At 47.8% G+C, this 69,131-nt stretch overlaps 16 protein-coding genes across 16 annotated transcripts; 7 read left to right on the top strand and 9 right to left on the bottom strand.

The window, feature by feature from the left end:
• Nucleotides 1-567: 567 nt before the first annotated feature.
• On the top strand, nt 568-1,669 carry EPUS_08469 (uncharacterized protein; the record flags this gene model as incomplete). Its single annotated transcript, XM_007787328.1, has 3 exons — nt 568-594; nt 647-1,080; nt 1,132-1,669. 3 exons carry the CDS (start codon nt 568-570, stop codon nt 1,667-1,669), a joined length of 999 nt encoding a protein of 332 aa, XP_007785518.1.
• A 2,000-nt stretch (nt 1,670-3,669) lies between these two features.
• Nucleotides 3,670-4,221, top strand: EPUS_08468 (uncharacterized protein; the record flags this gene model as incomplete). The annotated part of the gene is made up of 1 exon (XM_007787327.1): nt 3,670-4,221. One exon carries the CDS (start codon nt 3,670-3,672, stop codon nt 4,219-4,221), a length of 552 nt encoding a protein of 183 aa, XP_007785517.1.
• Nucleotides 4,222-8,864: 4,643 nt separating this feature from the next.
• On the top strand, nt 8,865-9,130 carry EPUS_08467 (uncharacterized protein; the record flags this gene model as incomplete). The annotated part of the gene is made up of 2 exons (XM_007787326.1): nt 8,865-8,889; nt 8,964-9,130. The coding sequence occupies 2 exons, from the start codon at nt 8,865-8,867 to the stop codon at nt 9,128-9,130; spliced, it is 192 nt and encodes a 63-aa protein (XP_007785516.1).
• Nucleotides 9,131-9,445: 315 nt separating this feature from the next.
• On the bottom strand, nt 9,446-10,771 carry EPUS_08466 (uncharacterized protein; the record flags this gene model as incomplete). Its single annotated transcript, XM_007787325.1, has 3 exons — nt 9,446-10,118; nt 10,183-10,484; nt 10,547-10,771. The coding sequence occupies 3 exons, from the start codon at nt 10,769-10,771 to the stop codon at nt 9,446-9,448; spliced, it is 1,200 nt and encodes a 399-aa protein (XP_007785515.1).
• Nucleotides 10,772-13,002: 2,231 nt separating this feature from the next.
• Nucleotides 13,003-18,985, bottom strand: EPUS_08465 (uncharacterized protein; the record flags this gene model as incomplete). The annotated part of the gene is made up of 7 exons (XM_007787324.1): nt 13,003-13,302; nt 13,852-14,222; nt 14,272-14,683; nt 14,744-14,982; nt 15,097-16,884; nt 18,270-18,770; nt 18,916-18,985. 7 exons carry the CDS (start codon nt 18,983-18,985, stop codon nt 13,003-13,005), a joined length of 3,681 nt encoding a protein of 1,226 aa, XP_007785514.1.
• Nucleotides 18,986-25,382: 6,397 nt separating this feature from the next.
• EPUS_08464 (uncharacterized protein) lies at nt 25,383-26,972 on the top strand (the record flags this gene model as incomplete). Its single annotated transcript, XM_007787323.1, has 1 exon — nt 25,383-26,972. The coding sequence occupies one exon, from the start codon at nt 25,383-25,385 to the stop codon at nt 26,970-26,972; it is 1,590 nt and encodes a 529-aa protein (XP_007785513.1).
• A 303-nt stretch (nt 26,973-27,275) lies between these two features.
• On the bottom strand, nt 27,276-29,907 carry EPUS_08463 (uncharacterized protein; the record flags this gene model as incomplete). Its single annotated transcript, XM_007787322.1, has 3 exons — nt 27,276-27,509; nt 27,569-27,980; nt 28,010-29,907. 3 exons carry the CDS (start codon nt 29,905-29,907, stop codon nt 27,276-27,278), a joined length of 2,544 nt encoding a protein of 847 aa, XP_007785512.1.
• A 361-nt stretch (nt 29,908-30,268) lies between these two features.
• On the top strand, nt 30,269-31,926 carry EPUS_08462 (uncharacterized protein; the record flags this gene model as incomplete). Its single annotated transcript, XM_007787321.1, has 2 exons — nt 30,269-30,423; nt 30,468-31,926. The coding sequence occupies 2 exons, from the start codon at nt 30,269-30,271 to the stop codon at nt 31,924-31,926; spliced, it is 1,614 nt and encodes a 537-aa protein (XP_007785511.1).
• Nucleotides 31,927-32,723: 797 nt separating this feature from the next.
• EPUS_08461 (uncharacterized protein) lies at nt 32,724-33,925 on the top strand (the record flags this gene model as incomplete). The annotated part of the gene is made up of 6 exons (XM_007787320.1): nt 32,724-32,769; nt 33,099-33,118; nt 33,166-33,200; nt 33,254-33,296; nt 33,323-33,712; nt 33,764-33,925. 6 exons carry the CDS (start codon nt 32,724-32,726, stop codon nt 33,923-33,925), a joined length of 696 nt encoding a protein of 231 aa, XP_007785510.1.
• A 2,388-nt stretch (nt 33,926-36,313) lies between these two features.
• On the bottom strand, nt 36,314-37,300 carry EPUS_08460 (uncharacterized protein; the record flags this gene model as incomplete). Its single annotated transcript, XM_007787319.1, has 4 exons — nt 36,314-36,444; nt 36,518-36,917; nt 36,983-37,071; nt 37,123-37,300. The coding sequence occupies 4 exons, from the start codon at nt 37,298-37,300 to the stop codon at nt 36,314-36,316; spliced, it is 798 nt and encodes a 265-aa protein (XP_007785509.1).
• A 1,237-nt stretch (nt 37,301-38,537) lies between these two features.
• Nucleotides 38,538-40,888, bottom strand: EPUS_08459 (uncharacterized protein; the record flags this gene model as incomplete). The annotated part of the gene is made up of 6 exons (XM_007787318.1): nt 38,538-39,257; nt 39,309-39,556; nt 39,608-39,863; nt 40,177-40,274; nt 40,344-40,451; nt 40,570-40,888. The coding sequence occupies 6 exons, from the start codon at nt 40,886-40,888 to the stop codon at nt 38,538-38,540; spliced, it is 1,749 nt and encodes a 582-aa protein (XP_007785508.1).
• Nucleotides 40,889-41,799: 911 nt separating this feature from the next.
• EPUS_08458 (uncharacterized protein) lies at nt 41,800-43,947 on the bottom strand (the record flags this gene model as incomplete). Its single annotated transcript, XM_007787317.1, has 1 exon — nt 41,800-43,947. One exon carries the CDS (start codon nt 43,945-43,947, stop codon nt 41,800-41,802), a length of 2,148 nt encoding a protein of 715 aa, XP_007785507.1.
• Nucleotides 43,948-46,126: 2,179 nt separating this feature from the next.
• Nucleotides 46,127-47,104, top strand: EPUS_08457 (uncharacterized protein; the record flags this gene model as incomplete). The annotated part of the gene is made up of 2 exons (XM_007787316.1): nt 46,127-46,189; nt 46,277-47,104. 2 exons carry the CDS (start codon nt 46,127-46,129, stop codon nt 47,102-47,104), a joined length of 891 nt encoding a protein of 296 aa, XP_007785506.1.
• Nucleotides 47,105-48,714: 1,610 nt separating this feature from the next.
• On the bottom strand, nt 48,715-57,618 carry EPUS_08456 (uncharacterized protein; the record flags this gene model as incomplete). Its single annotated transcript, XM_007787315.1, has 12 exons — nt 48,715-49,031; nt 49,120-51,311; nt 51,380-51,653; nt 52,154-52,474; nt 52,533-53,728; nt 53,779-53,856; nt 53,908-54,559; nt 55,118-55,139; nt 55,352-55,851; nt 55,900-57,215; nt 57,287-57,420; nt 57,481-57,618. 12 exons carry the CDS (start codon nt 57,616-57,618, stop codon nt 48,715-48,717), a joined length of 7,140 nt encoding a protein of 2,379 aa, XP_007785505.1.
• Nucleotides 57,619-58,199: 581 nt separating this feature from the next.
• Nucleotides 58,200-59,964, bottom strand: EPUS_08455 (uncharacterized protein; the record flags this gene model as incomplete). The annotated part of the gene is made up of 2 exons (XM_007787314.1): nt 58,200-59,302; nt 59,358-59,964. 2 exons carry the CDS (start codon nt 59,962-59,964, stop codon nt 58,200-58,202), a joined length of 1,710 nt encoding a protein of 569 aa, XP_007785504.1.
• Nucleotides 59,965-61,302: 1,338 nt separating this feature from the next.
• EPUS_08454 (uncharacterized protein) lies at nt 61,303-62,318 on the bottom strand (the record flags this gene model as incomplete). The annotated part of the gene is made up of 2 exons (XM_007787313.1): nt 61,303-62,224; nt 62,284-62,318. 2 exons carry the CDS (start codon nt 62,316-62,318, stop codon nt 61,303-61,305), a joined length of 957 nt encoding a protein of 318 aa, XP_007785503.1.
• Between the last annotated feature and the right edge of the window lie 6,813 nt (nt 62,319-69,131).

Genomic DNA, 69,131 nt, shown 5'->3' with positions numbered 1-69,131 from the left:
CCCTGCCCTCGAATACTCTTGCGAAGAGGGGGATAAATCGGCGAACGCCTCTACCAGATAGACATATCTCTCAGTTACATTCCTCAGTTTCAAGCTCCAGCGTTCTTTTCTGAGGCTAGAACCCTGACAACATGACTACATAATGTAATGAGTCCTACTGCGGGCTTCGCTGGCGCAATATGTAGGTCGGGTCGATAGCCGAACGGCTGGTCACTCCAAGTTGCTGAATCGGAACTGTTCACTTAAGGATGTAGCCGTCTTGTATCCAGCCAGTACGACAAAAACTTCCTTCAACCACACTGTAGATATGCATCCATCATCTTGGTCAAAATGGACTTTTCTTCTCGGGCTCCTTGGTGCGAAGGCGCAGCCTTCAGCCCTATTGACTGTACGTTGCTATTCCGAAAGTTGAATTGGGATTTGATAGGCAGTGCTGAAGCGCAAGATGTGGAACCTAGAGACCTGATTTGAAGGTCCCCCGAATCACTGTACATGTGAATGAGCTAGAGCCTGCCGACAACGATTTATTATTTCTCACGTCGTGGGGGGCTGGGCCTACTGGCCACGATGTCCCTCTCATCTATGAATTGCGAGGTGTGAGTAACGGCAACCCAAAAGTCGACTGCCAAGGTTAATCCATTTTCAGAATCTGGTTTGGGCTGGCGATATGCCTGGTGAGGTAGCATGGACCAATCATGTCCACAACCTCCATACTTTCGAGTATAAAGGCTTCCGTCATCTTGCTTATAGCCATTCAAAACTGGATGCAGATGGTCTGAATACTGGAGAGAATACCATCTTGAACAGCCAGTACGAGGTTGTGGCTCATTTTAAGAAACCGGACAGCGTTGAGGAATTGGACCCCCATGAGTTCACTGTAATCGACAATGGCACCAAGATCATTCAGCTAGGCTACATACGACATCCCTCGGATTGGCCACTTGTGCCAAATGGCATCGTCAGAGAAGGCGTAGTCCAAGTGGTGGATTTTGCGACAAGGAAAGTGGAATTCGAGTGGCGTGCACTGGATCATGTACCATTGTGCGAGACTTGTCTGGTCATTCCAAATCTTGACTATTTGTGAGTTCAGTGCATACCACCCGTTCGGATCAGAACTGACTCTGCTAACAGTCATATAAATTCTGCTGTAAGAGACTCTCGCGGCGACTTATTTATCATCGCATTTCATACTTGCACTATTTATAAAATCAGCGGCGCTACCGGAGCTATCGTCTGGCGTCTCGGAGGCTGGAAAAGTGATTTCAAGATGCTTGATGGATACGAGTTAAGGCACATGCATCACCTACAAATTCAAGATCTCAATGAAGTCAAGCTGCCAACAGCGCTCCGCGGACGGGTCACGAATAAGACTCATTTAGCATTGTCAATCTTAGACAATGCCTTTAATCCCATATTTAGGAGACCACTGTCCGCAAACTCGTCCTCTGCAATGGTCATTCTGCTGGACCTTGTTGCAATGACAGGACAAGTTATCGAGCGATACACGCAACCAGACGGAATGTTTGGCACCATATTCGGAAGTTTCCAATTTCTACCCAAGGGCGAGCGCTTTATCAGCTGGGGAGGGCAGCGCAGCTTCTCGCAATTCACACAGAATAATGAGCTTATATGTCGAACGTTGCTGACTAATCAGGAGAATAGAATCTGAATAGCAAGTTGTTCTATCTAATTGACCGCGCAAGGAGAGCCTATTTATACATACCAAATTGCTATATCAAACTGCCAATCCATGCGAAATAGCGCGAAACGTCAATACTAAAAATACATGTTAATTCGAGGCGAAACGCGTAACAAATCTGTGATAAAACGCATTTAAAACGTCGCACAATACGCCACCGTTTGATAACCAGCAAATTCATCGAAGACGCGCAGAATCCAATAGCGTTTGTTGCAGCGCTATATATCACGTGACATCCGGTCCACATTATATATCACGCCGAGATCGCAGACAGTGCCAAACCGGTGTACAGCTATCGTGTGTTCAAGGGGCAGTGGCATGGCCAGCCAACAACCAAACCAGATTTGTTCAGTTATTCGTGGACTTGCTCATGGAACACAGTTATGTACGGCAGCTGGAACGGCGCAACTGACGTCGAATCATGGAGATTCTATGGTGGTGCATCCTCATCCGGTCCGTTCAAGGTGGCAGCTGTCGTTACCAAGGATGGTTTCGAGACTCAGGCTAAGATCCCATTCTTTACCAGCCATGCTTATGTTGAAGCATTGGGTGCAGATGGATCTGTACTCGGAAGCTCAAAGATAGTGAAGACACATGTCCCAGGCGCCAATTACGTCAATCATTGTAATGAATATCGCTGCTTCCAGGAACAGAACTGGACCAAAGCAGACTATTCGGAAACATACGTTGATGGCTCTTCAGGCAGACCCACTGAAAGATCTGGTCAATTCGTGTTGAATTACATGAGTGACTGATAATATTCCACGCAGGGTATCCATCAAATCAAATGAACCAAATTTCGCGCCGATTTGGTTCATTTGATTCATTTGTCAAACGAGTCAAATCTTAGTAAGCAATGATTTTGTTAGGATAACTGTCAAGAATTTCCATCTCACAAAAGGAGTCCGCCAAGACTTTTTATTTTTTCAACAAAAATATGCCAAAATATGCTGCTAAGACCCAATTTGATTAATTTGACAAACGTGATTTGATTTGATTGCCAAGCATTTGATTTGACTGGATACACTGTACCCTATCTCGCTTTCTGTACGAAAGCAAAGAAGCCCCACCTCAATCCTTACGACCAAATGACTTTCATCCGTGAGCGATCAGTCACTTACTCCTGGAAGAAGATGTTCTTTCCTCCTGCGAGGCTACCTGTGAAGAAGCACAACGGCATTTGAAGGAGTGTTACAACAGACAGTGGGACTAAGAAGAGCTATATAGTAGAGTCCCTACTATATCTATTGGTGATGATGAGCACAAAAGAAGTGCGCAAAGGAGTAGGAAGCTTTGGGGGTACCAATCCATGCAACCCATCAGCAGAATGCCCTATCCATTACGAAGGTTCAGCCAATACCTGTTTAATCTTGCAAACATTGTCAACGGTTGGTGATTCTGCTGGACTACTGTGGGTACATAGCGTAATTTCACACGTTTTAAAGGCTTAAAACTCGCAGGAATATGCTTTGACGAGTCAGCAATTACAACTTTATCCAAGGTCCCCAAATCCTCTATGGGTGGCTTGCTACTGCATAGACATGAGAAACAGCGCCGAAAACACTTAACCCGATGTTGACATTTTAGCCAGCGTGAGTACCTTCTCTTTCGCGTTCTCATCTATGCACAGGTAAGGCTTAGTATCCTCCGCGGACTTGAAAAGCGCATCTCCTAATATGACTTCGAAAAGTCTTGCCTATCAGTGTCGTTTAGAGCCTGGCTAATCAATTTAGCTAGGACCAAGATTGAATCTACTAATATCTCTTATTTCTGACGAGGTACTCTTTATGAGCTATATCTATGTTCTTCTTGTCTCGTTATGCTTCTGAATTCTTACTATCACAATTCTTGCTTTCTTATTATTACACGCAGTCTTCCAGAAAAAGATTCCTCGCTCTTCACAAAAATAATCATTATCCCTTATAGCATCATAGTTCGAGCTGGCCCTTCGTACCAACCTTGCACCCCCGATGGTAGGAAAAAGATATCACGTCGATAATCCACCAAAGACCTCTATCCAAAACAAAGCGAGCACGTCCAAAAACAACTGCACCAATCCCAATAAGGGCCCAAAGTCCCTGAACGCCAACGCCAACGAATTCACGCCTCATACTGACCTGAATCCAACCAGCGGGTCCAAAACAGAAGTGGTAGACTCGCTGTCACCACTTCAAAGAAGCGACACCAACCCCTACGACGAATCCAGCTCCTCCTACCGACCTAGATCCAGACCCAGCGGATGCCATGATCTCGAGGAGGCGTTCCAAACCGCCACAACAGCCTACCAACAAGATATCAGGAGAACGAGCTCCTATTTTCCGTCTGACGGGTACCAAGAAGAGGTAAGAAGACCACCAGAAGAGCCTGTCAAAGAGGATTACTACTATCCCGCTTGCCTCCCACTTCCCGCCCCTTGTCCGCGCATGGAGAAGGCTTGGCAGACTGGGAAGATAGCAGAGGCGATCCGGGCCAGCTATAGAGCCTCCTGTGAGGCGAAGGGAAAGAGTGCCGTTCGACAGTGATAGGGGCTGGGTGAATAGAAAGGTGGCTAAGTCTTTCTGGTAAGATAATTCATGACTGTGTCGGGGTGAATGCATGCATGCATGATGCTATTGAAGACGAGATGACTGCGAGCGCGTTGAATTTTGTTCTTGCTCTACTGGAGAGAAAGATCATCTGTCCGGATAGACTTTTGTTTGGGCTTTTTATGTCAGAGACTTCATGACGATAGAAACGATAGTTGGGGTTCTAGAACTCTATAATATTTCGATTCGATAAGATATCCATGTATAATTGGATCAATCGACTTTGTGGGGTGTTTGTTATGCCATAAGTAAGTAGTATGTAATTTCCATTCTCAGCGCCCATTACTTGCTAAGGGCCTGTCATATTATGGTATCGGAAAATGGGCGCGTTACCCTCAGGATACAGATATTGACTTGACCAAAAGCCATGATGAAGATCCAGGAATCGATCTTTACGCACATTGCCGTATTGTTCTCACTCAATACTAAGCCGCTCTCCTCATAAAGACCATCACCCCCATCTCAACCTCCACCCGCTACTGTATTGAGCTGGTTCCATACTGACTTCTTTCCCCTTCAACCAAATCCGGCTTCTCAAAATCCATCACCTCCTAGTCACAACCTCCATCCTAATCACTATATCGATGACTACAAACCCAAATCTCGTCATGAAACCGGACTCTTCCTTAGTCCACGTCCGTCTCTTCCACCCCCTTTTCTGGGAGCCCTCAGGTGATGACATGCCACTTCCCTAGCCGCCACCTCGAAGAATGGCCTCTCATCCGTCGTCTCGCCTCTATTATCATATTCCAAGTGGCCATGCTAACCATCGCAAGAGGAGAGTGGGGGTATGGCTTGAAGGCCGCGTCTCCGTCAGCTCCGCAACGCACGGTAGATGCCGAAGAGTGACTGACATGGCTGGCTTGGGGCTAGTTGCGTCGAGGTGGAGCTCCTGGCGCATTTTTAGCTGGCTCCTGCAATTTCGTAGAACAAGACGAGGATACTGTGCTCTACATTACGCCGATGTTCTTGGTTAAACGTGTGTGGGGTTTTGGAAGCCAGGTGGGTTTCGTTGTGCTATCTTCAACAGGAAGTGCTGGTCGTGAATAGATTATTTGCTTGAGATAGCTTGCTTGCTATTCAGTCTATACCAGCTTTGGGCATTGCTGCTTCTTCGTCCAGTGTCATTCACATCCAATGATGCCTCGCTTTGGTCCGAACTCTGGCCGGTCTTTTTCAGACCCTTGACTATGCTCCAACACGTCTCGGTTGCGACCGGGCCAGGTGGATCTTCTTCATCAATCCATTCCATACTCGTACACCCAGGACAGAACTCACGTAGTCTTTGCATCTCCGCATCGTCTCCTTCATCGATCGGCGTTTCCATTTCGGCCGCTTTAATTTCCAATGCTCAACATCCACCCTCACATTTCGCATAACATGAAATAAATTTGGTGACCTGCTAATACCACAGACCATGACGGTGACAAGGCTCGGAAGCTGTTGGACCAAAAGACCGATCAATGAAATATTTAGCTTATGTCTGACAGAAGCATAAGCGCCCCAAAATCAGAATCGTACTTCTTCATGATCATTTCATTGAAAGTCTTGACTAGAATTTAGCGAATGTCCTTTTCATGATTTTTAGAATCGCCGAAGTCCGCCAAGAAAGTGCAAAATATCGAGTTGGTACTACTTGTCGGACAAAAGCTATCATGCAGACCCTCCGAGGGCCGCGGTGCATTGCCTCGAGTTGCAGCGATTCGATCAGGTAGTCCACATACTACTCCAGTCTAACTCTCAACCCACAAGACTTCCAATGTTTCAAGAATTCCCTGCAGACACCGATCTTAAACTTCTGCTCCTTGGAAGCTAGCTGATAGACCAGGTCCCTGACAATTTGGACGGACAGATCCACGAAGCCTCCGGAGCAATATTGACTGCGGAAAGCACCAGCTACTTGAAAAAAGTTGTGTTAAGCTCACGGTAGCTCTTCTTGGGGACATTAGGGCCCATACTGTGTCGATTCTTCACAAATGTCTCGGGCGATGCCTTGGGCTATCAACATGCGCTTGGCATGTAGTATTCTTCTGGATTTGTTGGCCTGTTCCCAATTAAGATGTCCTACGACGAGTGGATCTTCAGCACAGAATCCAAATCCTCCTAGAATTTTTCACTGGGAAGGTAGCCTTGCACCCGAACAGCGTTGTACAGGTGCGCTGTCGAGAGGATAGTTGTGACGCTGTTAGCAAGCAAGATCCTTCATATTGCATCATGAGATGGATACTGAGCTTCAGCAGCCCTGCTAGAAGAAGATGTTTCTTGATAGCGCAGTTCTCGTCCTAACGAATTCTAGACTTACGCGTTGAGTATTTATTGAGATCCTCACTCTCTTCATTATTGCAAGCCAACTTCTCAATGAAATGCATCATTTGTCGACATTCGTTCCCATCTTTGCGATCTCAAAGCTCACATCTATTTGCCTTCGTGACTCGGAAATGTCCTTCCAGAGTAGCCTTGGCTGCGTTGCCTGCCACCTGAAGGTATTTGAGTCCGCGGCTCACCTCAATCCTCGAAATGTGATGCACATCAAGATAGCTTTGAGCAGCAGAAACGAGCCACAATGGAAACTTTCATTTCTTGACGAGCTCGCAGACACCGGCACCAAGTTCATCTTCAGAGGGAGCATTCGAAAAAGAGACAAGACAGAGCTCATGAGGATGGTGGTATCCGCGCTGCTCCCGTGAGATTAACTCAAACCGAGTACCAGTCACCAGCCGCCTCTCTTCCTCTAACGTAACCGGACCACATGTGCAACGGATCCCCATTCGCAACAGAGATTGCTTGGCGTTCTGGCATATTTCGGTTATACAAACATTGCTGGCGTTAATCTGGAAATAGAAACGATTGAAGTAACTTACTAGGTAGTACTTTGCAAACAAACCTTGCTTGATTCTGGCCATTTGATTATTCTCTGTGCTGGTTTCGATAAATATTTGTGAATGGCAGTGAGCTAAAATTAGGGGCTTGATAATCTTGATAGGGGTAAAGATAGTTAAAAGGTTGCGAATGGGGATCCGTTGCAAACCTGGTTCGGTCACGTTACACCCATCATCGGTACCCTTCTGTTATGCTCTTTGACTTCACGAATGAACTTCTTAAGGCAAAAATTCGGAATAAGAAGGCATTGCTCAGCATCGTCCCATTGCCTGAAATCGAACGATTTCCCAGGACCCTCCGTATCCTTGTTTCCAAATCCTTCTTTTAATGGATATATCGATATAACTCAGATAGCATGGGTCGGCTCCATTGGACCAGTCAGCATACGTTTTCGGCACCGGCATCTCATGGAGGAAGTCTGATTCAGCCCCAGCAACAACATAATAAGCAGTGTTATTGTCACTGCTACCACAGTAAGATCGATCTCGCCATCTCTGTACCTTTTCCACAATCCTTCAAGCGCACCTCAGAGATCGTGGAGGTCGTGGAAGAAGAGCTGGAGAGCAGATGTCAAACAGGTAGAAGGAATGGCTCTTTTCTCTCTCTCCAAAAAGGCGCAGGGCGCGCAGAAATAAGTACAAATTGCAGGGAAATTAGCTGCGAGATTGCGGCAGAAATTGGCCAATCGAAAGCAGACAGAGGTTGCATCAGAATGCTCAATGTTGTTATCTACATCTTTGACAGAAGGTAATTCAGATAGATTGGCAAGAGAGGCTGTCTTCATTGTGCCCATGTACTTAGCAGGAGAAGGCCCTCTAAGAACTATGCCTAAATTACCATCAATGTGTGCTTAGTTTCAGCCTAACCGTGATATGATCTAGTTTACATAATATTATACGGCTAAATATCTGGAATCCAATAGAATTATGTTATTTCAGACGTCATTTTAAGAAAATGACGCTCAAATTATGGCTAAACTATGGTCATTTGAGCCTTCTGACGATCCTTAAAATAATAAAATGTCTGCAAAATTACTAAGGACCAATACCGCGTCATTTTCAGAGCCCTTCTCCCGGTAAGTAATCGATGTGACTCAAATAAAGCAAATCAAATGCTTGGCAAACAACCCAAATCCGTGGTTTCGTCAAATCAAATCAAGACTTTGTTGACTAATAAAAGTCTTTGCAGAAAAATCTTTTATTTCAAAAAATTTCGAGTTATTTTTGAGGGAAAGATAAAGGTCTTGGCGGACTCGCTTTGTGAGATGAAAAACCTTAGTAGTCCTCCGAACAAAACATTACTTACTAAAATTTGACTCTTTTGGACAAACGAACAAATCGACCTCTGGGTCTAGATAAGCAAATCAAATGGGGCTCATTATTTGGTTTATCTGATTTGATGGATTTACTGGCTGGCTTTGCATCGTCAGCAGCCTATAGAGGGGAAGACTGAGGCTTTGACACTTCGAAGCTCTCTTCATCAGCCGGCGTGGTAACGAATCGTGCCATTAGCGTCCTGAAGGGTTTTTCGAGTATGGAAGTGAAAGGTGGGTGTTTCTCAAGACTTTCCTTTGGATCCTGGCATCGCCATTCGCGTCAGTTCTTATATATTAAATCGGCAAATTATAATACTCTTTACACAATTTTTACCGCCACATCTTACAGAACGGTCTACATCTATAGGGCGTCCTTTAGATGAGTATGACGCAGGATATCACATTCGAGGGTCGGTTTTCTCACGTGGTAATCTCCAGAATTTAAAACCCCTACTGCATCACACCCTAACCACTCTATCCCTAGACATCGCAAGCCTCAACGCCACCCTCTTCGAATGGGCCGAGAGCTATGACACCAAGGACTGGGCCCGATTACGCCGCTGCCTCGCACCCACGCTCCGCCCCGTCGACTACCGCTACACCTATGGCCAACTCTGGGAGTCCATGCCCGCCGACGCCTTCTTGGCTTAGGAGGACGCAGAGGTCGAAATTTAGTGGGCGAATTTTAAAGGGGCTTAGACTCCACTTGTTATTGTTGTTATTATTACAACATGGATGGTGTAGTCTGAAAGCTAGCAGGCCTTTGGGATTCCTCAACATGGTTTTGAGTGTTCTGTTGCTCAGTTTCAAACCATTTTGTTCTCATATAGGACACGGAAAGAGAAGAAGAATAAAATATATCTATTTCTTTTACATAAGGCGCGGGGAAATTTGTACCCAATTAATATAAAAACCATCTAAATACACACAGTCGAAACAGAGAGGGCTGGGCTGACCCTGGCCTCTTTACCCCTTCCACGAGACCTCCACTAAACTCAACTTGCTCCCTTCCGGCTTCCGGATGCCTTCCAACACGTAGCGCTCATCGCTGAGCTCCAGCAGGCGCTTAAAGTCCCACGCGTACCGCTCCTGGGCGTTCAGGATCGTCGCCATGACAAGGTCGGTCTGCAGGCCCAACTTGTCCCCAAGGCTCTTCACCGGTTTGTCGTCGAGCACGTACTCGATGATCAGGACCTTGGAACCCTTTCGCAGCGCGGGCGTCAGGTTCGCGAGGAGCCGCGCGCTGTACTTATCGCTCCAGTTGTGCGTGCACCGGCACACTAAGAAGGCCGTGGGTGGATTTGCCGCCGGCTGCGGCGTCATGAAATCTTGCACCTCGAACAGGATACGGCTCTTGAACTCGTCAGGGAGCTGCCCGGGCGCCTCCGCTACCACGTGGGGAAGATCCTGTACGGTGAAGGTGAGATGCTTCGTGTGTTGCGCGAGGAGCTGTGATACCTGCCCGTTACCACCGCCGATATCGACGATGCGGGCCCCCGGTGTATCCAGCGTCGACCAGTCGAAAGCATTCAGCATGTGGCGAAAGTTCCAGCTCTCGTCCGCGGTCAAGAAGTGCATGGCCGAGTCGAAGCGGCGGGCCCGCTCGGGTGCCGGCCGCCGCCAGTATGGCGAACATAGGCTGATCGCTGTGGTTATACATGCTGTAGGCGCTCTGGGCAGGTTCGCCCGTGTCCTGTCCATACGTCTCCCACGCCTCGATCACTTTCGTGCTTGCAGGCCCGAGGTCTTCAATCTGGAGGCCGACACCGTCGTAGAAACCCTGATGAGTGGCCAGCAGCCGCGATATGGCCGTATGGCGCACTCGGCCGGAGTCATCTTCATCGAAGATGTTGTTGGCGATGGCGGCTCGAATCGCACGAAATACGAGCGGCTTGTACAGGCCTGAGGTGGCCGCGATCTCCTCATAGCTCGCGCTGCCATCAAGGGGCACGGCGGAGGCGAGCTTGTAGCGCCAAATTATGCGCAGAGTGAGTGCGTCGGTCCACTGTGGGATCGAGGTAGATGTATGAGCGGGACATGGATCGTCGAAGAGGAAGAATCACTCACATTAAAGGCAATGTCCCATGCCGACAGCATAGCTCCCCGAGTCAGCTGTCGGAACTCGTGGCTTGCATCTACAAGCTCCCACCGCTTCTTCTGGGCCTCGAAAGGCAGCTTTTCGAGCGTGTCCACATCAAATGAGGGGTACGGAATGCCACGGGCTTCGAGTTCCGCGTCGATCTCTTGGGCACGGGCGAGGAGGGACTTCGCCATAGACGTAAGTGAAGGCATTGTGACAATAAAAGCCCAGTGCTGTAGTTATAAAGCAGGCCCGTAATGTGCGTTCTTCGATAAAGAAGACCTAGGTAATTCGGTTGCGTCAAGAGGCGTCTTCAGCTTGAGGACGGGATGGCGATTACCCTGGCCGTCTGCGCCGCTTCTACGGCACAGGGGCATCTTATCACTGCCGGCCGCATGATACGGTAGTGCTGTGAACTATCATTTGGCTGTCCTACCCCACTTGGAGTAACATGATGTGCTCAACAATCTCTCCTGTGTTTTCTGTAAGAAGTTCCCCACGTCAAAGCTTTAACACAGCACGGCACGGGTGAGGCCGGAGCTGGAAGTGGGTGGGTGGCGCACATCTTCCACGGGCTGCCCAGCTATCATAGCCCGTTGCAAGAATCCCCTGTTGGAATTGGTCGGGTAATATCTGCAATCAGAAGAGCCATAAAGGACGTGAAAATATGTACGTAGTATATTATGCAAGACAAGCTGCATATGTGTTGGATGTGATGTGCGTTTACGGATATTCTAAGAATGCTGCTAACTACTAGCAGTTAGACTGACAGGTGTAAAATATACCATAGTGTATTGTAACTAGATGTAACTTTTTTTAGATAAAAAAAAGGATAGCATAATAGAAGGATAGGAGGATAGGAGGATAGAAAAGCGTTCTTTCTGCGCATTCTGCGTGCGAATTCTGTGGCCTCTTTCTGCGTATTTTTGTGCCCTTTTTCTGCGCATTCTGCGTGCTAATTCTGCGTTTTAGGGCCTTGGCGCCTAGAGAGCTATTCATCCGAACCTTTGCATCTTAGATTCTAGATAGCTACACACCCACCAATCGAAATTTTGAGTCATAGCGCTCCACAGCGTGTGCATTCTGTGTATTCCAATTTTTGATGGGGTACGGCTTGGCAGGATTCTGCAGCCTTGGCAAGCTAAAGCACTGCTAATTTGCCCACTAATCTCAAGAAGGCAGGAGACTTCAACTTTATCCAATTAGAAAGATGTGATGAAGTGGATGAGTGGAATTCTATCCTACTACGGGGGGGGCCATAAGTATTGTTAGCTCAACGCTTGTTACACTATGTAATTGCCAAGATAGAACGCCACCAAATCGCTCAATTAGGACTAGTCTGGCTTCTTTCTAATGTCGAGTATGCCGTCCTTCTGCATCTATTACTACCTAGCACCTCTCTGGCATCGACTCAAGAAGCTCAATAAGATAGCTCTCAGGGACTGCATTCCAAGCTAGAAATGCGGAGAGCAGTGAGGTCATAGCACCGTACAAGAGGTTCTGTCAAGAGGGCGTTTCGTGAGAATTTTACTAGCGTGGAGCTAACAATATTTATGGGCCCCCCGTAGTACCTGCAGAATCTATCTAGAAGGAGGAGAGGCTGATACTACTGCGCAGAGTGCGGTCACGTGATGCCAAGGATTTGGCTGTACGTTTACGGCCAATTCCAACAAGATGATTCCTGCGGCCTGCATTTTTAGGTCTTACTGTACTTTGCAGCCAATTGATTGAGCTTGGCGGTAAGTTCACATTAGATAGATGATACCCTACTACGGTAGGAGGCATATTAAATGTTACCTCCGCTCTAGTAACAGCTTGTAACGCCAAGATAGAACGCCACAAAATCGCTCGATTAGGACTAATCTACCATCTATCTTACATCGAGCGTGCATCCCATTGGCATCTATAACCACCTGGCATCTTGCTGGCATTGATTGATTGCTGTAGTTGTAGAATAAGAAAGAATCAATTGAGAAAGCTTAACGCGTCAAACGCGGTAAATGATCCCCTAGGGTGGTACGTCGTTTGTACAAGCGCGGTAAGGGTACCTGTATGAAGGTTGTTAATAACAATTTTACTAGTGGAGAGGGTTACATTTAATATGCCTCCTACCGTAGTACAGTGGAGCCTCTGCTAAGAGGCTAAAATATAGCCCAACATGAGCTTAGGTCAATCGGGGAATTGGGGCCTTTACAGGAGTCGATAGCCAAGAAAACACACTTGACTCCATATGACTAGGGGAAGTTGTTATGCTCGAAAGCTATATCACGTCAGATGCTAATATACTGACTCACAACGCTATGTGCTGGAATAGGAATGCGAAACCCTCCCGCACAACCTCCCATTCTCGTTCGCCCACCGAAACTACAGCGAAAAGGTGCCCAGCACCCTCAACCACACCAATTCCTGCCTCCACTCCCTTCGCCTTTAGCGCCTCATACGCTCATTTGCTCTGTGCAATTGGAACCGATCCGTCCGCTGCTCCATGCAGCATGAATGTCGGCATGCGATACTCTCCTCGTTGGGTCTGTGCTAGCGGGCTGATCCCCGCGACCTCCTCAGCCGACGGCATGGGCAGTTCATGAGAGAGCGCCGCCTCGGATGTCGATGCGCAGAATATAGATGGTAGGCCGTATCGAAGGATAGGGACCACCTGGACTTCTCGGTTCATGTGCATGACGATCCGAGAGCGGGGGTCGGGGAGTAAGAGTCGCGATTCGGTGTTTAGTTTGTATGTGGTGATCTAGAGGCTTACGTTAGCATCGCCTGGCAAAACATCTTCAAGAGAAAAGGAACTGCCCACCGGAGCGGCTTCCACACCCTCGAGGAGATTATACTCAGGGTGTCCATTTGAATCAAATTGAGTCAAATAAACCAAATCTGTACTTTCATCAAATCAAATCAGGACTTTTAGATTTGACAAATTAGTCAAATAGAAGTCTTGGCGGAAAAGTAAATTATTTGGAAAGATTCAGGATTATTTTCAATAAGAAAAAAATGACTTGGCAGACTCTTTCTGTAAGGTGAATTTACAAAAGGTAATCCTTTTAACAAAATATTACTTGCTAATATTTGACTCTATTTGACAAATAAGTCAAATCAAATCAAATCAACCTTTGAGATTAGGTAAGCAAATCAAATAGGGGTCAAGATTTGGTTTATTTGATTTGATGGATACCCTGATTATACTCTTCGCTCGTTGCGGATAAACTGTCCTCAGAGGCATTTAGCGTAATCCAAACTGCTCCTGTCAGCATTGCCTTAGCTCATGACCGGCCACGGAGTTGCTTACATTCATCTTCGAAGTTTGATGGAGCGTAAAAAAGGTCAATACCGCATCAGGGGACTTAAGTGCAAGCGCCGGTGCTGTCCACGCAAGTGTCATCGCAAGATGTCCCCCAGTGGACCATCCGACGGCGACGGCCTGGCTACCGTCCAAACAAAGATTGGACTGTGGGAGCTGCAGGTTGGAGAGTTCAAGACGTGCCCATCTAAGGGCATCGCACACATCTGTCATTGCACCGTCCAGGATGTTGAGTTCGGGGCCGCGCCGATAGTCGACGCTCACTGGAATAACTCCTTTCTCAATAAGGAGCTTAATCTGAGCAGGAGGAACATCTTTGCGACTGGACAACATAAAGCCACCACCGTGGATCAGTAACGCTGGTTATTGTTAGAAGCAAATGAGCATTCGCGGCCCAAGACGGCTTACCTATAGGTCTCTTTTTTCCAGTTTTCTCGAGCTGATCGGGAATATTAACGTCGGCGTAGAGCAAGTTCTGCCCTGTTTCCTTGAAGCTGACCGTCTCCACCACCCACGGCCATAACTTTGGTTCATTTGGTAGGTTTTCTGGTACGGATTGATATGCTAGGAAGATACGGAACGTACTCGACTCCCTGCTTTTTCCGCCTGTCTTTACTCGGACCACAAGACCGGCATCTCTCAGCACGTTCATTAGCTGGTTTACCAATCTATTATGTCTGGCTAGGTGTTGGATCTCTGGCACCACCTGGTCCGTCGTGATTGACCTAAGGTCGCATCCGAGTTTAGCAAGCGCCTCGATAACATACGCAGTCACTAACTCTGCCTGAGGAGGATATGCTGTTGTCCAGAACCTCTCGCACTTTACCTCTTTAGTGTACTTGTCCAAGTCTTCTCAAATTTTCTCGAAGGCATCTCGTACACTACTCGGCCAAATTTGAGCGGCTCTTGAACCCTGAGATTCCTCGATGACATTTTCGGCCGACTTGAGTGAGGGAATTGTGATTGAATCTAATTTTTCACCAGAGCCGGGCCCAGTCTCGGGTGGGTTCGTTGGTCCAGTGCTCTGCGCGGCCGACTCTGATCTCGTGATGTCCGAATTGCTAGATAAGGCGGCTGTAGACCCTGTGTTTGCTCGGGAGAATTTGCTTGTCTTGGAAGCTATGAGGTTACACAGAGATTCAATATCCGGCAAATCTATAAAATCCCTTATATCTAAGTTAACCGAAAATTGCTTATGGAGTTCTTCTAGAACCTATATTCCCATCAGGGAACCCATGCCCATGTCTAAAATCAGGGTGTTGTTGCTGATCTCGTCAGTGTCGACATCAGCCACTCTAGAAAGCAACTCGTATAGGGCTTTGTCTAGGTTTGGTAGATCGTCTAATTCTGTATCCGCCTCAGATCCAGCACTTGGCGTCCTCTTGGGCACGGTTTGGATCCTCACTGGCTCAGGTTTGAAAATCTCAATGGGTTCTGCGCTGACTTTGTTCTCCTGCGCTACAGCAACCTGTTTCTGCTCTCCAAGACCCTGTAAAAGCATTTGGCGAAGAGAGCTAATCGCTACCTTCGTGAACTTGGCGCCCAGGAGGATCATGGACAGCTGGCTGCTATGGGGATTGAAGACATAAATGTCGCTGGTGAATTCCGTGTCTCCAGTGTCTGCTGAGTTTGAGTAGACAATCCACGAGGTGCTCTCCGTCGTTGAAATGTTGGTGACAGGGGCTGCTTGAACGCGCCCCAGAGCCGTGTTCACAAACAGCTCGTTATCTGTGCGGTCTCCTAAGCTGTTGAAGTGCAGCGATGCGACCTGGACAAAATTATCAGTCGCCACAGGATTCGTTACGAAATCTCTCATGATATCGTTCGGGGGTAGTACAATTTGACCAGTAGCTTCGGCGTCTTTGGCAGAAACCGCTTTTAATCCCTGGTACAATTCTCCTATTTGAATTAATCCGGAAAGACTCCTATGGACCGACTTTCCTCGGAGGGACTCTGCGCTCAAGTCGCCAATGAGCTCTTTGGTGTGAGCGATGCTCATCAACCGCTGGTAACGGGAGAATTTGGCCTTCACTTTTCGATCGTCGGCCTCGACAAATGAAACTAGCCCTGAGGAATAGTGGGTCGCTTTTGAATCGTGGGTGGCTTGACTGTCGACCGAGAACTTCCATGAGCAAGGAACTCTCATACTCTCGAGTGTAATTGAAATATTCTGGTCTAGGTCCCCTCTAAGCGGAATATGAAAAACCATGTCTTCTAGAGCAGGAGAGCCTTCCAGAGCAGGACTCTCCTGTAGCATCGCAGCAGCCCGAGTCACAAACTCGATATACAATGACGGCGGGCACATCGGCATGCCTAAAACCACATAACTCGTAACGAGTAACTGCCACTCCCGAGACCGTGAATCAATTATGAACTCGGCACCATTAGCATTCTTCTTAGTCAGAGAAACCAGAACCCGCTCGGTAGGTGCCGTGGGACCTATAGACAACGACTCGACAGGTTGTTGTCCGAGTTGTTTCCACTCTAACCAATGGCGTGGCTTGTCGAATTGGTAAGGCGGAAGGTTTAGACTTCTGTACTCATGCCGTTGGCTGCTGTGGAAGGACCAATATTGCAACCGGTGGCCTAACTTCCATAGGTCTACAGTCGCCCGAGCTAGGGAATCGAGAGGATCTGAAGATCCCAGGTTCAGAGACTGAATATGATGAGAAGAAGCGGCCGGTCCTAGGGCACGGCGCACCATGGCCGGCATTCCGGATCCTGTTCCTGCTTCTAGCCATGTGCAAGGCCCAAATTGTGTGGTAATCCTCCTCACGGCCTGAGTGAAGAACACCGGCTCTCTCGTGTGCGCAACCACAAGTTTTGGTGTCGCTGTCTGCCAGCTATGACCTTTAGAGCACGTTTCGAGGGGAATTAAAGGGTCGCGAAAATTGAGCTGCTCTGCCAATTCTCCCACACTAGACAGCAGAGGCTCAGTCAAAGCTGAATGAAAGGCATTAGTGACGTCTAGTCTCTTTCGTTTTAGGGATGACAGCTCGACTGTGGATGCGAGAAGGCACTCTAGTGTGTCAATGGATTGTTAGAAGATGTAGCAAACAGCGTACGGAGGTGCCAATTCACTTGATTGAGTTACTCCTATCAAGAGGAGCATTTGCTCATACTAATAGCTATAGAAGCGCATTACTGTAACAGCTCAGAAACAGCATTTGGCGTTCAATTCGTATAGCAATGCTCACTGCCATAAATGACAGGGCGTAACAGTTACAAGAGCGTTTCGTGCGTTTTGCATGCGGGGACCCTTGTACCATCATGCTAATACGCAACAGATACGTATCATATACGCAGGGATTCTGACATGGATGCGGTTCTTCCAGCAACAACGTGGCTCTGAGGAGCATTATAGCAAGCGATCCCGACATCGGGTTTTTCTAGTCGGGAGATTATATCAGACAACTGTCGTTCATCTGTCTCAATGGCTAGCATGGAGCCCGGATCTATACCCCAATGTCTCTGTATTAGTCTTGCGCGGCCGGCGACGAGTTTGAGGCTATCGTGAAGAGATAGAACACCGGCAATGCACAGAGCCGTGAGCTGCCCGAGGCTATGTCCGATGAGTGAATTAACTTGGAGACCGGAATCCAACCACGCCTTTGCGCATGCGTATTGCTCACTGAATAGCATTGAGTGTAGCAGAACTAAGTTCTGGACTGGACTCGAACCGAAAATCGTGATAGATGCTCTGGAGTTCCATAGCTTGCAAGGTTGTATCGCAACCGTCGAGGTGCTTTCGAAACAGAGCTGAAGATTGGTATAGTGTTTTGGCAGAACTAACCGTGTTGCTTGCCTGGCCACTGAAAGTTAGAATCACTGGTTGGGGCCTGGGTGGGAAGCTTTAACTGGGTTGATAATCGAGCAGTCCCCGACTTCAGAACATCCTTAAGCTCACGAATAGACGATACCGTTGTGAGCAGCGAATAGGAAAAATTGGGATTTATTCGTCTGGATAAACAGAATGCTACGTTTGCTAATGCTTCATCGTTCCATCCTGTTGATTTCTCGATGTACTGGTAAAGGGACAAACAGTACGAAGCTAGACTTTGGGGACTAAAAGCGGAGACCGTGATGGGATACTTCGTCGATGACAATGATCGCTCGTCTGCTGTTATAGAAGGCAAGCCCACATGAGGCGGTTGCATCACAATAATTACTGCATTACTCCCAGACGCCCCATAATTATTGACGCAAGCTGCCTTGGACATGAATTCTACGGTATGTTTTTCGTTCGAATTGCCACACGGTACGGATCCAAGGGGCTAATCTTAGGATTAGCCTTTCGAACAAGGCCAGTTGTGGAATCATTTCATGTTGCATCATTAGCACCGTTTTGATGAGCCCCGCCACACCAGAGACCGCCTCTGTGTGCCCGATAGTGCTCTTGCCCGTACCCATGTAGAGTATTTCCGCACGGTTAGCACCGCCAAACACGGTACTGATGCTATTAGCCTCGATCGGGTCCCCAACCGGTGTGCCGCTGCCATGCGCTTCGACAAAGTCGATGTCGTGAGCATTCAGACCTGACAGCCGCAGGGCTTTGCGGTACAGCGCCATTTGTGACGGTCCATGCGGAACTGTGATATGAGTCTCGTTGGCGTTCTGGCTCACGCCCGTAGCAGCAATGACAGCCATGATGTTGTCGCGGTCCCGAACTGCGGTCGTAAGTTTCTTAAGGACCACCATGGCTGCTCCCTCGCCACGGCAATAGCCATCGGCCGCAGCGTCAAAAGATTTACATGCGCCGGTTTGGCTGGTGAAATGGCCGGCGGCGAGGTCCTGGAAGGTTTCGGGTCTGTTGAAGATATTCACTCCCCCAACGACGGCGCTTGTGCATTCGCCAGTCGCGATTGCTCGACATGCTGCATTGATAGCGGTGCCGGCCGATGCACAAGCTGTATCGTATGTAATAGATGGCCCGGTCCAACCAAAGTGATGGCTTATCTTGCCAGTGAGGAATGGCCGAAGGGTGCCGATGGCGGAGAAGGCGTTGGGAGGGTGACAAGCAACGTGGTCGACATGCTCATGTCATCTACACACCCAGTTCGATCATCAATCTTTCGTAGGTGTAACGTTCTCGACTGTTATAGTTGAGTAAGAAAATCCGCATGATAGAATTGCGCCACGTGTATCAACGTCTTGCTTGATGTCTATTGACGAGCTCTCTGGTGCGGGACGGATGAACTGAACAATTGCTGACCTTGTACACTGTGCCTATGCTCGCCTGCATTAAGATTGTGACCAAATATCAGTAGCTGCGTATAGGATGTGTTGCCACATTAAGCTGACGTGCTGCGGATTTTGGATAAGGGGTTCATACGCCTGTTGGGGAGCAGTTGGTTTCCAAGAACTTCGCGAATTGCGCCTTGGCGCAGCTCCCCTCAACTTGGGCATTTTGAACTCGATTGCTACTAGTATCATCCGAGTCCTCCGTTTATTTCCAAATAATTATCCTGTCTTGGCGGACAGGCCGATTGAATGATTCCTTCAAGCTGGCCATAGTAGAACACAATTTTCTTTGGGCCTCCGAACACCAGTCATTGATATGAAGCAATTAAAATTGTGTTCACCTTTTTCGTTTGCCATGTTCTTTGTCCACCCGAGGCCAGGATTCTAACATCAATACTCCATATTAGCGAAATCATTCAACAAAGTAGCGCCATCGCACAGGGTTTGTCTACAGACATAAGAGGCAATGCTGGCTCTGAGCTCTAGAAGAACTTTCCTTGTGAAATGATTGACCCCCCTTTATAGGACAAGACGTAAATACTTTCACCTTTCCGCCATTCTATTTCACAGCAAGCGTGGTACTCACGACCGGAAACCGAACCACCATAGTCTATAGCTGGGGCAACGCAGAACAGGTATCTAGCAATTGTGGCGATAAGATAGCCAAGGCCAAACCCCAAGTCACACTTCGCGAAAGCAAATGGTCTGCCACGGCTCAGATTCTCACCTCATCATGTGCGGCCGGGGGGGGCAACATCCTCTTAATCTTCCTGCTACTGGGATTGGTTGACTACTGTTTGCAACCTTAAGCCTGCTGCTTTTATCTCAGAGGTAGGACGGCACCTTGCGGGGTCAGGCGGATCTGAGGCCGCGGTTAGAAGATATCATGGCGTCCAACCTAATCACCAACCTGATTGCTTGTTTCAGGAGTAAGCAGTTGGAATTCTCGAGACGAACAAGAGGAATGGCTGGACAGCAGCGTGTTGGCTATTGCCGGAAGATTTGAGCAGCGCCATTTTCATGAAGGCGCAAATGTCGCGTACCTCGGGCCCGGTGCTTAGTAATGATGGAAACCATTCGCCTTGAAGTAACTTCATGGCAAGCGCCTAAAGATAAGTATTATACTAACCGTGTGATTGTGTAAGTGGCTTGGTACGAGGTGATTGTGATTTGCTTGATTCAGATGTCCTTCTGTCAGAATGCTGCCTATCTTACGGTATGATATGAATCTTGTACTGTAGATAGCATGGCGCAATGGAAGCAAAGCTCCTTCAGGATTGGTATCTTATCATAACTATACAGATACGGGAACTGTGTCATCATGCATGGGGTTGAAAACTGGGCCTTCGGGCCGCAACGTGGATCCTGTAACAGTACCATGGTACTCCCCCAACTCTTGGCAGTCGGCGTTCGGCACGTAAGTATCTCCGACCCACCAAATTTCGGTGCGCGCAAAATACTCGCACGCCGTATGATGATTTGGATACTAAAATGCTCAAGCTGGGTACGCTCTCTGAGGGCATTACCTAATTGGGGTTCTTGATACTAGCTACAGGATGCCTCCTGCCCTCCCACGCTTGATCCCTGCGGTGGGGTCCTCCTGCGAGTCTCCGAATGCCTCCCGGTAAACGGTTGTATGCTTCCGGGGCCTCTTTCGGCTACCCTCAACCATAGCAGGGGCCGTTGAGGGGAGGGGGAGCTCATCTTCCAGGGATACCCTAGGGCCTGCAGTATCCTTCTCCGCCCACTGCCTCTGTTCGTCTCTCTCCATTGCCTCTACCGCGGTCATTGCTCTGCGCGTGGTTTTGTCATGGTCCTTGAAATCGCGCCTCCACCCAGGCTTCTTTACCTGTTCAGGCAACTTTGTTAGCAAGCCTGCCTCACTCTGGGCCTGTTCAGCTATCCGTATGACCTGGGCGTTGGCCTGAAGGATAGCCTGATCCACACGGGCCTTAACCTCGCCCTAGAGGTTATCTCGGAGATCAATTAGCTTCTGAGCGCTCTGGGTCACCTGATTCCGCGGGGGAGAGATAGGCAGGGTGATAGTGTTGATAGAGGGCTGCCAGTTACTAAACTGAATAATAGGGCCAAAGATTTACCACCGTGGGTGATAGAGAGAGCGAGGGATAGGCAGTCCGTTACGGTAGGGCCCTTGGAGATAATGCCTACAAGGCAGACCGTAGCGGAGGAAAAGCTCGCATTGACAGGGAGAGGCAGAAGTAAGAATATCTTGATCCACTTGATCCTTAGTGTTCTCTCATTCAGAGGCAGTCAACTCTACGGCGTAGGTACTGATTGTACCTGCTAACTAGGCAAAGGCTCGCTTGTCAAGGGTCCTAGGGAGCTTAAGGCCACTCTCCGTCTCCTCGTTAGCGAGTGCCCTGAGCTTCTGTCGAATGGTGGTATTTAAACGGTTGGTGGCCTTAGCAAGACAAAGCTGTGGGTTGAGGATCTCCTTCATAACTGGATGAAGGCTCTCACAGCGCTGATTTGCATAGCAACCTAAATTCGGATACTGTTTGGTATAGAGGCGGAGAAACTGTGTCTCTTTTAGGCCCCACGTACGAAGAACGTACTCAACATCGCTCTGAGTGAGCAGTGCTGTCAGCCCAAATCGCTGTTGAGTGACCTCCGCTATAGTGTCTGCCTTACAGTACCGCCAGAACTGTTTAACTACCTCTTCGCGCTGATCCTTTGTATATCCTCCTTTTAGTAGACGTGCCTTAATATTCTGACTAATGTGCCAGTTGCAGAACTGAAGAATTACTGTTGGTAGGTGGTTTGGAAGTGAGGATATTATGCCTGGAGCTTAATTAGAGAGAACGACTCTTGGTGAGGGTATCTCGTCTATAAAAATGAAGTCCTTGTGGCATTCGAATATAAAGTTAAAGCTGACTACCGCCTTAGATTGAGCAAATGACTAGCTTATAAGGAAGCTATAGCCTATATTTGTTATCCTTACCATAATGATCAGCGTCAAATTCAGAGCGTTAGTAGAGAACGTGCCATTTAAGAGTAAGAGAAAGTCAGTAATAAAGCGCTAAGCAAGCTGAATTTGCTCGTCAAGAGAGAACTAAATCTGCTATATTTAATGGCTAATAAGCTCGCTAGCTTTGTTATACTTGATATCAGCTCTACAGGCGTATCTGAACCCTGCCTTATCAAGCGTATAAACAAGCGCCTCAAATTCGTTACAAAGCTTACTAGTTTTCTGCTTGTGATGGAGGTTATAGTAGTCAGTTTGAGAGAGGCTGAGCCCTTCTTTACTAAGGATCTGCTAACTAGTTATGTAAGGAAGATATAATGCTCTGTAAGTTAAAGCTTTGTTTAGTGCCTCTAAATATTCCTCGTTTAAGCGGAGATGTTACTTATACTGCAGAGGATTAATAGCTATAGGGTGGTTATGCTCAGCACTAGTAATACTTAAAACAAGAGCTTTTTGAGCGGATCCCTGTTTAACATTTTGAAGAGAGAGATAGGCTCCCTAAAGGCAATTCTTCTGCTGTATATAGGTGCTCTTGCGCTGCCTCTTGCTAATAGGCTTGCCCTCCGGGTCGTACTGTACATAACGTTCAAGCCGACAATTGTTTTTAGTCTCGTTACCGTGATGGACACATCTGTACTATATGCGCACGCGTTTTGAATCAGTGCTACCGCTGACCTTGACCACAGCAAAACCCTTGCTTAGAGCGTATCCCTGTAGTCGACGTATACAGCTCTCCGCGCTTTCGAACTCCTCTCCCGCTTGCAGGGGTGATAGGTACGCCTCTGGCAGAGCTTGAACGATGGTTTCAAGCCTATTTCGAGCCTCCAGGGGGCAGAGGGGGTGTGCCTGCTAGGGAGTCATTTCGGAGAAGATCAACACCAAGAATTGCTATACAGAAACCGAATTAGGAGGCGGAAAGCGCGCAGAAGAGCTGGTTTTAACAATTTTTATTGTACGGGCATATCAGTATTTTGCACGCACCGAAATTTGGTGGGTCGGAGATACTTACGTACCCCGAACGCCGACTGCCAAGAGTTGGGGGAGTACCATGGTACTGTCAAATGGTACTCCCCCGAAGCACTCCGGTAGTGACTGGGGACAATGGCGTTTCACATCCACGTTTGCTTTCACGTTCGGGTTCGGGATCGGCTGGGAATCGAGCAGGGGAAAGATCGAAATCAGTGCAAATGGTCAATTGTCTACTATCCTTGTTCACAAGCTGTCTTGAAAGGAGTTAAGCGAGCTGCAGTGAGACAGTGCTGCAGGATCTGGCAGATAGAGTTTATCTGCTTATCCCCATTTGGAAAGTTACGCGAGAATGCTCCACTAAGTTGATGATTTTGTTGGGCTCATTTCCTATTCTTTTGTTGCTTTCCAACAACGAATTGACGGTCATCAGTAAATGCGGCTAAACTTCAGACACGGGTGTGTGACCGTGTGTCTGAGCACACTCTAATGCAATCGAAAGCCTGATGCCGTCCCGTGAGGCCCTTTTTCAGTCCATTGAACGAAGCCGGCATCAGAGGCGCTGGGACTGCCATGCACTGAAAAGATCGAAGACACCTTAGGATATCCATGCGAAATAGTAACACCGCGTATCATGAAGCTACCTATCCTCAGCATCAGTAGGTTCATTTTTCTCTGCGCAGCAACCTCACTGCGAATATATTGGGTGCGCCAGAAACGTGGGTTGTCGGATAAAGCATTCTTTGGGATCCCCGGAGATGACATTGGTAGGGAGGAAGAAATAGTTCGCACCAGAGCCTTGCACGCCCACCGAGCTCCCCCGAACACGGCCCACGTGCAGCATCCTGCTCGGCTCCCGTTGAGGACGAAGAAAATCAGTGCATAGATGGAATGCACCTTGGTTGCAGCCGGTTCTTTTCCAGGATACAAAATCCGAATTGTACTCTGCTCACCAGCGATGACGACTGAGGCTTGCAATGTATCAATATCATTGGTGCAATACTGACATGGTAACAGGGATCCAAGTTGCTGGAACTCGGAACTGATCTTGCATTAAGTACAGGCAGTACAGCATGGGTGGCACTCAATCCTAGTGTCCCATGCTATTGGAAGATCTTGGTTGCAGGATGGAAGCTTTACACGATCTAGTTCCCCTTTCAGAGAACAACTTCGGAATTCTCAGGAAGTGCCATGGGAAAGGAATAGCCAGAAACATGGACAGCACTGTCTCTGAATTGGCGTTTTATGATGGTCCTTTGTGTTGTTAGTTGCTAAATAGGCAGAAAAGAGGACGTGGTCGTCGTTCCTACCGCTTAGGTGCCGTTTGGTGCCATTCCGCAAGGTGACGACACACTTTGAACATGCAAAACATCTCTCATCCTTTACCGAGTGTGTTGTTGTGTCCAAGTCCAACGTCTATTGCGACTTGCCTATGGAAGTAGATATCGAGGGGATGACGCTGTTGCATCCGTGGTGGTCAGCAATCACGCTGGTCTGATGTGGACCAGTCGCCCCTACCAAAGCACAATATCTCAGTATCTCGTGCTTCGTTTATACAACAAAACACTAAGTACATGCCACTTGATGCAGCCGCTGTGGCGGCGATCCACAATGAAATAATATCTTCTCCCTACTGGCTCGTGTCAACTTGTGCAAGATTTCTGCTTGTGCAGTTTACACTACTGCAATTTCAACACTTGCAAGATTGCATCGTGTGTATTTCTGTTTCTCTGTGCAGCTACTTCAAGCAAGGGACGCGCTCATCTCCCGTAGTCTGATATCCCCGAACAACCTGGGAGCTGTGGAATGCGCCCTTGCTGAAGCTCAGACTCCACCTCATACAGTGTGTGCGCACAGCTGTAAGGAATGACCAGCAACCTTCAGACAGCAAAAATGGCAGGTGAGCATAGCTTTCTTTTCATGTCTATCTTTCCCAACAACTTCTTGGGAAAGCTTATCCCTCATCACTTCGGTGTACCAGCTTGACTGGACAGGTGGAAAAGAACGACTATTATGGCCGAGGATGGTCTTGTGCTCTTATGAGCTATATCATGACAGCCTTCCTATTCACAGTCCAATGTCACTTGAGCAAAGAGGCAACTGTGCGCAGCGTGCCTAGCCGTGATCAGCCTTTGGCAACCTGCTGTACCACTATAGTGGACGGATATGACTACCAAGGATGAGCTTCTGAAGCTCACTTGAATATCTGCGCCCAGTTTCAAAGTCGTGGAACTATCTACAAACTTTTTCAACTGCTTTGCTGTTGTATATACTGACTCGCAATCATATAGTAACAACAACCTCTTCTACACAATCAACAGTGCACATGCGCAAACCAGATTCCAGCCAGGAGCAGGGTCATTCTTCTGCGCCGATGAGCAACAAGGAGGTGGCAAACTGGGACGTCGAAGCACAGTCTCTTGCAAGCCAGACCACAGCCAATGCAGAGGAGCTTGAGACCCTTCCACCAACTAACATCAGTGCTTCTTGTTGCCCTCCAACCTTCCCCGAATCCGTTTATGCCACTGGGTTAAACGCCTCAACATCCATCACCACGCCTCTGGAGATCGAGTGTGAGTTGCCACGACAGAAGCATGTTCCGGTACTTCGGTCACTAAGATGGACATTGTTGAACATATACCATCGACTGTGTCTTCTGGTGCTGGTACCCAACCTTATCTTCATCGTCACATCAGCAGCACAACACAATCTGTTCAATATACCGCTGCCAGACATGGCTACCGCAGTGGCTGCCAATATAACTCTTGCAGTCCTAATGCGACAAGAACTGGTTATCAACCTGCTGTTTGCTTTGGCAGCCAAATGTCCTCGCAGAGCGCCACTACGAATCCGAAGAGTCCTGGCCAAGATCTACCATATGGGCGGAGTGCACAGCGGAGCAGGAATTGCTGCTACGGTATGGTTCACCTTCTTCAACGCAGCGCTTCTTTGGCGTTGGCGAACCAATTCTATCCCTGGTCTGTCGACGAAGCAATTTCCTCTGCTTGTTGCGTTTACAATAGTCATCGATGTGTTCCTCATCTGCATTGTCGTCTTCGCCCACCCTAGTCTAAGGCGACGAAGTCACAACACCTTCGAATTTGTCCATCGGTTTGCAGGATGGTTGACGGTGTTCCTCTTCTGGGTCGACCTCTTCGTGCTTACGGACGTGCTCGAAATGGCAAGAGAACCTCCTCGGCCGCTCGGAGCAGCTCTACTTCAGAGCCCGGCCCTCTATCTACTCATCATCGTCACGGTCTCTCTGATTCTCCCATGGCTTCGCTTGCGCAAAGTCCCTATCCGCGTCGAACATCTTTCCAACCACGCATCGAGATGGCATTTCCAACACACGAACGTGGAACTATGCTCAGCATCCCGCGTCACAGACCGACCATTGTGGGAGTGGCACTCGTTCGCAGGCATTCCCGAGCACAACGGCACCGGCTACTCGGTCATCGTGTCCAACGCCGGCGACTGGACCAAACGCATGATCCAAAACCCGCCCGCCCAACTCTGGGTCCGCGGCATCCCCGTCCGCGGCGTGCTGCACATCGCCACCATCTTCCAGAAAATCGTCGTCGTCGCCACCGGCTCCGGCATCGGTCCGGTCCTGTCGCTGCTCACCGCGCGCGATCTCCCCTGCCGTGTCCTCTGGTCCGCGCGAGACCCGATCCGCACCTACGCCAAAACCATCATCGACGAGGTCTTCGTCGCCGATCCCGCTGCGCTCATCTTCGACACCAAGGCCATGCATCCCAGCAATCGGCCCGACCTCCTCAGGCTGGCGTACGGTCTGTACAGAGAATCGAACGCCGAGGCCGTCTTTGTCATCTCGAATCAGAAAGTCACGGAGAAGTTGGTGTATGGCTTGGAGTCGAGGGGTGTGCCGACCTTTGCGCCGATCTTTGATTCTTGAGCGGGAGACGGAGGGTTGGTTGGGCGTGTCTTTTGGCGTTTCAAGGCTGGGGAGTACGCTCCGGGGGGAGGGATGTTGCTTATGGTTGAGCTCGTCGTCGTTCACGTAGCTGCGGGCAAGGAGAGGGATGGGAGGGAGGATGCGCTCCAAGATATGCCGCTTATGCCATAAAGAGACAGCTCAAAGTATGTATGAACATAGCAAGGTTTTCAATGCAATACCCTGTATTGACTGGTTAGTATGCTATCGGTGCTCTCTTTACCTTCTACTACACACGCCCATCGCGATGAACACCAGTTCAGTTCATTCATCAGCGAACATCCACAACCCCATCTCTCCCTTCCCAATCCCACTCCCACTCTCACTCCCACTCCCATCCCCCTTCCCCTTGACGCGCGGATCGGGATTCTTCATCGCCTCCCTCCACCGCGCCTTGACCTCCTCCCGCTCCCTCCTCTCCGCCTCCATCCGATCCTCCTCCCTCTCCTGCGTCGCAGGGAAATCCACATTCCAGAACCCGGGCGGACTGGGGGCGCGCTGATGCACCGCAGATGGGCCGTGCGCGCTTCGAGGAGATGGGACGCGCGCTCGGCGACATCTAGGCCTTCGTAGCGGGCGGCTCCGAGGTAGGACTTTAGCGCCGCTTCGTCTTCTGCCGTGAGGGTTGGGGTGGGGGATCGGTTCGTTGTTGTGGTGGTGGTGGTGGTGGGAGGCAGGGTTTGGGCCAGCGCGGCGAATTGACGGCCGCAGCATTCGGGTCGCGTGCAGCCGGGCAGGCGTTTGCGTTCGGATTGGTTGCGCACGACCGAGGTGTAGGCGTAGCTGAGGTTGTGGTTTGCGGCCGGGTTGAGTTTGAAGTGGGTTGGGTTGAGGGAGGAGGGCGGGAGGGTGCGGTAGGGTGGGTGGGAAGGAGTAGGATTTGTAGTCTCGTGAGCAGAGGAGAGCGCGGGGCTGGAGATGGAGCTCCAGGTGTGATGTGGGGTGCGGGTGTGCTCTTGGGCGCTGTCGCTGCGGATCTTGGGCCGGTTGCTCCTGACTTAGGTGTGCTGGCGTTGTCGATGATGCGATCTTGTTGTTTGTAATGGTGCCATCTTGGGTGAACGGCGGACGTTTCTGGGGCTCTGCCCTTGTGCTTGGTAAGCAGCTCTTGCGCCTCGTCCCACCATTCCCAATCTTTTTCTTCTGATCGGAGTAATTCGTTGAAGGGCGTTTCGCGGCCTAATGTTTTGTTCAGAGTTGCAAGAGATAGACTTCTATCCATCTCCTCAGTGGTCTTCCTCGATATCTGTGGCAAACACTCCCTGGATGCCGGTGGCCTCGTCAGGAGACTGTCGAGTCGTCGATGCACCCCGGGACCTACTAGACGGGGGCTACAACCGCGATTCGTAGACGTTCTTCGAGTCTTTGTGGTGAATTCTTCACCGTCCTCAGCGATGGTGGGAATAGCCTCGACGCCTCGGCTGTCCTCATGTTTTCTTTTCCTGGACTTCAAATCAGATGACAAATCCGCCTTTTTCAGTCCCCTTCGTATATTGCCATCGATCCGTCTGAGTGGCGTGGCTTGCCTTGCATTGATGTTCACTGCTGCACGGCTGTTGTTTGGTTGGTCCACCAATGATATTGGCTCCTTGAATGACGTAGGCTCGCTTGCTGCTCGCTGCGAAGCCATGGTCTCTAAGTCAGCACGATTCTGCGGCACATTCTCTTCGAGCGGCGCTGTTGTCAGGAGTGGTCGTGGCCGATGCTTCCTCGGTGATCTTGCTTCAACCCTTGACGCCGAAGGGTCCAAGCTTTCGTGAATAGAGGATTCCTGCCTCGTGAACTGCGGAGGTTTATCCATTACAAAGCTCGTGTCTGGATCACTCTTAATGGTGACAGGTTCGTTGGCATTGCCAGCCGGTATATCCCCATGGGAAGCGACATCCCTTGCCGCTCTTTTCTTGACCGAGCGAGCTCCCAAGAACTCAGGAGTGTCGGAAGACGGAACATCATCTGCTGGAGCCTGTTCTATCGCACCAGTCGCTGGTCCTTCCGAAGGAGGGGCAGTTGAATCTGACCGTTGGATTTGAGGTAGCGAGCCTCGACTTGGGGCTCTCTCTATGCCTGTGGACGAATCTCTATCAGAATGAAAGCCTCGCTGATGTTTCCTCTGTATGGATGGAAGCTCCGGTGATAGAATGCGTGGCTCATTTCGGAGATGTGCGTCAACAAATGATGATTCAAAATCGGTGGCGTCTGGCGGCTGCTTCGTCAATTGTGACTCACTTGAGGCTTGAGAGCCCTTCCACGTGATGCTGCTGTCGGCCTCAGCTAACTTATCCAAGCTCCTTCTTTCTTCGGATCCGTTTGGTGGGAGCTCTGATTCGGCGGGAACAGGGCCGATCTGCTGCAGCGACACATTCCCTTGAGCATGAGCCAGGCCACCAGCGTGATCTCTACTCTCCGAACGGTTTCCTCGAGCATTTGACCTGTCTTTTGCATGGAGCCGGTTCAGCGATGTGTCGAACGTCCTCGTCGCGGCCAATTGTGGTGAGCCTGGACCTGGACTAGAGAAGTTATTCCAGCTTCTCAATTTCTCTCGTTCCTTTCTCAGCTGCTTGATAAGATCATGCTGGTTTGCCGCCGCCGTCACTTTTAAGCGCTCATGCTCTTTGTATAGATCGTTATGTTTCTCAATCAAAGCTTCCAGCCTTGTCGAGTCAACGAACCCAGATGTGACTCGTAATGTTGTGGCTTCTTCCTTTAGAAGAGTATTTTCTTCCTCCAAGCGAGCACTCTCCACATCCTTGGTGCTAATGGCACGCTGCAATGTCTGCACCTCCTGTCTCAACAGATCGCATTCCTTGGTCTTGTCTCGCAACTGCTCTTCCCACACCTGGAAAAGGATTGCAATACTTCCGTTGACCAGCTCTTTCTGCCTCTGAACAGTCTCCATTGATGCGAGTGCCTAGCCCTGCCCTCTCAGCTCACCACGGTTGATCAGTTTCCATCGCTGTCAAAATTGTTCCATTTTGTAGTATCATCATAATCGTAGTAGTATTGAGTTCGTGTCAACGCGATCTACACTAGTCCTATTTTGGCCTATCGATAACAGCCAATGGGACGATGTTTAATGGACGGCTCAGTGTGCCGCTATATGGGAATAAACGCCTCCCCGCCGCTTTAAGCTTGCTAATGTTAAGGCCAAGGCCGACATATCTTGGCAATCATGAACATGACTTCAAGTTGCAGAGGCGTTGTACTTCATCTTGAATTTCTGGCATTCGCCAGCTGTACTTGTGTTCATCTGTAACAAGATGCCAAAGAGGAGGCGGCTTGAGGAAGAACGCCCTGCTCAGCCGGCCAAGAAGCCTCGTTTACGCTTCGACTATGATATTTCCCTCTTGAGTGACGAAGTCATTTTGAAGATACTGACATACCTTCCCATTTCAGACCTAGCGACGTGCCAGCGGTAGGTGCTTCGGTCCTTCTTAATGATTTCACTGATTACATCAGGCTTTGTCATCGTCTTCAGCGACTCGCTGGCGATTCCGAACTTTGGAAGGAGAAGTATTATGCGCGATGGGTCAGACCACGGGCATTACGCATACCAGGCTTGAAAGACACGATCGCTTCTTCGGAAGCATTTCGATACTCTTCCAAGCTTGCGAAATGGCTGAACGATAGGCATCTCATACAGGAGGGCCGCCGTACAGATTGGAAATGGCAATATCGTCTCAGGGACAATTGGTGGAGAGGACACTGCAAGGTTCGCGAAGTTGAAGTGGCTGTGCCTCCGGCGCCCTCTGTATTTGTCAGAATCTATCGAGGCGTTACCTTCACGGCGGATGCGAAGAGCGGCTTACGAGCCTGGACTACCAAAAAGAATCCGTTGTTGATCGCTAGCCTGCCTTTCGGCGTCGATACGAAGACAGGATGGCCCGAATGCCGTCCGACATGCCTAAGCATCGACACCGAATCCTCCACGAACACTGATGTCTGTGTCGGATTCGTTGATGGATCTTTCAAAATTTACCGGCTTAATGGGGGAGAATTCTACTCACGATACGCTCACGCACCATCAAGCAATGGTGCAATATCCGGCATCGCAATGTTCTATCCATACATATTGACTATTTCTGACAAGAAAATATTGTCTCTGTATCGATTTCCGTCCAAGGACCATATATGCAAACATTTATTGGATCCTCACCTCCTTGCATCACTGCAATCCAGCTGTGTGTTCGCACCCATATCACTTTCAATCCGACCCAGTTCTGGTGGCCTGGTCGCCACTATTGCATATGCACTTACTCGACTGACCTCAGGTTGGTCTGTTGGACTGCAAGAGCTTCGAATGACCAAGGACGGCGAAACACTGGACTCACGACTCACGTCTTCCAGTGAAGAGGAGATCACCGCTTTTCATTCGATCCAGGACCAAGATACCACAGTCTCGGCCAGAGCGGCTGCCTCGCAGCCATTTGTACTCCATCCTGAATCGATGGCACGTCCCACAGCGTTGTCGTATTCTCATCCTTACCTTTTAGCTTCCCTACCTGACAACACCTTGATGACATACTTGGTCACGTCGAATGCGGACAAGCTTGAGATCGCCCCTGGTCGAAGACTTTGGGGCCATACATCTTCCGTATCTGGAGTGCGGGTGGGTGATCGAGGAAAAGCGGTTTCCGTAAGCCGACAGGGGGACGAAATTCGAGTGTGGGAGCTGGAAGATTTACTATCGTCGTCATTTCAGCAAAGAACCAGCGTTTGTATACAGCCGGAGAATCCAGATCTGGGAATCATCGCTGATGCCATCCGACGCCGAGGGGATGGGCTTAGCTTAGCCTGTGGTGAGATGGAAGTGGAACAGGCAACCTGGAGAAAGTGGATAGGGTTCGATGAGGAGCAGGTCGTGGTTTTGGGAGAACGGTGGAGACGGCAAATATTGTCATGTTACGATTTTACCTGAGAGCTACATAGAGATATAGACTCAAGACGAGGCAATATGACAGAGCCATGTGCATACGTAGCAGGCGGGCGACGGCAAGTGCTGCAGCTGGCCATTCATCAATTAGCACGTACGCTGCAGCCGGTGATATCATCTTGCCAGACCCTGCATGCTGGAAACGGCACTGGGAATTACTGGGCCTGCAGTGGGGCCTGGTAGAACCGCCACTGTTGCGGTGTGACAGCGCCAACAATGCCGGCAATTTCAGACTTTCTGTTTACTACGTGCTGCTGATTTGCCAGAGTGCCGGGTTTAATCTTCCGGTGGTTATGTAGGTAGTAGGAACTTTTCTGGCCGGACATTTAGGTGTGCTTTAGGTGTGCTTTAGGTGTGCTGTAGGTGTGCTTTAGGCGTGCTTGCAGGCATCGGCCCGCCTATGAGGCCGAAGCTTGGACACCCGAGGAACGCACAACTCGCAAATCAATTTTTGCTCCACACCCAAAATCTCGACTAGCGCATCCGAAAAACCAGCGTCACCCGCACCCCTCTCTTTTCCTCGTACACACTGCTCCCTGCTTCGAAACTTCTCCTTTCTCCAGCTCACCAGAAAAGGTGCTCTTCGCAAGTTCAGAGACTATCTTCACGAAAGCGCGTTGGTCGATATCCAATTCACCCAACCTATCTTCCCTTCTCGGTATGTTTCGTCCTGCATTATGCAATTATCAACCCCAGGACCTTCACTCAATTCAGTTTGGGCACTGACTGAGCAACCCTTTACAGAGCAGGAACTTCAGTCCTTAAAGGTTGACACTCCCATCATGGACTACCAAGGTGGAGGCGGCCAGTCTCGCGGCTGCTTCAACTGTAAGTTCAGCTCTTCTCACATTCTTGACTCCAGTCCGCACATCAATTCTCCTGGGCCCTACCATGGACTGGAGCGAGCTACCGATGGAACCGTGGCTGGGACATCTTTGAGCTTGTGGATACCTTGTGCTTCGCGGCACTTGTCTAGCAGCATTATGGTTGTCACTAGAGCGAATGGTCGCGCCGATCTTCAATGATCCGCCCTTCACTTCGCTTTCAGCCAAGCTCGAGGCTTCTGAGCGGGTGTCTGCTTGTTGAAGAGCTATTCGTTGTGGCCCAATACTTCTATAAGGTTGTTGACTGAACTACGTTACTTACTTGTCGAACAGGCAACTCGCTGGAGCATCAGGTAACATTCAATGGAACCTGATCAGGTCAAAGCATTAACCATACAAGGCCCGTGATTGTCCCACCAAAGGAAACCCGAAGTGGTAAGTTTACGATCCTGGGTCATAAGATTCGCAGCTAAGCTGACATTCTTCAGCTACAACTGTGGTGGTGAGCTCTTCCGACTTGCTGCGTTTCCTGTAAGACAAGCTCACGTGATCAATAGGTGAGGGCCACGTCTCCCGCGAATGTACCCAAGCGGCAAAACCCAAGTCCTGCTACCGATGCGGCCAAGAAGGTCACGTCTCCCGCGAATGCCCAAACCAAGAGTCTAATGGTGGTGGCTGGGGTTCCGGGGGTGGCGGCGGCGGCGGATACTCTGGCGGTGGCGGAGGACAAGAATGCTACAAATGTGGTAAAGTTGGACACATCGCTCGCAACTGCAACGAAGGTGGAGGAGGTTACCAGGGTGGTCGCGGTGGGGGTGGCTATGGCGGAGGCTACGGCGGCGGTTATGGCGGTGGTCGAGGAGGCGGTGGTGGTCAAACTTGCTACACCTGTGGTGGATTTGGACACATGTCACGTGATTGTACCCAAGGCCAGAAGTGCTACAACTGTGAGTGGCTCTCCTCGGCGAGATTCAAAATGAACACTGACAATGCTTTAGGTGGCGAAGTTGGTCATCTCTCCCGCGACTGCCCGTCTGAACCCTCGAGCGAGCGCGTCTGCTACAAGTGCAAGCAGCCCGGCCACGTCCAGGCGTCTTGCCCCAACTAAACCCCATATTACGATGATTGGCATAAACTCGATACCCACTTTCCTTGAATGATCAGCTTGGATCATTCGCACATGGCATTTGCAGCTGGAACAAGCCATGCATGCTTCTCCATTGCGAGCTGATGATATGGCTTTAAGATGACTCTATTGCCGAAAATAGGCCTTTTCTTGACCTTGGTACCGAAGTGACGGACAAGTTGGGATGGGATATGGATCTGAAACAAGTCGAAGAGAGGAACGACTCCTAATAAGAAACCATGATGTTGTTCCTCCTGGGATGGTTGTCGAGGTCCAGTCATCTTGACCAGACGGCTCGAGAATGAGTCGACCAGATTGCTTCTTTTGCCCCTTATGATGATGAATATGAGAGAGGCGGACAGCTGACACCAGTCATGCTGTCTGTTGGATTGTGAATGCTGAATTCTGTGAGTCTGCTGCCGAAGAGGTGTATATTAGTAGTCCAGAAGATTGTGAAGCTGTTGTGTCTCAAGCAGGCGCTTTGATGAGATACACAGTACATTGGATTGGCTGGAACATCTATCGCTGCACTGGCGCTCATTGCTTCTAGCTTGTCATCGTGGAGAGGCTGAGCTTGACTCGTACACTAGCTTCAATAGTTTATATGTCGTCCAGTCGTCTCAAGTCGTTACAGCTCTGCTTCCGATCATAGCGTCAGTGGAAGGGCAAGGCCTCTGTGTGTCCAGTAACTTAGTCCCACCGCTTGATGGGGACAGCAATGCTCAAGTCTCCGTGCCCCGTATACTCCAGTAGAGGATTGAGCCGATGTCGATCCTGGTGAGGCAGTACCGGACCAAGTACGACTACTACAACTTGAATTAGCAGTCATCAATTACGTAGTGTGCTTCCGCCCGCTTCAGGTCGGGCGGAATGGTCCGCCGGGCTCCACCAGTCCCAGTCCACTAACTACGAGTACTAGTACAGGTACTAACTAGTTAGTACAAATACTAGCACTTAGAGCCGGAGATCAGAGGGATTAATTGACCGTTGCATGCCTGGATTAGCAACCCTGCGGGCGGGATTCTCAAGCATCCGCCCTCTCTGCTTCGTATATATAAACAATATATAATTAACGCAGCACTTTCCCTCCGTCCCAGGGTAGAAGCATTAGCGATCACCACCATTCAATACTGAAGAGGGCTGAATATGTCCAGTCTCATATCTGATCACCAGCGTTTCACTTGTGGGATTTCGGGTCCCGTGCCGTGCCGGTGATGGAGGAGTATTGTGCGAAGAGGTATGGGGCGCAGCGGGAGGAGGTTAAGAGGAAGGTGCCGTATAAACTTATCCCGTGGGTTTACCAGTACGTTGGATTCTGGGTCTGCTGGGTTGGGCGCCCAGGGTGGTCTTGTTGGTGGTGGAGGAGCGGATTTTGGTCTGGATGTTCTCTCTCGGGTTACAGAGACGACATTTCAGCATGCACAAGGGAAGGAGGAGGCAAAGCAAACATGAACGCGAGTTTTGCTCTCTTGACATCCGAAACCCACCAACAAGATCTGGCCATCTGGAATTAAGTTAGTAAACCAAGTCAAGTCCTGCCTGGCCAAAGATAAATTCCAACTCCAGCTCCAGCTCCAATTCCCAACCGATTGTCTCTCCCCTTCTAACCCCAATCGCTGAATTCCCTCGCTCACTCGCCCTGGGAACGCAGATCGTGCGCCTTTCCAAACAACTGCTAACCTACATCCAATCACCCTTCCTCCTCCGGGACCTCACACCATCCTCACAGATGAACAAAATCCCCTAAACCTCCCAGACCAGCACGAGGCGAAACCAGGGTACTTTTATCCATCAATTCAAACAAAGCAAACCGGGGCCCCGATTTGCCTTGTTTGACTGATTTTTCAAGTCGAGTCAAATCTTAGTAAGCAATATATTACTAGGATTTACCACGGATTCTTGCCAGATCAAGTGTCCGCCAAGACTATTATTCTATTAAAAATATTCTTGATTTAGTATCTCAAAATAAGAGACTTTTCTGTCAAGACTTCATTTTAATTAATCTTTGACGAAAGCACTGGTTTGATTTGATTTGCCAAGCATTTGATTTGATGGACACACCGTGACTGACGAAAACGGGGGTAGGGACTGGCGGTTTTTCTGGCTTTGTTCACTGCGTGTCGCTTTCTGGAGTTTCTTCTTCGCTATGCACTGAAAAGAAAATGGGTGGAGGTTTGGAGTGCTCTTCGATTCTGTTTTATCCCTCACACGGAGGCATTGTGGCGAGTACAGATTCATTTTCACCTATTCTTCTCGTGTATCCCTTCCCTCTGCCGTGAGATGGGACAAGGAAGTTCAATCTCAATTTAATTATTATGAATATAGGGCGCTTCGATTCCCATCATGTGCGTCCTTAGCGCTTTTTGTCTTCTCGAGTCAGAACGGTTACCTTACCTGTGACCGTACCAAACGCCAGTAGGTATTAGTGGTTTTTCTGCTTCGCCGCCCTCCTTTCCGCAATAGTGTAGAAGAGACTCCCATCGTAGACGCGTCTGAGATCCTCCTTCTTCATCTCTCCATCTTCCGGCCAGAGCATCAGATACGTAGCTCCCCCTATAACACCACAAGTCAGCTACCTCAGACACCAAAATAGAAGATTCGCGCTCCAAGGGTGAAGGTGCCATACATTCAGCAAAGGCATTCGCCCACCCAAACGGATCGCCATGCAACCTCTGCCCCTTCAAGGCATTCCACAAGTCCCAAAACGACAGCGTATCCTTGCCGGGCTGCGCATACTTGGCGAATATATCCTCGAATTTCTGCGGGATGAAGCGGCCTTCGTTGTCGTAGGTATCGGTATCGCTGCCGTGTTTGGTTTTGTGGATGTTGGCGCTGTAGATGCGGAAGAGCGGGTCGGGGAGGTAGGTGGGCTGGGTGGGGTAGGAGAATTGAGCGTGGATGACGATGGCGGCGATGGTCGAGAGGACCCAGTTGAAGCCGAGTTTGTGGAGGCCGATCAGCGTGTCGAGTGGCCAGATCACGCCGTCACGGTCGGGATCAAAGAAATCGACGTGTTGTTGCAGGACCTGGATTGATAGGTCAGGGTGAGAACCTGGGTGGTCGGCTCGACAAGGGGAACTGAGCCACGAACTGTTTGGTGCTGATGGCGTGCTGCCCAATCGTCTTCTTTTGTCCCATCGGGATGCTCTGCTGAGGCAGCAACGTTCGCGCGTGCGGTGCCTGGACGGGTGAGTTGCAATCGTGATCAGGATTCCAGTTTCTGCTACTGACCTGCATGCTCAAGGCGCGTTTTGGTAGCATCGGGAACGAATGGCAGCCGTTGCTGGGTGACTAGGACTTCAGATATAGTGCGGGTAAATCCGTATTCAGACTCATCGTCGACTGTATCACGCTCGTCTCTATTCAACAGTTTTGGAGGGCTCGCATCCAAGATGCGGCCGGGTGCCATATTTCTCTCCACTCTCTCAGGTCTGGTGGGAAGAAGAAGTGTACTAATCGAAGAATCCGGAGTGACGAGATATACTCAACTCGTGCATGCCTCAACTCAAACAAACGAAAAGGTTAAATGCTGACGTAAAGAGTAGGTGACCTCATCGATTTCATCGTCTTGCATGAGATAGTTGCACAGCAGCAGCAGCAGCGTATCATTGGATTTGTACATAGTCAGACCGACTTGGTAGAGTTATTTCGAGGCGTGATTCATGTATCATGCCCGAGGGTCTCTTTGACAACGAGGTCTGGTTGGGATAGTTCTACGTAGTATGCTATGGATGGATGCGGGAGCAAGATCCGGCGAGCCATTAGCCGACATTTAGCCAGTCTGCTTCTTCAGCTTCGGCCTATAATACACCCTGTGTAGTACGAGGTGTCCGCCAAGAAGTAATGAAATGCTAGATTTGACGGTGATGTAAGATACAGCATCTCGTGTTTTTTTTCACCAAATTTCTGGGTGTTTTAGTATTAATTACATGTCTAATACACCACTCAATTTGCATACTTCTCATCCACAAAAAGATCGAAGAGACATACGTAAGAGCACATCAAATAGGATAAAGAACCTCTTGAGCGCCCTGGGGCCGTCTATGAGGCATCTTTGAAGAAATAACCCCAAGAATTTGTGCGACATAGCTCTAACAAGGAGAGCACAAGTTCAGCTCCAACGGAGAGAATCTAGGCATCCGATTCAGTCAAATAACCCCGTCGACACATTATACCTTCTAGGGCAAAATCCCATTACTTTTTGTCAACCTGCTGTGCAGAGTACGTAGAGAAGCAAGTTGATCGACAGCTAGGGGGGTAGAGAGCGTAGATCTAAGTACAATTGGCTGTGCCATGCTCTGTAAAGCGAAATTAGAAGCGAAATTGCAGTAGAACTTAACCAATCAAAAGCGGGCGATACTAGTCCGCAGGGATAACGCATATCAGACCTGACCAATAGGCCCTCTCAGAAGATCAACACTTCTGCACCGCACCTCGTACACCATGTACATCTGCTACATACGTCTTCACCAGCGCTTATAGTCCACTCTAATCGATGCCTACCATGTACTGTACGTTTTGAGGCCTATTCGCCGTCGGTGACTCAAGCAGTATCATACACCGTCTACTCTCCTTGCCCGTGCCCCATTGTCAGACTTGCCTTCCCTTCCGTCGTGATCAAGGCGACAACCAACAGGCCCCATCATCTAGTCAGGGATCTGGCAGACGAGCCAATGAACCAAGTCGCGACAAGCCAGCGCATCCTCAAAGCTGCAATGTCCCCTTCCATTCTGGATCCTCCGTCCAAGCCGGCACAATGACAGATTCTTCAGTGACTTTCCCCCTTCCACTGGCTCATTGAATCTCTCCAGAAGATGGCTGTCAACGACAACGGAATGGATCCACCGCAATGCAGACAAGTCGCTGCTACCACCATGCATGACGACAACGGTCTCCGGTCCGACGAATCTCCATACCTGCTCTCTCGCGGCATCTCGACCCCAGATGCAAGATGCCGAGTTCTCTGCATTGCGCATGGCTGCCGCCGTCACTCCGGAGTATCTGGTGTTGTAGTGCGCCATGGGCACATCTGGTCTGACCAACGAATCAATCAGCTTCTCACCGGTGAAGAAGTCGACCACTGTCAGTCGGATCAGCTCCGTTTCTCCTGATTTCGCTGTACCCATTTCACAGTCCAACGCCACCGCCTTTCGCTTGGCTGCCGTACGGAGGAAGTCTCCGAGTCTTTGTTTCTGACGTCTCGGACGCGGTGTCAGATACTGCTTTTCATCGAGACGCTCTGGTTCTGGGGTCGGATGAAACATCCACTCGCGTTCGAGTTCGCCTTTTGAATAGCTTTGCGCTGTATGGTATTGGTGAGCGGCACAACCCTCGGCGGCAACATGCTGCTGGCAACATGAAAAATGCTACACCCTTTTCTCAGCTTCAGATGCGGTGCAGGAACTTTAGGCGATTACCTTTCCATACACTCTGCCAGGATGAAAACGACATGCTAGTTTGGGGGGATTCTTGGCTTCTTCTACCTGAACATCGGCCACGGCTTGTGCGAGAGCCTCTAATGCTCCGTCCGCCAAGCCTTTGTCGATATTTCTGTCGGCTGGGTTTGGCGGACAAGGGGATGCCTTATTTTCCTTTCTGATGATATCTGGCTTGCCAACATTTTGTGTCGGCTTGGCCTTCACTTTCTTTGGTTTTGCAACACGTGCTGAGATATGGTTAGGTAAGAGCTAGGTCAGGTGTGGAGGGACTTTCGCACCACCGCAATATACGCATCGTTTCTTCGACTCAATCACCCCAGGCTCAAGAGGCTGTACCACATAACCGGCGGATCGTAGCACCTTCTCCGGTTCGACAAGGAGCTGTATTTTCTCCAGATAGAGCGGTGTCTCTTCAATGGTCGACCACATGGCTCTCGCAGATTGTTTTTCACGACCTGTTGCTGCTACTTCGGTAGTTGGAGGTGAAATGAGAAGTTCATGTTTAGCTCGCTGATGGAATTTGGAAGAATTTGTCTAGAAAACACTCTTTCATTCTGTGGCGCGGATAACCGCTTCCCTCCTTTACACTGTGAGGTGCCGGATCACATACTATTCCGTGTCCACCACTGCAGATTTGGACAAAGCAATGGCCCATTCGATCACATTGCTAATGCTACATGCCGAATAATCTCATCAGCAGAATAGCTAAAAGTATCATTCCCGTGCCTCTATCCAATCCTCACCCATGGCGCACTCATAGAGTAGCACTCATCAATCGATCCTTCCAAGTCCCCATCATCAATAATCAATAAATTCCCGATTCGACTTGACCACCTTGAATTGGTACCAGCTCCATCGTCACATCCGCACAGCTGCCAGGGATCGGGTACGCGAAGTATGCATACCTCCAAAACAGCTGTGGCACCCCGTGGATCCAGTCACAAGCTATTGCATAGAGGAATCAGTCATACATGCTTAAGAAAGAGTACCAGAGCCACGAGTGGAGACACGTACCCATCCATCCCCCATATCCTGCATCCCTGTCGCCCCATTGAAGAGTGTTGTCTCCAATCCTGAACCCCGCGGTACCCTGGCCGAACCTGATGGTCACGGGTTCCCAAGCTAGGATCATCAGATCAGTTTAAACTATATTTCTCACTCCGTTTCTCTGCCTCAACCCGCGGACGCCCAAGGAGAAACCTCAATCAAAGTTGGTCGAAGGTGGTGCATGGCAACTCACCGTCATGATCAGTATCCAGGCCTAGATCCAGACCCCATGTATGCGCAGGGTCCAAGTTGAAATACTGATGCGTGTCATTGAAATAGCCTTGGTTGGCGTTGGTGATGTTCGAGTTCAGGATCACGTCGTTGACACCGAAGCTTGTCTGGGATGCAATGGCGAAGAGGCCGTTCTTGTCGCTCGAAGAGTCCAGAGTGCGGGTTTGGAGGTAGTACGCCGGGGGCGTGTCTTGGCGGGGAAGAAGAGCGGAGGCCAGGACGGGTTGCATGATGAGGAGAGAGGAGCCAAGGGACAGGACAGCAGCAGCAGAGAGGTGCATATTGCAAAGTGGTTGATGAGTACGGCTGGGTGGCCGGATTGCTTGGGTCCCGAGTAGAGATAACGTCGCTGCGACTGACCTCAAATGAGAAGAAGAATGGAGAGCGATCTGGTGAATGAGAAAAGCAAGTCCATAAGGTGAGAAATGGAACGAATTTATGGGCACCGGCGAGGAAAGATATACCAAAACAAGAAGGAAGGTACGATGCACTCTCCACTGTGCAACCGTAGTCATGCTCAACGCCTCAATTACAAATCCGGCTCCTCGCATAACCACCGTGGAGTCCTACATCTCGTCACTGACACCACACCTTCATCAAATCTTGACCGCGACCAAAGTCCCACTTCAAGCCAGGCGCTCTCGGCAGAAACTGTCATACTGTGTACCCCTGCACGAGAGCCTCGAGCTACAGCTTCAAGTGATGGCGGGTAGTACAGAGATGCGGAACCGGCAGGGAACCGGGGACCGGATGAGTGCCGCAATGCTCGGCAGTTGAGGAATAGAACAGGCAACTTTACGTCTGACCCTGAGATGGATGGCGGACAGAAAAGATCTACCTTGAGGTTTATGGACGGTGGGTGCAGGCAGCTCATGTCCTGTACCAGAGATTTCGTGTTTCCCGTACAAGACTCAGGTACATCTGGGGGAATTGGATTAAAAATCATAGAAGACGGTTTGATGGAAGAAGCATAGTAATCAAAGAGCTTTTGTGGGCTTGGCACACCAATTTCTCTTGAAGGAGAGCACAATGCAGTACTGGTAGAGAGAAACAGCTGCAGCTACGCACTGATGTATACTGTATCACGAATGACAACTTCTAAATTGGTCATGATTCAGATGATCTCCGTGCTCGGGTGCATACATGTTAAACCACAATAAACCCATTCCGACGTCAAAAGTAGACAAACCAACTATTGTTCAATCAACGCCTTCCCTTTTCCATCTCCATTGACATCTTCGTCGTCCGCTGTTGGCGCCCGCAAGTGCAGGGGCCAACAGATCGCCATCATATCTTGTAGGCACAGCGGTATTAGTCGCCATTTTGTTTCTGCCACCAACCCTGGACTCTGGCAATTTGACGGCCTTGGGCTTCCACCCGTTCGATCTGGTGAATTGGCATTGGTTTTTCCATCATTCGGAGAGCTCGCTTGCAGGCTTCCTCTACCTGTCTTCTTCTTTTTCCTCTCAATCTTTTCAGGCAAAGGGACTTGCTCGTACACCGAGCAACTTATAACATGACACCATTTCTGAATGACAGCTATTGCGTGGTCTTCCTTGACATCGAACCATTCGCCATGGCCGTGGCATTTCGGATCAGAACCCGGACATTGTTCTAACTTCATTGCATACTCCACGAGCTCTGCGTGGATTAAGCGCTCAACACGGTGAGCGTGATCGACGGGGATGAGGTCTTGCCCTCCCAGGGGATATATCAGCTTGTATTCTCTATAGCACCTCTTGTGCTGCTTCATCCTATCAATGATGTCCTTGGTTACACCAATTCTCACATAGTTCTTTGCTCGACTGTCCTTGGCCTTGAAGGCGTAAATGTAGCCGCTCGGTATCTGTTGAACTGTTAAATCTGGGCAAAACGCTTGCACAATGTAGAAAAATGCTGGTAACATCATTTCTCTGTTTTTTGTGATGACCCTTTTCCAAACTGCATCCACAGGGCCTGGAGATGGAGTCCTGATCAGAGCTGTCGATCCAGATCTGAAATGTCCCGCTGTCTCTGGTAGCAGGCTGCTAATCAGAGCGCTTGATATTGGTCCGAGCTTCCTCTCCGGTGAGGCACTTTTCGATCTATGACTGAAAGAGTCGTCCTCGTTGTCGGATTCTTCCTTGATTGGTGAAGAGCTACCAAAATAGTCACCATCTTCCACCGTAGGGTAAGGTCGTGTACTGATCTTTTGTAGGGGCATGTATGGAGCTATTTGTGATGATGCAGAAGAATGGCGGTGAGAGTCTTCCTCACTAGAAATTGTATCGGGACGATGCACCATGATTTTTGGCGAAGCCAACCGCAGGGTGTATGATGCTGAACTGTTCGTGATGGGCGCAGACGAGTCTGAACCGTGGAGTCTTTGAAGCTCAGAGAGTTGCGGGCCTCGAATGTCTGTTTCCTGCATACTAGCGGACTGGGTGCTATCCTTCTCCAAAGTGCGAACCCGCGTCTTCTGCCGAGAAGGTGTCATGAACTTCTTACTTTCCACTAAGGGGCCAGTCCTGGGTATATCACTGGAAGTGCGATTGCGCAAGCGTTGGCTACGCCGAAGCGGCGGTCGATGGACAATTCCGTCAGACAGATGGACCTGTCCATCGAATTGAGAACATTGGGCAGAATAGTTGCTCCGTGCAGACACGGTAGCTGGGAGCCCTGCTTCTTGAGCGGGAGCTGATGAGGCAGCTGCGCAAAGCTTGGAAAGAAACGAGTCCTCAGTGGATACTGTGGTTGATTTTTGGGGCTGGCTGGTTTTCTCAGTCGGACGTGTTGAACGTGCCTCATTGGCAGGTGGTGGACTCAACGCGTGAATCGATCTGGAGGAGTCTAACCACGCATTCGCATGTGGACTCGGAGCCGGTTGCTTCACTCTGAAACCAAAAATACCAGTCTTCGAAGATCCCTGCCCTGAGGCTGTGTTGGTGGTTGTACTCGACTTTGTCGCTGTAGCTGCTCCTGCATTGCGCCTAGTCTCTATTTCCAGCTTCTCCTCGAGGTCTGTTGCTAGCTCCCCTAAGGTAGCTGGGTTTAATGTTCCGCTGCTTTTGAATGTCTTCCGCAAGTCAAACAAGGGTCTATCCCTGTCAACAATCCTTTCTTCTGTGCTTCCAGGCCATGCTCTGCCGTCGGTGTCTTCCACTCCAACCCCGAAGAGGGAAGCGGCTTGACCCTGGACTTGTTTCTCAGACGCTGGAGGGTTGCGGTTGACTGGAACTGAGTTCTTTTGGGAAACTGTCGAATCCGAGCAATCTGAGCCAGAAGGTCGTTTCCCTCCTTCGGTCCTCAAGCGGGGATCGTTCCATGGAAAGGTGACTGTTGCCTTTTTCTTGTAGTGCATACTTCAAATTTAGTGACCTTTGTTAGACACAAGAATCTGACGAGAAAGGTTCCTTGACTCAAAAATATGTAGACAGGCTCTTGAATTATCATATGAGGTTTGGGGACGAAAAGTAGAACGACCTTGACAATGATAAAATCACGTACGACAGCTTCAGGCTCAGTTCTGGAGACTTATATAAACGTGAGCCAGACAACTATCGACGGAGTATCAATCTTCGGCCCCAGCCCCCTCCTCCAAGCCATTCCAAAAGGATACCAAATACCAGGTAGAGAGCATTGCCGAGTGAGCACTTGTCAGCCTGGAGGTTTCATGTTCCATGCAGGGGATGTGTAATGATCGAAAGTCTGAGTCTCCTTTTGGACTTGTAAGAAAAGCCCACCGTGATAAGATCAAGGTGAGTTCTTCGCGATTTTCGAGTTGCCCAACACCAGCAATGCTTTCCAGCTTCCATCATTCCTCTCGTTAGCGACCCAAGGAATTGGCTGTCGCTTGATGATCGATTGCTCGATATAGCCGTGGATGGGTGAATGTTCTTAGTACCGTGTATCGCCTTGTCTCACCATCAGTGGCGCAGATATATGCAGGAGTATCACAGTGGGGATATTAGCTTTGTATGCGCGTGTGCGGCACAGCAAGGTTGAAGCTCGCCATAGCCACAGCCTTCAAATGGGGGCTTGGGGACTTCCAGCTGAGAACTAGACTGCTTGATCGCCTCTGTCTTCCATGATTCACCAGCTGGACCGGGGTCTCACTTCTTACCCTTCCTCACGACAGGACAATCGCAATGGTGTCGATTGAGAGGGCAACCAAAAGCAGACAATAAAACAAGTCTAATGACTCGGTCAGAACCACTCTTCCCTACAAGGCAGTCTCTGGCATCTGAGCTACTAGAAATGACTCGTTGGACCCTAACAAGCAGCAAGACTGAGCGTCAATCAACCTTCTATCGAGCTTGCAAGTGCTGACTAAGCAGAGCCGGCTCAGGCGTGCACTCTCGCCCCCACCGTTGTCGGTATCCTAACCGACTACTTCGTATTGTATGTACGTGATATCTTTTGGCTCATTCTGCACAACTGAATTAGTGCTTGCTCGTATTTTCTTTCAAATAGAGCTAAACTGATAGTTGATAGTATCCCCTCCGTGCCCGATGCCTCAATTAGCGCGTTTGGTGAAATTTAAGCTCAAATAAGGTCGCTCACAGGACATCGTCTAACCAGCATTCAATGAATATATTATCAGACAAATCATTTGACAAGTGAGTTAAAGCTTTGCTCTTGAAGACACTTATTCCCGAATATCTATCAAAGGCGTTCGAGCAAGCAAAAGTTGTAGCAACATCGAAATAAGGAGATCGACGACGCTAATTGAGGCATTCTACACCCCCTGTTCGGGCACGGAGGGGATACGCTCACAGCACGGAACACTCCGCCCCGAATGGTTATTGATTGCCAGTGGCGGGCATTTATTATCGGAGTTGTTGGAGTTCGCAATCAGGGGCCAGAGGAATGATCTTTTAGGAAATCAAATATATGAGTAGCAGGGAACATGAGAGTACTAAAGGGCATACTGTTCAATATCCTTGTTTCGAATGAATTACCAAGGGTTGGCAATGCTATTAAAACTTCAAGTTAGCAGGAGAAGGCCCTCTGAAAACCGTTAGTTATGCCCAAATTAACATCAATGTGTGCTTAGTATCAGCCTAGCCGTGATGTGGTCTAGGTTACACATAATTATGCAGCTAAACATCTGAAATCTAACAGGATTATATGATTCCAGATGCCATTTTCTTAAAATGAGAGCCAGATTATGGCTAAATTATGGTCATTTGAGCCTCCTGACCATCCTTAAAATAATAATTAATTCACTAAGGACCGATACCACGTCATTTTTCACAGCCCATCCCTTGGTAAGAAGTTCTACCACCACGATCCTTGGCAGAATTGCAAGTGAGGGTATGACGTTTTGCTCTACTTCGTAATTTGATTACCAATCAGGTATCAGAGACTCTTTCCTGTACTTAATCGCAGAAAGAGTACCAATCTTCCGGTCGATGCTGAGTACATTGAGACTGATTACAGCCTCCAAGGCATCATACCGTCCTCGCTGTATTGCATGCTCATTCCCGTCAGTCCTGTTCTCTTCCGCTGTTTTACCTGAGCGCCGGTGGCTAGCCAGCATGGCAGGCTTAGATGTGAAGATTCCGTTGATGAAAATGCCTGACGGCTTTTCCATACCTATGGTCGGTCTGATATCCTGGCATCGTCGTCGACGAGGCGCCTCGATCTGATGCCCCTTGTCAACTGTGATTGTGGTTGACAATTCTCAGCTTGGATATGGCACCGGCACAGCCTGGTACAAAAAAGATGCCAGCTCTTCCATGGATAAGTCCCTCATCGAAGCAACGACCAAAGCAGCGCAACTCGGTTACGTTCATCTCGATGGCGCCGAAATATACAACACCGAACCAGAACTTGGGGCAGCGATCAAAGCCAGCAAGATACCGCGGGACAAGCTCTTCGTCACCACCAAAGTTACAACGAACATCAAAGACATCCCTGCAGCAATAGACGGAAGTCTTAAGAAATTAGGATTGGACTATGTGGATCTCTACCTCATCCACGAACCATTCTTTGCCCAGTCCGACGAGGAACTCCAACAGAAATGGCGAGATATGGAAGGGGTGAAGAAGAGCGGAAAAGCCCGCTCCATCGGCGTTTCGAATTATTACAAGCACCATCTCGAAGCAACATTGAAAACCGCAATCGACCCTCCAGCAATAAATCAAATCGAGTACCATCCTTACCTCCAACACGGCGATCTGATATCATATCACCTCCAGAAGAACATCGCCATCTCCGCCTACGGACCCCTAACCCCAGTAACCAAAGCCCAAGACGGCCCACTAACCGACTACCTAGACAGACTAGCCCACAAATACGCCGTCAGTCCTGCCGAAATCCTACTGAGGTGGTGCTTGGATCAGGACATTGTAGCCATCACGACAACGAGCAAAGAGCAAAGAATGAGCGACTACCTGCGAGCGCTGACATTCAAGCTCACACCGAAGGAAGTGCGGGAGATCTCGGACCTCGGCAAGACATATCATTATCGCGCATTCTGGAAGAAGAAGTTCGCCGAGAACGATCGGTCGTGAGAAAGAATACTATAATTACCACCAATGTGATTGGGCAGTGGGGGTGCACGCACGAAAAGCTTCGATGGGGAACCTATTGAGCATTGACGGACTGCCTGCAGTGTGAATATGAATATGAATTACAGTTGCATTCTCAGCCAAGCGAAGCCTCAGCATGACTGGGGTTCACTTGCGCCTTGCTTCTTGGGAGTGCCCCACCTGTGCGGCTTTCATCATCTTTAAGTACAACATGCAGAATCAAGCGGCAATACGGTGCCTGTATTGCCCATTACGCAGATGACAAGTATACACTGATACATCATGACCAAAAAAACAACGCATAAATCACCAACAGGATCAACCCATATCATTAAATGAAATTCCATCTCCGCAAGCCCAGTCAGGGTAACCCATCGAGCTGACCCAAAGAAAACCCATTGCTTTACCCCATATCACCTCCACTCCACCTATCCGCTACCCGCGCTAGACATAAAGAGGAGATAAGGACAAAGAAAGACAGGAGAAATTCCTACCCACCCAACCCTTCACCGGCTGTTACCCATACAGTATCAAATCCTCTCTTTCGCAGGGTATCCATCAAATCAAACAAAGCAAATCGAGGCCCTGATTTGCTTTGATTGGCTGATTTGTCAGATCGAGTTAAATTTCAGTAAGCAATATATTTCCAGGGATTTACTGGAATTATCGTCCAGATCAAGTGTCCGCCAAGACCATAATTTTTCTATCGAAAATTTTCTCGATTTCAAAATACAAGATCTTTCTCTCAAGACTTCAGTGTTTGACTAGTTTGTCGAATCCACGGAGGCTGATTGGCTTTGACGAAAGCACCGATTTGATTTGATGGACATACTGCTCTTTCGTTCGTTCGTTCGCCCGGATTGTGTCCACCTTTCTGGCGTAAAGCGACCCAATTTATCATTGGCTGTCAGCCGCGCGGCGGATATAAGCTTATCATCTCCACCAACGAAAGGTCCACAGTTCCAACCTTAAGCCTTTTGAGGTCACATTAGTGACGGCTGTTGAGCCAATGATAAAATGGGTCATTTTATGCCAGAAAGGTGGATACTACTATATAAGAAAAAGAGAAAAGAGGAAGAAGAAAAAAGTCGAAACCCCCAGCCCCTTCTCTATCTCCGCCTATCTTTCTCTTCTCTTCCTACAGACCACTGCACCGATACACAACATAAACGTAAACATCTACGAGCGAATGGTAAAGTACTAACAACCAAATTCGCTACGCTACGCTAGCCATGCCTCGCGGAGGAGTATCCATCCCTCTTCCAGATCTAGGGTACTACCAGAGGTACCACCAGTAATGGAGGGAGGGTGGAGAGGGGGATCCAACACTCAAGTCCCGTCTCCTTCTTAGAGTAGAGCACAGAGTTTACCAGATGAATCCAGAAACCATGTGCGTCTCTTCTATCTTAATCTTATCGGACACCAAACTGTGCAGGAGAACTGCAAGTCCGTACAGTGTGCTCTTCAACAGCAGCAGCAGAATAGAGTCCCAGTCCCAGGATCAGGATCAGGATCAGGTATCCACTCGAAAAAAAAAAACCCCTCGTCAAGAGAACCAGTCAAGCATGACTCGATTGATAATCCAAAGAAACTCATATATCCTCTGCAACCCCTTCATCCTCACCGCTACCCGCTCCCTCCACCTGCACCTTCCCACTCCTACCGCCATTCATACTCTTCATCTCATACGCTTCACCATGACCATGTCGGCCCTCCATCTCCAGAACCCTCCTCCCACTCTCACTATTCTCCAAGAACTCCCTCAGCCGCTTCTTCCCCTCCTCCAGGGCTTGGGCACTCGCCGCGTTGGCCATGTTGATCATAGGACCCCACAGGTTGAGCGTGTAGGTAACGTACGCGCCGACACCGAGGAGGATCAGGAAGATGAAGTAGAGGGGATTCCTCAGCACTAAGATTCGAAGCAGATCAGCATTTTCATCGCAACAGAAGAACGAGGAAAGGGGCCGTTTGGCCAGGGGTAATAAATTGGTGCTTACCGGCAACGATCTCATTCCACCCCAACGCAAGCAGCAAACCATAAAAGTACAGCGGCACTTGAGTGATCCCACCAACAGCACTCCGTTTCGCCTCCACATACACCCCATCCGCCGCCTTCTTGAAGCGGACGACCAAGTCCTGACGTTTCGACTCATTCAGCATCGTCGTCTCCTCCTCCAAACTACCCGCTGCTTCATCTTCATCGACTCCACCAATCGGCACAAGATCCTCTTCATCCGCGCTCGTCGCCGCAGGAGGCGTATGTCCGATCCACTCATTCAGTGGCGGGGGGGCATGGGTCTCCGAATGCCGAAATTGGGCTAAGATAGGTATCAGACTTAATGTTGACTCTCTGGCCTTAGTATAAATGCCCTCAATATCGTCGGTAGGTCTCCAAATCCGCGGGACGCCCGCCTCATCGTAGCGAAACTTATCCTCAAAATTCTCTCGCAGTTTCAACAGCAAATTCCCCTCCATCATCTCCTCCTCGATCTTCGCCCTTAAAACCCCCCAGCTCTTGCGTCGTAACCGCCAAACACCGACCTCGACTTCCTCGGGTGAAGCGTCGAAAGACCGGGCACGGGTGCTGAAGCGTCGTTCTGCTTCCCGAACTGTCGTGGTGAAGAGGGTCCAAATCCGATCCCAGATTGCCTTTTCGGATGCTGGCTTCTCGGGTGAGTCAGGAGCACCTGACCCACCGCGTCCGGACCCTAGAGCATTGAATTCAAGGCCGACGGAGTCGTTCAGACGTGACCTAACCCAGCGTTCTACCCGGGTGGCTAGGCGACGCATCTCGTCGCGGCGGAGGCGGGTGGAGATTTCGTCCAGCTCTCGCTGGTACAGGGACATTTGCTGCGTGTAAGTGGACCAGGGCGCACCTTCAATCATGATGGCTTTGGCTTCACGCTCGAACTTAGCGAGTGCAATTTTCTTTTGCTCGGTGACAATCTCAGCAAAGTCGTAGGAGGCGCCTTTCTTTTGACCAGATTTGACGGCCGCTGTGACGGCGTCGGCGAAGTCGTTGACGCCTTGTTTGTGGGCTGCGGCGAGTTGGCCGGCGAAGAGCGCTTTCAGCCTGTTGTCAATTTTGGATTCGAGTTCGGTTCGTTTTCGTTGGTAGACGCCTTTGTGGTAGCGAGATGCCTCAGTTTCGAAAGCTTTGATTGTCTTTGAGCGAGCAGCACGCATCGCTGGGCCTAGGCCGCCTAGTATTTGCGGCTTCCCAGTTCGAGTACCTTCCACTTGCTTGTTTTCGAAGGGGACAATGGCTTCGTCGAAAGCGACAAGGACTTCTCGAGATATCTCATCGCAACGGAACTGTGCGAGAAGCTCTTGTTGGGTCGGAAGATCGAGATCCTTATTGTTCACAATCTGGTCCCAGATCCCCTCAGCGTAGTGGCTGAAACCATCGGCAGGAATTCGTCGATGATATTCTGGTAGGAAGACTCCGCCCTCGAACTCTCCCATAATGGCATCTCTCCTGCCATCACGATGTCCTTCTTTAAACCTCGTTGCCATCCTTGCCACTTCCTTCGTAAATTGCTCTGGTTGGTAAAGCTTATGCGGTAGTGCCGAAAATGCAAAATCGAAGTAGTCTTGTATCTGCGACTTGTCCATGCCCGGTGGTTTGGACAAACTCGCCCATATCCTTGTCAGGTCCTGCATCAGGGTGTTTCGCAGATTCTGTAGCGGCGTTGTTCCCAGGAAGTCTCTGATTACGAAGAATAACAGACTTCGGTGTGTTGATTTGCGGTCTTTCAAAAAGAGTTGTAGGTTGACCTCGAACACAGTTTTCAACAGCCCCATGTTTGCGCCCTGATATAATCCAACCTGATGCTCCCATATGTTGACGATGAGAACCTCACTTGTGGCGAGCGCGAAGAGTGCTGCCTTCCTCTCAAAGTCCTGGTCTTCACCACGTTCTCGACCGTCGGTGCCCTCAACGTCCATGACAAGGATATTATCTGCCATCTTTGCGTCTGCTGCTTGTGATGACTTGTTGTTTGATAGCCAGATTCCCTTCGTTGTCTGCCGTCTGTCGGATTCCTGCATGGTGCTGAATTGCGTGTTGAAGAGAGCATTGAGAAGGGTGGATTTTCCAGTTGATTGAGAGCCAAAGACGGATATCAGGTGATAATTGAAACCAGCGGAAGAGACACGGGTGAATTGGAGGTACTTCGAAAGATCTGAACTGTAAGAGATGTCAGAGACAGATGGCTGAGCACTTCGTCCACGCAAAAACGCTAGAAGAGAACGGACTTGAATTCTTTATCCTCATCAATAACCTGGATCCCATGTTCGAAACTGCCTTGGCCATTCTGTCCCGCAGACGCAAAGTGCCCATTGACCGCCATCTTGTCTGGCGCCGTCAAAGCTCTACCTATGCCACCGGGGCGAGATTTTGCGGATGAGACTGGAGGTAAAAGAGTGGAACTAGCCATGATGTACGTGGCGCGGAGGAATAGGCGAGTCCAGATGTTTTTAAATTTCGTAGACGTGACGTGGTGGGCAGTGGACAGGGGCCCAGGAGTTGCTGGGGCACAAATTAGTTGGTAGCTAAATCACAAGCACTGCCTGAAGAGGCTTGGTGGAGAAAAGGTTCATACTACGTACAACTCGAACATGGATTAAGGGCCAAAGGGGTTGTTGGATCTTCTTTTCTACCCTAAGAACGATCATGTGATAGTGCTCATTCCTATATCTTCGACCACCCCTTTGATCATCTGTCAAGGGCGTTCCGCGTCCTCGGCGCTTGATCACAGCAGCAAAACCAAAGGATTCAGAATGAGCTGTGGTGACTGCTATGCCCACAGACTTCGTTGAAAGACGGTCTTGTGAAGGCAAAGGCCTCCCCCACCTTGCCGATTATCTTGTCCCAAATGTATCCAGATGTATCCAAATGATATGTGAATCTAACACAGCGACTACCGGTGCCCATTTAAGCCATCATGCTCGTCAGCTATCAGTGTTCATCTTGACCTACTCTTCCATAGCCTCCCCTGCTCTCCGTGCGGCTGTCTTTCCTTGACCTACTCACCATCCTCCCGATCCAGCTACCAAGCCCTTCCCCAACCTCTGATTCTTTCCTTCTGCCCCGATCGTGAATAGGCCTCCCATTGTCTCCATACTCGACGGATGGTGGATTAATGTCGAGGCCAGGAATGGCGGCATCAGCACTGAATGCAGAAGGATTCATGTTTCGTCGGATATCTATTGAGTCTGGAGATCCAATGCCAAACAGAGATCCTCGTTCGGCTTGAGTGGCGGGTGTAGGCATGGCGGTGGTAGCATCGCCGAAGAGCGCATTCATATCCTCCAAGCGAACATTGGCGGTTTCGGGATAGAGGTAGTATACTGCAGTCAAGGTGTCAGCCTGTTGTGCTTATGCACAGGTGATAGATCAGAAACATACCAACCACAAATGAAACGGCGCAGAAGAATGCATGCACGAGGTACAATCTCCACTTTATAGCCGCCTGCAACACCGGCGTTACTTCTCCCACGAGCCAATTGAATGCCCAATTACTGGCTGTGCTCAGGCTTGCCCCTTTGGCGCGAATACTTAGAGGCAAGATTTCCGGTGGATAGAGCCAAGGAATTGGTCCCCAAGAGGCCCCAAATGCCGCGTTGTAGACCATAACGAATATAACAACCATGGTTGGGGTATAATGAACGTCGATAAAGATAAAGTACGAGACCAATGATAGCGAGATGATCATCGCAACGGCACCAGAGAGGAGAATAGGGCGACGTCCCCATCGATCAACCAGATACCATGGCGGTACCGTAGAGCCAAGATACGTGAAGGCGTTGATGCCGGTCATCAGGATTGCGTCTCGACCCACCCAGCCTGCGCTTTCAAAAACGAGCGGTGCGTAATAGGAAATGACGTTGATACCGTTGAGCTGTGCCAATGCCTGTGCTGACATGGCGATCAAGACACGTTTGTGGTATCGTCTGAACATATCTCCATAAGACCTCTCCCCTTCTTGCCGTTGCATCAAGACATTCATCTTGATTTCGCGATACTCCTGGCGAGCCTTCTCGTTATGAATGTCACCTCCTCCATACAGATTCGCAATGACCACGATGCCCTCCTCGTCGTGGTCATTATCGAGCAGCCACCGTGGCGATTCGCATATCACTAGTGAGCCAAACCCGAGCAAAGCTCCCATGATACACTGAAGAAGCAACGGCAGGCGCCAAGCATAATGGCTTTGGATGTAGCTGCAGAAGTAGTCGGTCCAGACACTGGCAGCATACCCAGCGACGTTGCCAGTAAACTCGATGCAGGCCAATTTGCCTCGATTGTGTGGAGGGCTAATCTCAGACTGATAAACAGGCACAATGGTGGACAGCGCACCAACACCGAGACCGGCCAGGATTCTACCAAGCAGCATCATGGGCATGGCGGTTGCACACGTCTGGCACGCGCCACCAACGAAGAAGACAATTGAACCGTACAAGATGGTTCTCCGGCGACCAATCATATCCCCTATGCGACCAACTATGAGCGAGGAGATGAACGCACCGATTTCGAGGATGGCAACCATGGTGCCGATCTCTGCTCGAGAAGGTCGGTTAAAATAATCTAGAAAGAATGAACCACTGCGGAACTCAGTAATCGACAACCACTTTCGTAATGTGCCTGCACGTACGTGATAATGCCCGACATAACGCCTTGATCATATCCAAACAAGAAAACTCCTAGCGACACGAACACGCTGGTAAGGAATCTGGAGCTGTGTCAGCTGCTTCAATATTTGCTGGACCAAGGTGCTTCATACAACAATGGCTTTCCCACAAGCCCCCTCCTTCTCGCCGTCTCTCTATCACCCGGAGCCATGATGTATGCGAAGTACTTCTCAAAGACGGAAATAGGCCGTTGAGCAGGCTCCGGGATACTGATAGCCTCTTTATCGATTCCAGGATGGGTGGTCTTCCTTTCTAAAGGGTCCTGATCTTGATAGTGTACTCGTTTCTTATTCCTTCCACCGTGGCCGTCGACAGTCCTGCCCTCGTGGTTGAGTGGTTGGAGCTGTATGCGCAAAGGGTCTTCCTCCTCGGCTAGTTGTTCGGCGATGTCACCGGTATCGCTCCAGAGGGAGAAGTCGTCAGTATCGTCGTTGGAGGAGAAGGAAGGCCGCCGGCTGCCCTCTTGAGTCGGTTGCTTCTCGCTCTCACTCAATAAGGCAGTAGAGTGTTGGTCGTCCAGGGAGGGCCGTACATGGGAGGATAAGGTCCGGAGGTGGATGATAGGGTCCGCTCGAGAGCGTGAGGGAGCAATGGTGCCGGTAATGTAGGGCTGACCAGAAGCAGCCCTATCGACTGAGGGTGAAGAGGAAAAGGATGGTCGGGGGACTTTTGGCGTTTGTGACTCTTCTGAGAGAGAGGACGTTGGGTTGGGAGTGTTTGGGATGCGGACCCGTCCAACCACAACTGATTAGGCACAGAAGACAAAATGCGTCGAATGATCTGCTAGATGATCGCGTGAAAAAGTGGATCATGCATGCAAAGAGGCATTAGATTTCTTCTCGACCTAGGAGACACGCTATCATGATGACTTACAGTATCCGACTTCGGGAAAGGGTCAGTTTGTCACCATGCCTGGCAAGTTAGAAATACGGAGTAATGGTTAAGCTTATTCGCCCGGCCCCCAACCAGAACCCCTGCACTTACTTGAGGAGGAGGCTGCGTGTGACAGGTTTCGTGTCTGTCTATCTATGCTAGTATTGTCATAAAAACTGGGATATATCCGCTAGAGTCACATTGACGGGTCTTCTCGTTTTCTGTGACGAGGTCTTATGATTCTGCACGCCGCTATTTTTGTCACCACATAACAGCCTAAGGCATCGGTCCGAAAACAGGGAAGAAAGTGATCACGTGGACACTTGATGGGATATGATATTTGCTTACCTCGTGGATTGCCCTCCTCGTTATCTTTTAAAAAATGGTCACAACGCCCTTACAAAAGCATTGACAAGATGTATGCATTACTCTCATCAATCTCTGTCCCGAGCTACCATTATTATATTAGGCACAAGAACGCTGTGCAGACAGCAGAGGGTTCATTCACCAACTAAATCATCGATCCACGATCTTCCAGCTATCAAACCACTTCAAATATCGCCATTGCTGATGGTTGCCTTGCATTCCAAAGACGATGTCCTTGAAAAGGACAAAGAGGCCGATGACAGCAGCGTAGAGTAAAATGTATACACTCCATCTCACCCTCCTTTCCAGCTTCTGTGTTGTCCAATCCACCACGAACCCTGCGGAAAGAATGGCAAAGTACAGGGCTGGGTAGTAGTGGTGTACGTACGTGACACGTGCCATTGCCATGAACGGCAGATAGTGGAGGAACCATCCGACAACAGGGTAAATGGCGGAATAGTGGATGAAATCGATGTCGTGCTGGCTCAGTTCTTCGTATCCGCGTTGCCAGCGTATAAGGTACCATAAGATTAACAAGGCGATAACGCCTAGCGAGGCGGTAGAACCCCAGTAAACAATAGGGTTGCCAAGCAGGAAATATTTGACGGTGTTGTCATCCCAAGAGCACATCCTAAGACCTACATTCAGAATCGGCCACTGCCAAAACTGCGATGCAAGATCATCCTGTTTGTCAGGGTCAGGAACCAACGCGTTGTTCGAAGTCATCATCGCCACATTGAGATGGATGAAGTCTCGAAGGAATGGAGACTTGTAGTTCTTCGCCTCGCCCGGTGGCACTGTTCATGTTAGCGGAGGATAGCAAATGTCTGGGTATCATCACATACACTTGTCATTCCAGTGCGCTTCAACATTCCAGTGCGTGTAGACGTCTTTAGGCCTGTTCTCCTTGACACACGTGGTTTCGATTTGTTTGAAACCCCACTGAGGTAAATTGACGTTGCCAGCTCTCAAATAACAGCCGAGGACAGTGTGCCGAAGCCTGAAAGCAGTGGTCAGAGTTCGAATCTTCGAGTAATCAGAAGACACCGCATCATTGACGACTTCGATCGTCCAATGATCCTTGTCATCACCAATCGTGGTATTGCCATAACAGGAGACTTCGTTGTCTGCCTTCGTTACTGGAGCTGCCACGGAGTGAGAATGCAAATTGCGTCCAGTTTGTGCGTGAATTAGCCGGATAACGTCGTTGTTGGCAACCAACTTGACCTCGGCAGTTTCTGGGTCAAAGTCCATGTGAGCTCGGTTCGGGTAAAAGAACCAATCATTGTTGGCATCCTTATGGTGGTAGCAAGTGACTTGTTGCTGATTGCTTCCCTCTGGATATGTTTGAACGTGGGAGTGAAGGAGCCCCCCACCGTAACCCATATTTTTCAGGGTTGCTTTTGATCCGTATGCAACTTCCAACGGAGAATTCTTTCCGACTTCAGTACCCCTCAAGTTGGCTTGGAACAGTGAGGACATCTGAGCATCTCCAGGTCCCGAGTTTTCGAGGATCAGAAAATGGAGATAAAAGGAAAACATGTATACCAGCATGGGGACGACAATAAGACCGACCACACGGGCAGCAACATGGGAAGCCAGTTCGACCTTCGGCATCTTCAGGTCGCCGAATTTGTTCCACAGGTCTTCCACAGTGTAAAGGCCGACAAGAGCTGTGCAGAACAAACCAACCCACTTTACGCTGCATACACATCCAATGCTGAGCCCAGTCAGAAACAGCCAGAAAAACCATTCTGGTGAGAAGCTTTCTTTTTGGAGTCGATGGAAACGTGCCCAGCACAGAGTGGTTGTGAACGTGAAGCAGAGCAACATCGAGTCCAAAAGGATAAACCTTGAGATCGTGGCGTAGGAATTCTCGCATAGCACCATCAATGTTACTAACCAGACAGTCGGCCTTTTGAAGTGGAGCTCCCGTGCAGTGAAGTAGGCAAGAGGTATGCAGACAGCTCCGAAAAAGGCATTGAAGACTCGCATAGAGGTGTAATTAAGCTCCTCAGGATATCTCTCGCCCGACTTGAACTCGAACGATCCATTGTAGCCAGCTATGTAGCCAGAAAGGCCAACCAACATCTTCCCCAATGGAGGGTGCACATCGAAGTAGAATTCGCGCTTTAGGTAGTGGGAGCCGAATTTGCCAAAACTGTGGAGACAATCCGATTAGTCTGCGGCGATTGGGTAAAGCCGGGTGTGAAAGTGGGAAGAAGAGCTTACTGAGCTTCATCCCAGGTGACAATAGGCGACAACCCGATGCGCCACATTCGTGTAAAGAAAGCAAGTGTTGTAAATATGAGAGGTGCGATCACGAATTCCCATTCGTCCAGGAAGGCAACGAGATTGGATTTCTGCTGTAGAAGTCAGCCGCTGAGCAATCGGCCTCTAGCTGCTCTAGCCTCAGATGAGCTGACCTTTTGCAACTTTTTCGTGTCTTCGGCTTCGATCTTGTACACCATTCCACCGTTGGCCTTCTCATGTGTCTGAATATTCCGCCGGCGGAGATCACCATCATCTTTGCCAGTTGTGAATGCATCGTGGGTGGCAGCCATATTGGAAACGTTTTGATAACGTCGTTGGTGTTGGGGATGGAAGCGCGAAGATAAAGAAGAAGGAAAGAAAACGAATGTCAGAGTCGTGGCCTTCGAATGGCGCGTCAATCACCGTCTGGTGGTACAATCATTCACACTTTGGAAGGGGTGTCAAGGCGAAAGGAGCTCATCAACCCTGCATAGATTGTCGATATGAAAGAAGTGTGGGAACGAGGCTCACTGGAGCAACAGAGCAATTGAATGAACCAGCCAGCTCTTCGAACCCACAGAAATCTGAACTGTGAATGCGTCTGGTCGAGATGACAAGTGGACGACGTGTTCTCTATCAGCATGGATGGTGCTAAAATGGCCCCTGCACCACTGCAGAGGCTGAAAGTCCTCCGCAGGCTTGGCGTGAAACTTTTCGGTAATTGAACCGATCTTCCAAGCAATCCTTCTGTTAGATGGCTCCTATTTGAACACAATGGATGGAATTGAAGGAGGCTTCGACAGAAGACACAGGTAGAATAAGATTCGCCAAATTCGGTATCATTAATTTATAGCTAATTGAGAAGCTCTGAGAAGCACGGCCTCTGGCCTCGTCACCTCTGAATCCTGTGCTTGGATTCCAAGATCTTATCCATGCTATGCCTTCTGACAACCAAGGAGGACAACAGCCCAACAGCACTGATAACAGTCATTACCATGAATACACCCTGGAAGCCATAACCGTATGCCTCGAGGATGTCATGCCGTGTGGGATCGTCTCTGCTGTATGTCTTTAGCCTGGTGATGAAACTTTGTGCTTGTTGAGCGATGGAAGTCGGCTGAGATAGCTGTTCCAACTTATAGGACATCATGTTCTGAAAGACTGTGCCACCGACAGCCACACCGATGGTCATCCCTAGCGTACGGAAGAAGGCATACATGCTGGCAGCCCGAGCACAATCCTCACCACGGGCAATCGATTGGATCGCGAAATTGACACTGGTCAGGACTATGCCGTTGCCCAAACCGAAGACAACAAAGATGCCAACCCATTCTGCCGTCTTGATGTTCTCACCACGAACGGCCATGAGAATAGGCAAGCCAGAACCGAGCGTCGTGATTGTCCAACCGAGATAGAGAGCCCATCGGAATCGGCCCAGATGCGTGATCAGGACCGAGACGATTGCTGAGCTTGGGAGCAGAAAGCATGTCACTGGGAAGATGTTGATGCCAGCCTTGGTTGCAGTGGCGAAGTGCACAGCCATAAAATAGAATGGCACGTAATATAGAGCCAAAAAGAGGACCAACCCTTGACAAAAAGCGCAGACATAGGCTGCAACAGCGGAAGAGCTGTAAAAGAGGCATCTTCTGAGAAATGGTTGTCTTGCGCCATAACGTTCCCAGAGCAATGAGAGCAAGATTCCCACGGTACCGACAACGATCGGTGTGATCGTACGGAAGCTTGACCAAGGAAACTGGATACCAGCCCACGAGATACCCATAAGGAAGCTTGTCAGGCTGGAAATGAAGAGGAAACCGCCGATCCAGTCAACGCGCACTAATTTCTCTCGCAAGGATGATCTGTCCGTCTGGAAGCGGACGAAGAAGTGAACCAAGATCAAACCAATACCACAGAAAGGCAGGTTGATGTAGAAACACCACCTCCAGGTCGAGTGTTGAACAAAGAGACCTCCGACAAGGGGCCCAAAAACGCTACCTGAGGCAGAACTGTCAGCACATGTTGCGCAACACTATAGGGAGAAATGTGCTACCCAACGCCCAGGCTACCAAGACCAGTGCGAACCATTTAGCTCGCTGCCGCAACGGCACAATATCAGCGAACACGACTTGCCCCGTCGTGATTATGCCACCGCCACCGATACCTTGGAGGCAGCGGCCAGCCAGCAAGACAGGAAAACTCCCTGCACGAGCACAGATAATCGAGCCTGCGGTGAAAAAGACCAGCGATGCCTGTAGGAGCTGCCGACGACCAAAAACATCCGAGAGATCCGCAATGAAAGGCTGGAAGACAGCTGAGGTCAAAAGGTAGGATGTCCCTGCCCAAAAAGCCTCTTCGGCATAACCGTGAAGGTCAACAGCCAAGGTGGGGAGGACCGAGACCAGGATGGTGGCATCAAGTGCCACCACTAATGAGATGAAGGCGATGGTTAACATGATCAAGTATTCTTGCCTTTGGGGTTTCCATTCTGTGCTGGATGACGAGGTAGATGCTTCCATGTCGCTTGGAGGGAGGCTAGTTGATGAGCTTTCTTTCGGAAGGTCATTGCGATCTGTGGAAGATACAGTATGTGCTTCTCGAGATCTTGGTGGACAGGAGTGGGTGGGGGATGAGGGTTTATGTGCCTCTTGCGTGGCCATTGTGAAGAGATGTGACGGCCGCTCGAGTGTGACAGAGAGAGACGACTATGAAGTCCAAAGAAGGCGTTTGACTGGTCTGAACAATCATGAACTCAAGCACGAAGGCAGATAGCCGAAGAAGTACGAATATGCAGGAGTGAAGTCGCTTGTATTATATTGAATTGGGAAGGGAGAACGGAAAGCTGAGGGGAATGCTGGACAATCAGGTTAGAACCCGGTAAAAGGGAATGTTTAATTAGCTATCGAAAGGGCTGTCGAAGAGGATTATCAGCTCTTGCAAATTTGTGCAAACCGAAAGTCTGTCCATAGAGCAGATGGCTTCGAAATAGCTTCATGAGTGGGTGCACTTTGTGCCCCACTATTCTAGCATGTGGGTATCGATTGAGGCCGATACAACGTCCCTTTAGTCCAAAGGCTATTTAGGCTTGATATAACCCTGGTTTCCAATGTCTTTCATGCCTCGAGAGCAACAGCGAAGACACGGAGATGCTTTACAATGGCACTTCCTAGGAAAAAAATACCTTCATGCCGGCGGTGTTGATTGGGGGTGTATAAGGTGGTCGACTTACGGACTCCGAAGCGGCCATGTTTGGGTAATGTCGCTATGTGTGACAAGTATAGATACGTCGCGACGATGGCCGAATTCTGTGGTGGGATAGTACAGCCCCGCGCGAAAGTATCTGACCAAAACGCGTCATTTTTGAACACGCGTTTTTTTACACCCTTTTTCAAACAACTACTATGGCTCAACGCAAGGCTCTGGCGCCTCTTGAAATTAACAGGAGCTATGGCAAGGAGTTGTCTCCATACCAACGAGGTCAAATTTCGGCTTACAAAGCTATAGGGTTGACAAATCAAAAGATTAGTCAAAATTTGCAATGCAGCAAAGCTACCGTTTTCAACATCCTTATTCAAAATCTACTGCACAACTAAGGTAAAAGCTTGCCTTGTTCAGGATGCCCTCAGGCCCTAAATAGAGTTTAAAAACGCAATATTCTACGTCTTATTCATATTAATCTAAAGGCTACTTATCAAGAAATTAAGTCTGAAGTTAGTATTAGTGTTTATTAAAGTATGATTTATTAAATCTTTAAAGACAAAGACATTACTAATTAGCTAACTAAAAAAAGACTTTTATTAATTCTTAAATTAGTTATTAAACAACTTATATAATATCAAAGATAATAAAATTAGATATAAGATAAGTAAAGTAAGATTATATTTAGTAATAAATGTTTACTTAAAAGAAATAATAAAGTATATTAAATAGTTTTTTTTTTTTTTTTTTTTTCTTCCTCTTTAACCTATTTCAGATTTACTATATAAATCTATATAGGCCTAACTATATAAAGGGCTATAAAGTAAATAATGATTGATGGAAGTCGGCTGAGATAGCTGTTCCAACTTATAGGACATCATGTTCTGAAAGACTGTGCCACCGACAGCCACACCGATGGTCATCCCTAGCGTACGGAAGAAGGCATACATGCTGGCAGCCCGAGCACAATCCTCACCACGGGCAATCGATTGGATCGCGAAATTGACACTGGTCAGGACTATGCCGTTGCCCAAACCGAAGACAACAAAGATGCCAACCCATTCTGCCGTCTTGATGTTCTCACCACGAACGGCCATGAGAATAGGCAAGCCAGAACCGAGCGTCGTGATTGTCCAACCGAGATAGAGAGCCCATCGGAATCGGCCCAGATGCGTGATCAGGACCGAGACGATTGCTGAGCTTGGGAGCAGAAAGCATGTCACTGGGAAGATGTTGATGCCAGCCTTGGTTGCAGTGGCGAAGTGCACAGCCATAAAATAGAATGGCACGTAATATAGAGCCAAAAAGAGGACCAACCCTTGACAAAAAGCGCAGACATAGGCTGCAACAGCGGAAGAGCTGTAAAAGAGGCATCTTCTGAGAAATGGTTGTCTTGCGCCATAACGTTCCCAGAGCAATGAGAGCAAGATTCCCACGGTACCGACAACGATCGGTGTGATCGTACGGAAGCTTGACCAAGGAAACTGGATACCAGCCCACGAGATACCCATAAGGAAGCTTGTCAGGCTGGAAATGAAGAGGAAACCGCCGATCCAGTCAACGCGCACTAATTTCTCTCGCAAGGATGATCTGTCCGTCTGGAAGCGGACGAAGAAGTGAACCAAGATCAAACCAATACCACAGAAAGGCAGGTTGATGTAGAAACACCACCTCCAGGTCGAGTGTTGAACAAAGAGACCTCCGACAAGGGGCCCAAAAACGCTACCTGAGGCAGAACTGTCAGCACATGTTGCGCAACACTATAGGGAGAAATGTGCTACCCAACGCCCAGGCTACCAAGACCAGTGCGAACCATCTCTTAGAGGGGACCTATAGTCCTTGCTGCTTTATTAGTGTAGTTGTCCGCTATTTCGTTGCCCCTAATCTCTTTATGTCTAAGTAGCTATTATAGTTTAGTTAAGATTTCCTTTTGCTTAAGCTCTTTAATAGCTAAATAAATGTCTTTAAAGAGTAATTAAAAGTGGGTCAGATTACTTTTTAAGAGAAATTATAAGGTTACCTAATTATTAGAGTAAATAATAGCTATATAATTAGATAAAAAGGAATTAGAGTAGATTAGGAAGAGCCTAAGCGTAAGAAGAATGCTAGTAAGTTCTTTATAGAATACTTATATATTACTAATAGTGCTTAGGGCGCAGGAAAGATGTGTAATTACACTTATAGCTGCAGCTAAGATCTTATTATTCTGACTACTATTATCATAATATATATGCATAGATAGCGTATATAAGTTATATATATATAGCTAGGTTATTGTCTTTTTTAAGGAGGCGATTTTGACGTTAAAAGAGACGTACTATAAAGGGTTAGTGCTTAAATTCCTTACTTTAAGACAAGATAAACTGCCTATATAGCTTTTTATCCATTTTTTTAGTAAGTAAAAAGGGATAATAAGAGGCTTAGCCTGTCTGCTCTTATTACCTTAACCTTATTAATAAATGTAGCTTGCTAAGGTTTTAATCACGCTATAAAGATCTGTTGCTAATATATAATAAGTTAAGTTAGCTATAGACATCTCTATATAAAGATGTATTAAGAGAGTAAACGTTTTAACCTTAAGCGCCTACATAATAGTAGCTTTATAGGCTTTTGTAATAGCCTAAAGGCAGCATCTTTAGATGACTTATTATTATACCCTCTAGGGCATACTAGGCGTTACAGCTATAAAGTAACTTTAGTTGAGTAGCTAACATGTATACCTAGAGCCCTAAGGAGACAAAGAAGCCCTAGGTAAAGCCGGATAGTGTTTTTAGAGCGCTTAGATAGTAAACTGCCTGTGCTTTAACTATGCAGAGGTAAGGTTTTCACTATAATGCCAGGTTAAGCTAGACTCTGAGTACCTTAATATTTAACTTAAGGTTAAGGCTTACATTTATAAAGGGTAATAACAGTTTAGCTAGTATATTAAATCTCTTAAGCATATAAAAAAAGTGGATTAGGTTATATTTAGATGAATTAAAGAAGGACCTATAATAGATTACTTATAACTTATATATATAAGGTATATATATTTAAGATTTCTATAGTTCTGCTCTATACTTAGACTATATATAAAGATATTAATATTGTTAACAAAGCCTGTAATACTTATATAAAGTAATATGTTCTTATTATATTAAAAAGATCAATATTATAGAATAAGTAAAGAATTAGAGAGATGTGAGAGCCTTACAGAATGCCTATAAATATTCTGCTACTTTCTAACGTGAATTAGCTAAGGCGGACCTCAGTTTCCTTATCTTGAAGAAAGTCCTTAACCTAGTTAGTAATCTTTAAAGGAATCCGTCTTTTTTAAAGATTATAAATAAGTCTTTTGTAAGAAACGTAATCAAAGACACTAGAGATGTTAAGGCTAAGTAATAAAGCTACTCTGTAACGTTTAGCCCCTTATATAATATAGATTTTGTTAGTAATTAATTAGAGAGCTATTTTAGTAGATCTTATTTACCTTACTCTTATTTAAGTATCTAAGAGAAGAGAGTGCTTTTTAACTACAAATTAAATGCGTTTTGTAATCACTACTTCTAACGCTTTATCTAGTATATTAAAAAGAATAATAAAGTAATAAGCTTTCAGGTTAAAGTAGTCAGATTTTCTAGGTTTGCAGATAATAACTATAATAACATATTTAAAGGCTAAAGAGTAAACTTCTAAATAGTAATATATGCTAAATAAGCAAGTAAGTAGCTCTAATTACTTATTAATAATTATATAAATAACTTAATTAAGAATACTATTAGGCCCTAAAGCATTATTCTTTTTAGATTTTAGAACAGCTTATATAATCTCTGATTATGTTAGTTTAGGCAAAATATCTATAGGTTCTAGGTAAGTAAAGCTTTAGATGTCAGAAAGATCTACTTAAGAAGGCAAGAGGAAGTGGTAGTTGCAGAGTAATTCAGCTTTCGCCTTAGGTTCTGAGACGGTTACTCTGTTCCTATAGAGAGTAGGGAACAAGACTTGTATAAAGATCCTCTAAGATTGTTGTCTCGCTTACTTAGCAGTCTGCTATAGCTTTTTCTGTGATTTACCTGCTTCTTATATATATTATCTAAACTCTATATATTTAGCTTTAGTTATTACGTTGCCCTTCTTATTATAAGCTCTAGTAAATGTCTCTTAAGCTTATTCTATATAGGTGATATTATAGTGATAACGTAATCTTTAAGAGAGCTTAATAGCCTTTAAGCACTCTGTAGTCTAATATAATTTTAAGAATAAGCTAGGGCGTAGCTATAAAGTAGACTTATTAATTACTTGTTTTATTAAGTTTATTAGTATATTAGTATATTTATTAATCTCTTTTTTATTATAAAGAGGAAGAAAGTAAAGAGGAACTAATATTTTATTTAATAAGTCTAAGAACTTTTTTTAATTCATTTCCTTTTATATTCTTTACTTATAAATAAAATATAATTTAAGAATGATTTGCTATTCCTATTCTATTAAAATTAGGAAATAATCTGACCCTTATTCTAATTTAGATATAATTTTATAGCCTATTAATTAATTTAGTAAAGAGTTTATAAGAAAGATAAGGTTAATAGTAGTTCTTTAAGCAGATTGTCCTAAGTAAACATCTCTAGTAATAGTTCTAAGAGGAAGCGTAAGCAAGACACTTATATTATATATGTGACTTAGTAATATATTAGAGAGGAGATATTAATATAAATAAGAAGGACTATATTAGAATAGGTAATATAGATTAAAGTCGCTTAAAAGGATATGCTTTCTTAGTATATTAAGAGCTTAGGAGAGCAAAGGTCCTCGTTCAGCAGACATAGGGCATACAAATCCGGCGCCACTCCTCGAACCTCAGACATCTCCACCCAGCATATTTCACAGCACTTTCCCTTTTCGCCTTGGATATTTCCTCAATTGGCGTCCTAGTTACACATTACAAACAGTCAAAGAGCTTGACCTTACGCAATCATTCTTCCACAAAGTATCTCGGCATGAAAAACTCTTAATTCCTTAGCTCTTAGATCAACTAGGTAGAACTTATTATTAACTAGGTTATAGATAATATTACTAATAGGGTTACGCTATAGTTCCTAGACTATTATTATATTATACGATTAATTCCTAAGTCTTAGAAGAGAGGGGCAAGGACTTTTAATCTAGATTTATTAACATTATATTAAAGGACTTAGAAAGTATATATTATTAAGAGGGTTAAGAGCAAGTAACTTTAATATTAGGGTCTTTTATATTTACTTTAGGGAACGCTTATAATTCGCAGGCGGGTATTATATTAATAGCCTGTGATATGCTAAAGAGTGTAGTACCTAAGGTCTATAATTAGTTAGAAGAAGTTAAGGTCTTAATTAGAGAGATAAAGGAGTAAATCGCCCTGAAGTTAATATTAATAGTGGCCGCTCTAGCTAGACGGCTTATAAGATAAGCTATCTTTCTCTTTTTGCCTTCTTCTATAAGGGTCTATCCTGTAAGTAATCCTAAGTTAAGAGAGCAGCTATAATTAGATATTTAAGAGCTAGGGATAAATAAAAAGGTAAAGAGAAGAAGGGAGAAAGAGGAGAGAGAGGGAGAAGGGTAAAAGAGTAATTTCTAGCTCTTTATAATAGTAGCGCGTTTTACGTCTTTAATCTAGGCTAGGCAGGCGAATAATTATGCTTTATAATTTCTGCTAGAGTATATAGCATAGCGTCTGCAGGTAGCCTGCAAGTCAGATAAAAAAGTATAATCTTATATTCTATAGCCTAGTCTATAGTATTTGCATTTTATCTTATTCTTATATAAGATGCTAATATAGCTATTATATCTTTAATAATTATAGCATTAAATAATGCGGCTTTTCTTATTAAATAGCTCTATAGTCTTAATCCTGTATTACAGAATAACCTCTTTAGAAATTATGCAGTTTATATATAAGGAGCATACGATTTAGATAATTAAGGAGGAGAAAGCCTTATATTAATTAAGCCTCTTAAGTTAAGAGGCTCTTTTAATTAAGAGGCTAGGATAGAGCTTCTTATTCTCAGCCTTAATATTCCTAACTAGAAGATTAAGGTTATATCCTTCTTTTCTAGTAGTACTAATATTATAAATAAGTATAGTAAAGGGTCAGATATAAATCTTAACTAATAAGCAGATCCTATTAGTCTAGTTAAGGTTTAATTATAGGCATGTCTTAGCTAAGGCGTCTTTGGCCTAGAGTATAAGGTCGCTATTTAACAGCTTTTTAACTATAACTATATTAGGGGTATTAGTAAGGTTGTTTCTTTTTATTTATAGTCTTTTTATAATCTATCTAAAGAAAAAGAATTTAAGTAAGTAGGCATTTTCTAGAGAGACCTTAACTAGGATTTAGTTGTCAGTATAAGAAGATTCTGATTAGGCAGGCATATAAGGGACGACAGCGCTTGCAAGACCGGTACAGGTTACCTATGCATAGCTTATAGGACTAAGGGTAACTTTCTGATTAATGCCTGAGATAAGGGCTTTAATTTTCTCTAGTCTAGTCTCAACTAGGGATAGATCATATAGGGCTATACGAAGGTACGTGCGGACAGCTAGGAGAAAAGGGGTAAGAAGAGAGAGTAATGGATTGTCAGGTGGCAGAGAGAGGAGAAAGGGCAAAGATTCGAGTTTTTTAATTGTGCTGAGAAGGCTGGCTCTTTGTGTTCTGTTGTTAGAGAGAGCGGGAGGGGAGTAGAGAGGAGTAGAAGGCTGTAGGATTTAGGAAGGTTACTTATTATTAGAGGGCAGGTGGTTCGCTTGCAAAGAGAGCGTAATTTGTATAAGTAGTAAGTTAGGCATAATCGTATATTAAATAATTATAAGTTTTTTATATATTATAATAATATTAGAATTCTAATATAATTAATATATATAAGAAAGACAAAGATATTAATATTATAATATAAGGTATAATTTATAAAAAAGGTTATTTAGATATTATATTATTAGAGTATAATCCTAATTCAGAGAAGTCAGGATACATAGCTAATTCTTATCTAATAGTACTTTATAAGCAGATGCCTCAGATATATAAACCAGGGCGCAAATTCATGCAAGATAATGCCCGAATCTATACTGCAAAGAAGATTATTAATTGGCTTTAAGAGGAGAATATAGAGTTAATAGAATAGCTAGCCTATTCCTGATCTCAACCCAATTGAACACCTCTAGGCGCAACTTAAGCAATAGATCAATGATCACCACCCAGAGCTAATTAATATGGGCAAATCGGAAGAGGACTATCAACGATTGTTCAGAGCTATTTATAAGGGTTGGGATGTCATAGGAGAAGAAGCTGTGGCCAATCTCATTAAGAGTATAGATAGTCGAGTGCATGCGGTCATTGCGGCCAAAGGATAGTACACCAGATTCTAAATATCAACTGCCTATTTAGGAAATTAGCCCAGCCTTAATCTCTGGATGTTTCTGAATATTTTGAGCTGTTTTTCATCAGAATCCATCAAGTTGGTAACTTACTATGGTCATTTGTATGAAGATGGTCCAAAATGTTGGTGGGGTACGAAAGTGGGGTTGGTCAGATACTTTTGCTCTAGTACTGTATCAACGTTAACAGCGATGCCCGCAATATTCGTGGCCAAGAACGGAAGCTGCGTGACTAGGGACTAAAACTAACCTACGTAGTACTTAGTACAAACTTAGCGCAGCCCATCCTTAGCAGCAGTAGTGCAACCTTATTTCATGCTCACTATGAAACTTCCATCACCACCACCACCACCGCCAGCACCACCGCCAGCATTCTCTAAGGCAGCCGTTCGACCCTAGGGAGTTAAAAATTATGTTCGATGTCATTGAAAAAGACGCCTATCGATGCTGGGCATGGCCATCGAGTGTTGGGCTTGATTCACATGTGACCGGCGGCTCAAAGATCTGTTCTCCGCCTTGTAGGCACTCAACGACGTCTAGAGCATATGTTTCTTGCCACAGGAAGGCTGACCTTGTCTCGGCAAGGGCTTTGAGTCACGATGAAATCTAGATCAGACGGTCAAATTTCTGGAGAAGTGGAGCAAGAGCAAGGCCCTGTCGGCCATCGCAGCATGTACTACCCTTACATTCTTCTAACATGAGTTGGGTTCGATTCTAAACTTACAAAATATTTTCTGAACCATATGAAGGTGAAGGAGCTGTTCAAGGTGAAGAGCTTGGACATGGTTCCACTGCCCAACATCGTCAAAGACTATTCAAACACATAGCGTTGTAGTGAAGCAACAATCACTTCTTATGCATGATCCGACTGTTTGAGTGCCTTCCCTTTCTGACTATAGACTTACTGCGATTCGTCCGTCTACAGCTTTTATTTCAGAATGTGGAGCGAGCCATCTTCCAGCCAAGATGTGGACCTGTTGAATGGCCTCTAGCATGAACGGGCCAATTAGTCCCGCTCGGCCCCACAGAGCTGTCAGAATATGGATACCGTGCTTACTCTACCGGCGGCTGTATCATGCAGGATTAGCCTTGACAACTCAACAACGGCATGGCATTGACAGCAGTGGACGATGATGAGCAATCCCACCTGCTTCTTGGCGCATAGAGCTCAAGATGAGAACTTACTTTTAAATATTCCATCGTTTCTATTTTTACTCTACCTCAATTCCCAGTCTCTTCCTGT

This window comes from Endocarpon pusillum, assembly GCF_000464535.1.
Source record: "Endocarpon pusillum Z07020 unplaced genomic scaffold C660493, whole genome shotgun sequence".
NCBI lineage: Eukaryota > Fungi > Ascomycota > Eurotiomycetes > Verrucariales > Verrucariaceae > Endocarpon > Endocarpon pusillum.
The sequence above is the reverse complement of the archived record's forward strand: the minus strand, read 5'-3'. Positions and strand labels throughout refer to the sequence as shown.